The 72,089-nt window shown below is 38.4% G+C and overlaps 2 protein-coding genes and 2 pseudogenes across 2 annotated transcripts; 1 reads left to right on the top strand and 3 right to left on the bottom strand.

The window, feature by feature from the left end:
• Positions 1-738: 738 nt before the first annotated feature.
• Positions 739-1,668, bottom strand: LOC100447981 (olfactory receptor 8B4). The gene has a single exon (XM_002822630.4). The coding sequence runs from the start codon at positions 1,666-1,668 to the stop codon at positions 739-741; it is 930 nt and encodes a 309-aa protein (XP_002822676.3).
• A 12,935-nt stretch (positions 1,669-14,603) lies between these two features.
• Positions 14,604-22,849, bottom strand: LOC100448347 (olfactory receptor 8B8). The gene is made up of 3 exons (XM_054525325.1): positions 22,729-22,849; positions 18,627-18,762; positions 14,604-18,237 (listed from the first exon to the last, which is right to left on the bottom strand). The coding sequence occupies exon 3, from the start codon at positions 18,225-18,227 to the stop codon at positions 17,286-17,288; it is 942 nt and encodes a 313-aa protein (XP_054381300.1). The 5' UTR covers positions 18,228-18,237; positions 18,627-18,762; positions 22,729-22,849; the 3' UTR covers positions 14,604-17,285.
• Positions 22,850-37,440: 14,591 nt separating this feature from the next.
• Positions 37,441-38,811, top strand: LOC100453119 (olfactory receptor 8A1-like; annotated as a pseudogene).
• Positions 38,812-58,390: 19,579 nt separating this feature from the next.
• On the bottom strand, positions 58,391-59,330 carry LOC100453481 (olfactory receptor 8B12-like; annotated as a pseudogene).
• Between the last annotated feature and the right edge of the window lie 12,759 nt (positions 59,331-72,089).

A 72,089-nucleotide genomic window follows, 5' to 3' on the forward strand; every position in this document is an offset into this window, starting at 1 on the left:
CCACATTTTACAGATCATGCAAATCTGTGGAGTTCTTCTTTGTTTTTTCTTCCAGCCTGAGTCTCCAGAGCCTAAGAAATTGGCCCAATTATACAGGATCACCTACCCCTGATTACTATTCCAAGGCCCAGAAGCTTTAAAACTTTGAAATAAAAGATGTGGATTTGATTTATCCTTACACAGCAGATCATAGAAAATTCTTGTGTGAGGGCTTCTTTTATGTACACACATGTATATGAAAAGGAGGGTTTATGATCTTCCTGAGCAAGCAACCTCCTGAAGAGCTGGAAGATTATATTAGCATTGGCACCAAGGTATCTACCATTGATCTTTAATAAAGTCTGCTCATGTAACTAAAGAGAAAACACTCCTCAACCTTTATATCACCACCTGCCCCTTGTTCCAGCCAGAAACGTTCTTGCTCAGAAAAACCCATTTAGCCTACCAAGAAAAGAATGGAAGGCATGGAGCCTCATCTTACTCATCTCTTGGGCCTAATACAGAGTTCAGTAAACAAAAGGCATTTCGTAGATGCTAAGTTGCATGCAATGAGCCAATTTAAGTGTTGCAAAATAATATAGTCCTCAAGGAGAGTATAGGAAGGAGATTTCCAATTCTTAAAAGTGGAGAGGAGACCCTCTTTGAGGAAAAATATTAAAATTCCTCCACCTATAAATAGAAAGACACTCGAGTATCATGCTTACTGAGAATCGGTTGCCAGTGATACGAAGAGACCCATTAGAAGAGCACTCTCTTCAGGGTTTTGCCCAGGGCAAGTTTAACATCCTTATTCCTCAAACTGTAGATCAAAGGGTTAAGCATGGGAACCACATTGGTGTAAAAGACTGAGGCAAATCTGCCGTGGTTGATAGAGCCAGGAAAAGATGTTGTTAAGTAGGTGAATGTCCCTGACCCAAAAAACAGAGCAACAACAATTATGTGGGAGCCAGATGTGCTAAAGGCTTTGGATCTGCCCTCTGCAGAAGGAATACGGAGGATGTTGGAGAGTATCAAAGCGTAAGAGATGATGATGCTTATGCTGGATAGCATGATGATTACTCCAACAACAATGAAAAATACCAGCTCACTGACATGGGTGCTGGTGCGGGAGAGCTGCAAGAGGGGGAGAACTTCACACAGATAATGGTCAATGACATTGGAATCACAGAAGGTCAGTCGCAGCATGCTTCCAGTATGGGCCATGGCCCCAGCAAACCCTACCACATACGAACCAAACATCAGCAGAAAGCAGACCCTTGGGGACATGGTGACCATGTAGAGCAGGGGGTTGCAGATGGCCACATAGCGATCATAGGCCATTGATACCAACACATAGCACTCAGAATTGACAAAGAAACAGAAGAAAAATAGCTGAGTCATACATCCCACATAAGAGATGATACTTTCTGACACAAAGTCATTCAGTATTTTGGGGGTAAACACACAAGAATAACAGAGATCTATAAAGGACAAGTTGAAGAGGAAAAAGTACATGGGGGTGTGAAGGCTAGGATTTATCCCAATTAAGGTGATCAAGCCCAAGTTGCCCACCACAGTGAACACATAGATCCCTAAGAATAGAAGGAAAAGAGGGAGCTGGAGCTCCGGCTGTTCTGATAATCCCACAAGGATAAACTCAGTCACTGAGGAGCTGTTTTTCAGAGTCATTCTCTCTTGGCGAGTTGTCTGTGGAAACAGAGGGCAAAACACAAAGAGTCATGACAGGCACAAGCATGGCTAAGGGAAGAAGACTCTAGCAGACCAGCCAGTGTGCAGATGCCCTTTCTTCCGTCCTCCCTCATCTACACACCTCCCCACCCTGAGGTATTGACAACGTGTCTGTGAGAGGATCTGAGCTCTGCTGGGCCGATCATGAATTCAAGCTAGCATCTGTTACCATGGGCAGCAAGAATTCTGTCTCTGCTTGAGAGATGAGGAGGGAGACAACACACCTGAATTGGCTGCCCAGGGACTCTCAGAAAGACACCCTGAGAACCAAGAGCACAACCTGGGCCACTGCCTCAGGAGCTGAGAGACCAGAGCTCTCAAGGTCCCCAGGATGCCCTCCCATTCTCTGCCTCCATCTCCCAACTAGATAGTGGATTTCCATCTGGAGAGAAAGCCAAGAGTGTTCCCTACTGGCTCTTTACATCCCACCCACCTCCTCGAAGACTCTCCATTCCATCTCACATCAGCGTCAGTGTTGAGAGCAGAGACGGGATCCATATTTCCCAGAGCCCTTGGTTGTGGGTTTCAAAGAAACCATCAGGAAAGACAGGATTCAGACCTTCACCTTCCTTCTCCCGGGCCCCACTCAGTGCTGGGCCTTATACCGTCTCTTTTTCCGTTAGCCAGAAAGCAGAAATGGTGCTGCTTGTGCAGAATGCACACAGCCTTGCCTATTACCTCTTTTGACTCCCTTGGTGCTGAGAATCAGAGCTTTTACAGACCCCAGGCTCCAAGGTGCTCAAGGAATAGACTATGGTTTCTGTTTGTGGATTTTCCCAGGTGGTCTCGGCAACTTCCGGAAAGAAAACTAGGAACTCTCATTTTGACCAGAACCCCAGCTGTCATATCACAGAGGAATTTAAGCTGCTTGACGATCTCAGGGACCTGATTAGACACAGTTTCCCCTGGGAATTTCTCCAAGATCTGTCTCTATAGGGAAGGAATTGCACTCTTTGTTTACAGCCTGGATAACAGTGCTTACCTAGCATCTTGGGAGTGGGGGTCCCACTCAAACTTTCCCTCTACTCCAGGGATTTCATGTTATTCAGTGCTGAGTTTGAGGACTCATTTTTTCCTTTCTCATTAACTCTCAGAGCCTAAGCTTGAATTTAAGGGTGAATAGCCCCAACCTTAGCCACCATCTCCAAATCTTCACAGGGAGCTATAAGAGTAGGACCCCTCAAAAAAGGTCAGATCAGATCTATAGAGAGCACCTCAGATAAAAGGCTTCTTGGACCATGCGCTGCTCAGAACAGAAACCACACCACCTCCACCACAAACACCACCTACTCGCAGCTCTAATAAGGGCCGCAGACAGGCCTTTACTATATATGAAGAGATTAAAATATCACAACACATATGCTAGAAAGCACACACTAACACACACACACACACACACCCCTACACAGAGTTACTCTCTAGGCATGCAGTCTTAAGGTATAATGGGAGATGGATGTAAGGGTTTAATCCTGCCATTTTCAGATGACAAAGCTGCTCTCCATATGATCTGCTAGATGAATATTTTAAGAAAAATTCAAAGACATGGGAGCATCTGCATTTGTAAGTTTCACTAAGGCTGCCTAAAATAATCCCAGTTCGTCTGGGACGGTCCTGACTTACACTCATTATCTCTGTATAATTATTAATAACATACCCTTTCACTCTCAGAAGTGTCTGGACTTGGACAACAAATTATGTGATCACTGGATTAAAAGAGCAGAAGTAGCTTTTCAGGTCTGGCCCTCAGTGTCTCCTAAATCCACTGACTTTCATCCCCTTTTGGACGGTCTCTGTCTTTCACCCTCCTTGCCCTCAAGGTCTTCCTTAACTGAGCCTGCCCTTCTGGACAACCAATGCTATCTCTTAAGGAAAACCTGTCTTCAAAAATGGGAAAGACATTAACTGCAAGCTGCTTCTGATTAATATCTAGCCCAAAAATCCTAAAGCAAAGAAGTACAACCCCTAGTTACCTGCCTAAAATCAGTGAAAAGGAAAAAAAATAAAAATAAAGGGATAGGAATTACCTAGGTATAAGGAACAAATATTAGTACATTGTTGTACATCACTGTATATGAGTACAATAAATTGGTTGGCAGTAATTGACAAACTTGGACATATACATACATTTTGACCCAGTGTTCCACCCTTAAGTGTATACTAAATAAAAATAAGTAGGCATATTTACCTAAAGACATGCCAAGATTGTGCACAGCAGCATTGTCCTTAATAGCTACAAACTGAAATCACCCCATCTGTCAGCCAACTGTAGACTGGATAATAAATGGTACGATGTTAATAAAATAAAATTCCATATAGCCATGAAAGATAATGACATAGATAAATGTCACAAACCAATAGGGAGTGAAAGGAGCCAACCACAGAAGACGGTATATTTTATGATTTCATTTATATACAGTTTAGAAACAAGGAAGCTTATCTATGGTGCTAGAAGTCACACAGCAGTTCCTCTTGGCTGGGCAGGCAGGGGCTAGTGACTGGAGAAGGATGTGAAAGGTGCTTTAGGGTTGCTGGCAATGTCTGGTTCTGACAGGGGTGCTGGTGACACAGATGTATGCAGTTAGCAAAAATTCATCGAGCTCTATCCTTATGTTACACTTAAATAAAAAGTTTATTTAAAATGTAAGTGGAGAACAAAAAATAAATCATCCTACCAAATTAGTTTAAGACAAAAATTACTCAACAGCTTTGAGCTATAATTCCCCCATTTGTAAAATGGATATTTACTGCCCTGACAACTCAATATAGTAGAATGTGCAAGAAAAATAACACCGTTCATGTTTCTTTTCCATCTTATGTCACTTAAAATAAAAAACCATTTTTTAATATAAAGGGAAGAAATCAAGAGAAAAGAAAATTAATGCATATGGAGCAACTACAGAGTGCCTGGCCTTATGCTGGATGTTTTCTGATGTAATATGTTGTTTATAACAACTATACAATGTGTATGTGTGTGGCAGACACACATACACAGTCACGCATGTATACCTTACATCCCACATGCTCTTGATATAATAGGACTGAAACTCCTCCAATCAAAAGATGAGGCCTATATGCCCTAATTTTGCCTCTAGGCAGGGACTTGGGATTTTTCCAATCACTAGAGTATGGTGGAAGTGATGCTATGTGACTTTCAAGGTTAGGTCATAAAAGGGTAGAGCTTCCACCAGGCATGCATTCTCTCTCTCTATATATATATTCTTTCTCTCTCTCTCTCCCCTCTCCCCGCACCTCACATCTATTTCTCTTTTGACATCCCTTAACCTTCAGGAAAGTCATGTTAAAACCCTCTAGCCTTGTTGCAAGATAAAATCACATAATTACATGCCATAGGAACTTAACTCTTGTTTATGTCACTTACCCTATAGGAAAATTGCTCTCATTATACAGTACATTATTTCACTTAAAGTTGTGGTTTCCAAGCACCTACCAAAAATGTTGAGTGCAGACTTACCGTACACTATAAGGTAGCAAGTGTGTGGTCATTTGTCCATTGTTGAGGGGCAGGAGCCCCTTAGGACCTACATGCCAGTGAGTGGACACTTGGGAAAACACTCAAGGGAAGTAGCCAGGGGACTCACCAGAACAAGTCTGGATCACTTGGCCCAATTCTCCCACACTACCAAGGAAGTCTCCTTCCAGTTCCATATGTGAATAATGTTTATGAGGTTTACTTTTATGAAGAAAACAAGCATTGCTTTTTAGTACACATAATTCCTTACCCATTGCATTTTCCCATCCTGAATGGCAGTTTATTAGGTATGCAGCAATGATCTAACATGGAAGAGAGAATCTTCTGTTCATTAGAGTAGACATCAATTTATTAATCATCCAACAAATATTTATTAAAGCTAGTTATTTCCAGTAATATTGCAAAAGCTATTGTATTAGGGTTCTCTAGAGGGACAGAACTAATGTGATACATAGAGAGAAGCGTTTATTAAGTATTAATTCACATGATCACAAGGTCCCACAATAGGCTGTCTGCAGGCAGAGGAGCAAGGAGAGCCAGTCCGAGTCCCAAAACTGAGGAACTTGGAGTCCAATGTTCGAAGGAAGGAAGCATCCAGCACGGGAGAAAGGTGTAGGCTGGGAGGATAGGCCAGTCTGTCTTCTACATTTTTCTGCCTGCTTATAGTCTAGTCTCAATGGCAGCTGATTAGATTGTGCCCACCCAGATTAAGAGTGGGTCTGCCTTTCCCAGCCCACTGACTCAAACGTTAATCTCTTTTGGCAACACCCTCACAGACACACCCAGGATCAATACTTTGTATCCTTCAATATAATCAAGTTGACAGTATTCAGCATCACAGTTATATTCAGAAAGAGTTCTTGGGATAAAAACAAAAACCAAGAATTCTGGACAAAATATTAAAAGCATCTATTTGTTCATATTTGAGCTGCCAAAAACTAAGTAAAAATCTGTGAGAGCAAAAGAGAAGAAGTAAGAAAGTAAGACTTCAGAGGGATGCACAAACCCCAGAGCTAGAGTTTGCCTTTGGGGAACTAGCGGATTCCTGGGGGTCAGAGCTGGGGTTTAATGAGTTAGCTATGCAGGAGATAAAAAGATAAAGCCTGGAACTTTAAGCAGGTTGAAAGTTTGGAACCATGACTGACATAATTCTGACTCCCCAGGAAAAAAAAAAATTCTCCGTGGCTAACTTGGAAAAAAAATGCCCACAGCAGGAGCAGGCCTAGAAATGTGACTGACTTGGCCTTGGCTCTAGAATTGCAGAAAAACAGACAAAATAGCCTCTGACAATTTCTAATCACCTCTGTGTTTCAAGTAAAAAATTCATATTACAAATATGACAATAACAAAAAGTTCTTTCTGGAGAATACAACTTAAATCCAGATACAAAATAATTTCCCCAGATAAATATCCAAGGATCATGAGCTCATGATGAAAATTTTAAACAAACACAAAATAATCCACCATCAATAAGACTCACCAGGAATGATAAAACACAATTTATGTACCTAGCCAAACCTGCAAAATTACTAGCTTGTCAGGGACAGAAAACAAAATAGATGTATATAATATGTTTTTAAAAATTAAAAAGCAAACTGAAAGTATAACGAAGGAACCATCAAAACTGAAAGAACCCTCCAAACTTTAAGGAATCAAATAGAATTTTTAGAAATGAAAATATGATGATTAAAATTGGGACCTCTATGAATATGTTAGAGAGCTTATGTTAGACACAAGTGAAGAGAAAATAAGTAAACTGGAAGGTAGATCTGAAGAAATTGTCCAGAAAAGTCAACATCAGTGTGGGAGAGACTATGAGTTAGAAATACAATTTAAGATATGTAGAAATAAGAAGTTCCAACGTGTGTGTGTGTGTGTGTGTGTGTGTGTGTGTGTGGTATACACACAAGCATTTAAAATAATTTAAACCCCATGTTTTGCTCTAAAAACAAGGCAACAATGAAAACAGACACAACCCCTTAACTTTCAAACATATAATCTGGATGGAGAAAGCTAGAAGAAACAGATACTGACACATAATTAGAAATACAGTAAGTGTGCCAGGAAGAGGTTATAGAGTTCTATGAAAACATTTAAAGTGGGCCCTACCAAGTCTTCAAGGTCAGAGAAGGCCTCCCTAAAGAAGTGAAATTCAGTTTTAAAGCTAAATTTAAGTAGAGATTTAAAAATATATAGCTGTTTGTTTGTGACTGTCCAGCATTGGAATTCCTTCCAAATTGAGGACTCTGCCCCTATGTGAGCCTTGGCTGAAGCAAGGACCCAGCCTCCTCCTGTGAAAGCACCCCAGAGAACATCAGATCTGAGCTCAGCCAGTCAGATGTTCCCAGGCAGAACTCTTGAGTTTGGGGCGAGTGACAGAAAATAAACAGGAACAATTTATATTTCATTTTTGCAAAATCAAAAACAAAAATCTACCAGTCAATAAAAATGTTAGGTACTAGTGGTGCCAACATGAACAATCGGTGCAGCCTAACCAGATAGTTGTGTGGTATAACTTGGCTAAGATTCCACCTGTCTGGCTCCAAAAACTAGTTCCCTAGCCTGTTCTAAGATTCTATGAACTACCCCATTTATTGCTAATGAGCTCCCTTTTTTACTAAAGTTAACCAGAATCAACTGCTTCTTGCAGCTAAGATCTCTGTCTACTGAAATAGGGACTGGTGGCTAAGGGGTCTGTGGGAAAGGAGTAGAGACAGGAAAAGCATCGCAGGCTGTGGGGCAATTTTTTCATCTCCCTATGTTGGGATAAGCACACTCCCCACAATCATCTGCACAGAGTGTGACAAACCTTCCTCAAAGTTTTGGTCTATTTTTAATGATTTTCCCCTTCCAGGGATATGTTTGGATGTGTTTTGGAAAATATAATAAACAAGCATCCCAGTTTCCAAAGACTGCTATTCTTCATACTCTTGCAAGAAAGTTCTTAAAACCTTTGATTCTTCAATGATTCCTTTTTTTCTAAATAAGCTAAATTATGCTTGTCAGTGGAATGAATATAAGCTTCTTTGCTGGCTAAACAGAAATGCATTTAACGAATTATCTGGCCAGGTTTTTTAATGGAATGTGGGCCATATATAAATAAAACAAAAAGATGATGTTTAACATCTAAGGAAGATAATGGCTCAATAACTACTTTTATTAATGAATAATAGCTAGTGTAAGTTTACATTAGTCAAAGTTATGATGGTGTTCTGCTTTTTCATATGCTCTATATTCACTTTATTGGCTTTGAGATCCTTTATAAAATCAATACCTGGAATAACTTTTTGCACATCTTATAAAATTTGGAGAATAATTTTGCTCTTAAAAATTATTATAAGCCATTATAGAAAGTATATCTTTGATTTTATAACAGGTTATTTTATACTAAATCTTTATTCAGAACATCTCCAGTTATTATATTGTTACTATGGAAATTCACAATCTGCTTTATGACATAGTTTTAGAAATGTATTGCTATTAGTCTTGAATAACAAGTAGAAGGTTACCAGCAGAGAAACTCAGGAAAGCATTCTGAGCAAAAGGAACCACAAAAGGAAAGGAAAAGGTTATAAAGGAAAAAAACACTGCAAATTTTAGGAGTGCCAAGTGACATAGAGAACAGAACTGCTGTATACAGGGCAAGGAGGGGTTGGAAATTGTGGACCAGGTTAATGATGAGAAATGTAGAAAGAAAATAAAATGTCAGTACCTTCCAGATTCATTATGCTAAGGGGAAAAGTTAAGCCCTGAAAGCTGACTCACTCATGTTAACATGACTGTTTTTCTTCTCTGCTGCATGACTGTTACTTTCTGACTTTTGTGTTGAGATGTTATACAGTAACTAAACTCCCTGTTCTTTATTCAAACTAGACTAAATGACACTGGAAATAGAGACCCTTGTGACTGTTTCCTCTTTACAATAACATGTAAAACAATCCCCTTAGAGTGGAACCAATAGTAGTCAATCAAATCTTATATCTGTATGTTGCCTTTGCATGGAAAGTGTAACCTATTCAGCACCTCCGTTTTCTTTTGTATAAATTATCCTTATTTTTCACCACACCAGGAGCACAGATCACCATTCTTTGGTGTAGCTCTGCTCCCTGGACCATGCCCTCATACTTTCCATTTTAATGAGCTCTCCTTAAATTAGATTCTGACCCTTTTGATTATCTTAGGTTGACATAATTAATCATATCCCTTTCTGAGTCCAGAATCAATTGAAAAAATACAGACAGCAGTCACACAGGAAAAAAAAATGCCACCTTTATTGCTGATAAGATTAATTGGAAAACCCAACTTGGATGTGCAATAGGACCTTGTAATTCTCTCAATGCACACCATAGATTAAACTTGTGAATTTAGGTCTAAACTGAGCTGGACAACAGTTGTCTTCACTACAAAGGAGAAAGGTTGCAAATACAAGAGATTAGTGGGGGCCCTGAGAACATATGTATCCAACTAGGTTAAAAAGGGAAAGGGTCTGTAGGAAGAAGGCTGGGCCTCAAGTTCATTTTCCCAATTTCTCATCAGTCCTATAAACCACTCCTCTCCCTCAGCAGCTTCCTGATTTACCTTCTGGGACAGAAAGCCCCGCATGCTGTAGAGAATGCGAGGTGCAAAGCATAAAGGAGACCAGAATCACAGTTTGGGCCCAGATCTGTTGTTACCACAATTTGGACTTGACTGTGGTCAATGGTGAGCAAGATGGGAGAGTGCTGACATCACCAAGCTGGCCCTCTGGCTTTTAGAAATGAGACAGATGGGACTGGAGACAAGAAACCCGAACTAGAATGGTGCAAGGGATATGCAGAATTTGACACCTCAGGATAAGAAAGGGAAAGCTACTTTTAGAATTTAGAAAAGGAATTTAGGATCATCAGATGAAATGTCACTGTTACAAAGTTCTTTGCAAAGAAGGAAACTATGCTTTCTGTGAGGCAAACAGAAACATTTGTCTTTCTACTGACCTGATAGCTATAAACACAACAAAGTAAAAACCATAATTTTGGTATATATATTTAATCATACAGAAAGCTGTTTACAACATTTTACACAATGCAAATAAAATTGCGGGTCGGGTGCAGTTGCTAATGCCTATAATCCCAACACTTTCAGAGACCAAGGCAAAAGGATCACTTGAGGCCCAGAGTTCAAGACCAGCCTTGGCAACATAGTGAGACTCCATCTCTACACAAAATTTAAAATTAAAAGTCAATTAAAAAAAAAAAATTGCAAAAGGGAACTTAACATGATCACATCTTTGTATATATGTGTGTGTGTGTGTATGCGTGTGTGTGTATATGTGTGTGTATATATATACACATATATAGTTATATATACACATATATAAAACTATATATACATATATAGTTTTGCAAACTGGTCTCTGCCATCACAACTACACAGACATACCCAGAAAAATATACACCAAAATGCTAAAAGTGGTCATATTTAGGTGCCAGGAGTGTGGAATTTTTTTAAAGCTTTTGCTTATTGCTACATATTCCTTATCTCACATAGTCCTACAATAGTAAAACATGGCTTTTGCAAATTTAAGAAAAATAATTTTAAAAAATTAAAAAATACTGCATAATTTCAGTATTTTAAGGTTTAAGGATTTCTTCAAAGTGTATTTAGCATCTTCTATATCTAGCAGGCATTATCACCTGGCTGAAGTTGGGAATATAACCTCAAGAAACATTTTCGAAATACATTATTGCATAATCCATATAACAGTAGATCAGTAGGTCTCAGATATGTTTATATTACTGATCCCTAATAATAATGACTGAGCTAATGCTCAGTGCATTAAATAAGGAGAAAAATCTTCAATGTCTTTATCTTAGCATATTTTTTGACAAATTGTTTCAACTGAGAGTGAATGTAGGGACTTGTTCAGCTCAAAGGCAGCAGGAATTTGGACTTTGTACAAGGTGAAAATATATATGCATCACACGTGCTCCTTCTTGCACACCCAAACTGAGCTTTCTGGAAGGCAGCTAGTGTTGAAAGTGTGGGCGACTCTAGAGTCCTGCAGTCTAAATTCAATTCTTTACTCCACCACTGACTATCTGTGCAATCTTAGGCAAGTACCTTAACTTTTTACAGCCTCGGTTTGCCCATTTATAAAACAGGGACAATTATCTCACGCATTTGTACAGGAGATTAAATGAGAACTTGTATCTAAAGTTCGTAAGACAGATAAAGTCTCAAAAATGTTATTATTAGGGTTTGAAAAACTCATGTCCCTTGAATATTAAATTATTATCTATATGTCCACATTCATTCTCAGATCAGGGTAGTACGGAAAATTTTTAAAAAGGGAAGAAGCAGGAAAGGAAGGTATTGCAAAATATTACAAGAATGAAAGAAGCAAATGGGACAAGCAGTCATGTCTTTAAGGAGGCCAGACAGAATGGCATTTACAACCAAATTGTGTGGGTAAAAGTCTCAGGGCTTTTTTTCTTCCACCTCAGGCTGATTTTCTTCTCATCTAGTCCCATCAGTTACTAATAGGAACTGGAAGAAGCTGTCATGTGAGGAGGCAAAAAGTGGTAAGAAAAGGGCCACAAGTGACACTTAGGAATCACTGGCTTTGGCCACAGAGTATTGGCCCATTCACAGACAGCAAGTCCATTATTTGCCCATAGACAGGTGTATTCAGAGGGACAAATATGTAAATGGTATTTTACAGACATGAATGTTCTTCCATTGAATATCTGCTCACAGAATGACATTAAATATAGCTCATCTCACCTTCCACTCATCTCTTAGTTGTAAATGCCATCAATCTCTAAACAGAACCAATGCTGAGCAGGGAACGGGCAGCAAGAACCTGAAATGTACCATTTTGCCAGACAGTGATAAAGTGCTCAAAATCTGATGGTGCTATATTAAAAGGACACAGAAATCAGTGTGAAGTGGTTTCCACTGGCCAAATCAGGGACAAATTGAGCATCAGAGTAAACAATGATGATAATGAATCATAACCAATTAGATAAAATTAGAAAGCATGAGTCCATAATGACATAAGTGAATGAGCAAACTGATGAGAATAAACAGTTCTTAACAGAATGCCCACTAACAAATAAAGACAGACTGATGGAATCAGAAAAATCTTCATTTTTTAGACATTAGTATAATAATTGATTCAGGCAATAACTGATCATTAATGAATGCTAAAACCAATGTGTGAAAGTTTGAAAAGGAACAAAATATTTGCATAGTCTCAAAACATCTCCCTATAATGTACAGTGAATTGCAAAAGAAAAAGTGGCAATCTTTGCCATTAAAATTACTGAGGAACTTAGTTACAAAAAAACTCTGTATTATCAAATGTCCCAGAAGCAATTCTGGGAAGACATAAAACATACTCATTTGTGAGAATTTTTTTTTAAAAAAGAGGAAGATTTGTTCTGAGAAAGCAGTATTGTACCCTGCAAAGACAGCAAAGATGAATCAGGCTATGGTCTTGGTGGCTTTTTTCTAAGTACATTCATCTTTTCAAGGCGAGTGTTCAGGCAAGTATTCTGAGGAAAATGAGAGCTCCATGCATGAATGATTCATTTTCTCATCATGCAAATTTTTCTTCAATGTGTTATCTCTGGGATATCAGTTTAAATGGAGAGTACAAAATGAATACTCAATTGTTGATATTTTATAAAATCCTTCAAAGCCCTGTGTTCAATTGAATAAAGATTCAGAGCTTAAGTTACCTATTTTATATTATGCTATACATTTTACCATATAAAGGGGTGGAAAGTTGAGGTTTACAAAACTAAGGGAGAGACTAGTTTCTACTACAGCCACCAGGTGACATGAGCCTAAAATTGGGGATCTTGAGTGAACAGGAAGAATATGATGAGGGGACCAGGGTGATGGATGTATGTTCATCAATGTGGTGAAAGAAAGGAATGTGTTGCCAGAAGGATGAAAACAGGAAAGCCTCTTTAGTAAGGCAGCTTCTAAAACTGCTAGACACTCCATTCTTGTATCCAATAAATACTTGCTAAATTCCTACTCTATATGTGCCAGACACTGTGCTGGGTATGGAGGATATAGCAAAACAGACGCCAGGGACCTTGTCTGTACAACACTCACAGTCTAATTTGTGGTGGGAGTGGATGTGGAAAAGTAAGCAAGTAACAGTCCCACATGGTCCGGCACTTACTAGGTTATGTGCCGTGTGCTGTGAAAGCACAGAGAAGCGGCAAGAGGAAGACAGAGGAAGATATTCCAGAAGGAGACCTCATATTTATACATTACCACAAAGGCCAAAGGTGTCTGCCCTTCCTCTGATTAAACCGATCACCAGAAATATGGTCAAGCCAAGAAAAAGCCATTTAAGAAATAAGGCGAGTTTATATGGAAGGAAATGTAGAAGGAAAAAAAAACATTTTCAATGTTGCTCACTGTTTTCTTTATCGATCCAGATACCACAAGTAGTTGATGAAATAAAGTAAGAGGAAAAAAGATGTGAAAAGAAGGAGACAATAATATAAACACTATCATCACCAAAACTAAAAGTAACATGTTTCTATGAGCAGTGCCCTGACTAGGACAGAACCTGGCCAAGAGTAGATTTTCCAGATATGCTTATTCTGGTAATGAGAGTGCACATTGAGTTAAACTTTCAAGAAGGATTTTTGCAACCAAATTCAAGAATCTTGTGCAATTCAATCAGTCTCTATCTAGGAATATATCCAAAGTATGGGGAAAACTCAAAGAGTTGCTGAATAAGTGTGTTAAACAAGTATTATTTATAATTTGGAAAAATGGAAATAACCTAATACATAGTAGTAGAAAATTGTTAATTACATATAATACATCCATAGGATGGAATTTTGTGCAATCATGAAAATTGAGTTGGAGGCAATAGATCAAACACATTCTTGCTGTGGGCTGTGTCTTTCTTGGGGTGTACACTTTTGCAGCCAGAGCTAAAGCTCCCTTGTTTTCACATCATCACTTTCTCTCCCCCCACTTTTTTCCTAACCACAACCCTTCATGTACATTTTTAGGCTTTTCTCTCCATTTATTTATCTTAGTAACAAAGCCTAATTCATTCCTCTTCTAATTAATTTTCATAGTGGATATATTTCAAAGTAGGTTTTCATGACTTTGGAAACAAATTAAAAAATTGTGTGTATTTATGTGCAGACACACACAACTTGTACATGCAGTGACTGTGTAAAAATATACAGCTAATATACAACCATATACAAAAATATACAACCATGATAACCCCTAGAAAAGAAGAGGACTGCATGACAAGAAAACTGAAGTAAAAGGAGGCTTCCTTTCACAGATTATTCTTTGGTACTAGTTTTAAATATCATAAACATTGTCTTAGTCTGTTCAGCCCACTATAACAAAACTACACACCAGGTGGCTTTTAAACAACAGGAATTTATTTCTCATGGTTGCAGAGGCTGAGAAGTCCAAGATTAAGGCAGCAGCAGATTCCATGTCTGGTGAGAGCCCACTTTCTGCCTCATAGACAGAGCCTTCTTGTTTTGTTCTTACATGGTAGAAGAGGTGGGAGAGATCTCTCTCAGGCTTTGTGTGTGTGTGTGTGTGTGTGTGTGTGTGTGTGTGTGTGTGCTAGGATTACAGGCATGCACCACCACACCCACCCTCAGGACTCTTTTATAAGGACACTAACCTCATTCATGAGGGCCCCACCCTCATTACCTAATCACCTCCCAAAGGCCCCACCTCCTTTCAACATCCGTCATTTCAAAATCTGAGTTTGAGGGGACACAAGTGTTCAGCCTATAGCAAATGTATTATCTGGTCAATATATAAATAAATATATCTTGTAAATGGAATGTAGAAATAATCTGATAGAACATGATCATTTTCATATAAGCAAGCATAGGCCCAGAAAAATGAAGCAATTGTCCCAAGGTCACATAATAAATTAGTGCAAGTGCTGATATTAAAATGAAAAGGAACTGGCGGGGATAGAAACAAATTTACCAAGAATCTGGCATTTAATTCTCTTAATACCTCTGGGAAAAATGCTTTTAAAGATGAAGAAATTGATGCTCAGAGACATCATGTAATGCTTAAGGTAACACAACTGAGGAGAAACTCAGGTTCAAATTTGATTCTACCATCCAACTCTCTGGGCTCTGCTCTTTCTGAGTCTTTATGCTGCTCTGCCCCTCTCAGTCCCATAGTCAGCTAAATTCTGTGTTGTTTATCTAGTCCATGCTGTCCAAGACACAGTCCCTCATTCTTTTGAATTCACCCTTATTAATCTGCACCATCCCAAAGGGCAACACTCTACATCCATCCAAACTTTACTTTTTCTAAATAGAAGAGAATCTTCCTAAAGAGAGACTCGTAAGTCAACACATTTTCACAGCATTTCACATATCATTGTTTCACAAAGAAATCTACTATTTATAATCTTTTTAAACTGAAAAGTTACTCTACCTTCCTTTATACAGCACCATTAGGCTGTGGGCTTATAAACCTGAGCCACATCATTTCTCCCACCCTTTATTGGAAGGTGCAGCAGTCAGAGTTTCTGCAAAAATCAGATGATCCACACAAATACAGTAATTGAAAATACAATAGAGAAACTATTTGCATTCGTTTAAGCAAAAGTGATTGAGAGAAACCACAAAGAGATGGTCAAGCTCTCTGGGTTAACAACAGCAGGGAGACATTATCACTCCTTGGCATGAAGAGACGAGGGAGGGAGCAGTTATTATAACCCAGTAAGAAATGAGGCATTCAGTTACTGCCACTGTAGCCCAGCTGGGAGGAAGTCAGGGAAATAAATAGCATAATATCACACTCCTCCTACCCTCTGATTTCCTCTGCTGATGTTGCCATTGGTCTAACCCAACTGAAACCAGAGGGCAAGGGGACCGGTTAAGGAATACCTCCCAGGATTCGGCGTGAGGCGCCAAGGGGCAGAAAGTTGATCTGTGAAACCATGCAAAAAATACCCCACATGGTTTCTGCTACATGCAGCATTATACCATTTGGTGGTCATTCCCTCCACTGACTGACTGCCGTGTGGGTCTCACCTGACTACTGACTTGTAACACAAGGCTCTCTGTGGTTCTGAAATATTCTCCAGATCCATAACTGACCACCCTAGGCTGTGGACTTCTCCATCTTATGGTTTTATTGTTGTTGTTTTTTAGATGGAGTCTTGCTCCATTGCCCAGGCTGGAGTGCAGTGCCATGATCTTGGCTCGCTGCAACCTCTACCTCCTGGGTTCAAGCGATTTTCCTCCCTCAGTCTCCTGAGTAGCTGAGATTACATGCATGAGCCACTGCATCTGGTCCCCACCTTGACTTTTGAAAACAGGGCAATGATTGTATGTGATTGCATGTGAAATAATTCCCAAATTCCGTTCTTCATAACCTTGACATTTTCTATAAGTTCTTCCACCCAGCATCACTAAAACCCTTCAAGTCCAAGTCCCTGAAGCTCCACCCCACTGTCTTAAGAGGCACCATACATGCTGCTCCCTGGGTCCTAACACACTTCCCCTGCACCTTCTTCAAAATGCTTCAAGAATTTCCCTGGTCATTTGGCCAAGGCCATCTCAACAAAAAATTCTATATACTTCCTACCTACTTGCAAAAATGCGACATTTAAAATTAGCCTTTGAAAAGTTGCATGTAATTTCTGAGGACAGAATCAGATTTTAACATCCTAGGCCAGCTCACATTTGAAATGAAATCTTCCAGAGGCTGAGGGAGGAAGAAAGTGAGCCATAATGAAAAGCAGCCAGTACTGGAAATAAAGAGCCTGGATTTTAGTCGCAGTTCCACTGCTGAGCAGCTGAGCAGTCTCGGGGAAGGTACATAAGCCTGAGTCTATCCTCAGAAATAGTGGGGAATTGAGTGAAATGATCCTCAAGACTTACTGTGTGAGTATTCAAAGCTCTTAAGAATATTTGTAAATTAAGGAACCCTTAAAATGGGGATGATGAACCTGTTTGAGGAAAAATTATATTTCTTCCATGTAACCAATGGAGTCCAAATCACTTATAGGAAAAACAATGTTTCTTTCCTGAGCATTGCCCTTTTCTCAGGAGAATGCATTTTTGTTCAATATTTTCTTTAGAGCAACTTTGACGTCCTTATTCCTCAGGCTATAAATTAGTGGATTGAGCATGGGCACCACAGTGGTATAGAATAGGGAAGACACCTTGCCCTGGTTCATAGGTAAAAGAGAAGAGGGTTTGAGATACATGAATGCTCCTGACCCAAAGAACAGAGAAACTGCAATTATGTGGGAGCTGCAGGTGCTGAAGGCTTTGGACCTGCCCTCTGTGGAATCAATGTGGAAGATGCTGGAGAGAATGAGAACATAGGAAATGAAGATGCTGACTGTGGGCACACCAATATCAATGCCCACAACAACAAACACTGCAAGCTCATTCACATAGGTGCTGGTGCAAGAGCACTCGAGAAGGGGAAGGACGTCACACATGTAGTGGTTGACAAGGTTATTGGCGCAGAAGGTCACACCCATCATGCACGCCGTGTGGGCCATGGCCCCAGCAAACCCCATCCCATAGACACCCAACAAAAGGAGCAAACACACCTGGGGAGACATGGTGACCGTGTACAACAGTGGGTTACAGATGGCCACATAGCCGTCATATGCCATTGCTGACAGGATGAAGGACTCAGAGACAACAAAGAAAAGAAAGAAGAAGAGCTGAGTCATACACCCTGCGTAGGAGATGCTGTTCTTCTTTGAGACAAAGCTCATCAGCATTTTGGGAGTGATAACACTGGAATAGCAGAAATCTATGAAGGACAAGTTATAGAGGAAGAAGTACATAGGGGTGTGCAAGTGAGAGTTGAGCCTTATCAGGGTTATCAAGCCCAGGTTCCCCACCACAGTGACCATGTAGAAGCCTAGAAACAGGAAGAAGAGGGGGATCTGGACTCCCGGTTGGTCTGTTAAGCCTGGGAGGATAAATTCTGTCAGGAAGGAGGAATTCTCAGCAGCCATTGTCATTTAAGGCATTCTGTGGGGACAAGGGAAAAAGTTATTTAGAGAGAAAGAGAGAGACCACGGCTGCCCTCCCAGTCATCCTTCCTTCCTTCTTGAGAATAGGAGGCACACAGAGAGATTTTGAACTTCAGCAGAGGGGGCTTTGCTGCGGCTCCCTCTGGAGCAAGCCCCGCCTCCATGGCCAGGGCAAGTGCTGCTGGGAAGGCCTCCCATCTTTACTTTGATCCCTTTGTTGTGCCCTTTCAACTCCAGTTTCTACTTAAGTTCACAGAAACTGGGGCCAGTCTCCAGGAAGAGTCCTCTTAGAGGCCAGACCCAGCCCACCTGTGCCTGGAGAGTTAGGGTTAGTGTCATCCTGGACAGAGCAGAAGGGTGGGGTGGACTTACCCAGAGCTTTAGTACCTGAGACTGGGGTCTCAGGAAAAGTTCGGACTGCTCATCCGGATTCAGCCTCTCATCCTCTTCAGCCCAGAGTTTCAGTGATATACCTTTAGGTCCAGCTCTTATCTTCACTTGTTCAGATAGATTGGCTGCGGAGCTATCACAGATGAAAGACTAAGCACCAGGCCGCTGCGCCCTATCCCGATGGCAGCACTGGAGCCTCAGCTGCCTCAGAACTCTTTCTGAGCTACAGTACATGACATCTGATGGAGGCTGTGCCCTGGGGCCTTTCTCTAGCTTGCAGAAAGGCGACAGCATCCTTACCATTATCAGTGGCAGCCAATGACAGGAGACTGAGCAGTTTTATTCTGAGTTTGGATATCTGGGGAACTGATTAGAAGTAGAGCAGCAGAAGTTTCCCTGGGATCACAGCCCTGGATATAACAAAGTTGTGCTCGTACCCTTGATAATATTTGAATAGGCTTTTAGAAACATGAAAATATTTGTTCAATTAACATCTACTCGGAAATACACAAAGCATTGTGCAAAAACAATAATTTACCATTTATTGAGCACTTAATGTATACCTAATGCTTTTTTTGTCCTAGCATTATGCACTGACCTCAGCATGCCAGGATCCAATACCATTTTTCATATAATGCTTCATTTTAATTCTACCCCAAATTCTATGAGCTGGGTTTTATCACCCTCATTTTAGAGATGAAGTAACTCCCCAAATGCTAAGTTACAAAGGCCATATTAAAACTAGGTCCATCTTACTCCAGATTTGGTGTTCTTAATAACTGAGTTTAACACCTCCCTGTAGAAGATAATGAAGTATGTAAAGCCCAGTTCTTGCCTTCAAGACTCTGACCATGTCTTGAAAAAGACACTAGAACACACATAATTAAGCAAAAGCATGTGATAAGATCCAGAAAAGGCAAAAACAAAATGCTATGCCACTCTGATGGAGGACATTCAACCTATCACTTATATTTCAGTTCATTGCTAAGCTGCACAGTACCCAGTCCAGAAGACAAACCAACCTGTCTTTTCTTGGAATTTGAGCTTGACCATAAAAATCAATCTCCATTAGTTAAGAAGAGTTTTTTCCAAAATTGCTAACTTGTTGGGATTCCCCTAGATGGCCCCTGTCCTCTATCGTTGCTCTTTCCAGTCTTATTTTCAGCTTTCCTCAGGCTCCCATCCCCTCATCGTGAGCCTGAAGGCCTTGTCGCTTGATTCTCCTTCTTCCCACAGGATATTTGCTTTCTTGTTTTGCTTGCTTTGCTCTTTTCATAACTCCCCTCTCTCGTGAAAAAAGTCATCCCTTCTGTGTTCTAGCCTCTCAGAGCCTTGCTTGAGCTCAGTGACAGCTAGTTATCATTCTTGGAGCCCCATAAATTTGAATCAATATTTAAAAATCATCTAATCCTGTGGTCCATAAACCTGGCTGTGCAATTGAATTAGATACCTATATGCTTATTAAAAGTACAGATCCTGCTGCCCCAAGCCAGGCATCATAAATTAAAATCTCCAGGGGTGAGGTTTTATAACTTATATTTCTCACCCTATTGATCTGGGTATTTAGACAGGTTTCACCTTATTGATCTGGATGTTTAGGCAGGTTTGGGATTCAATGCCCTAATACTCTACCCTATGTTTTCTAGACAGGAAAATTGAAGTCCACCAGTCAGAGTTGGTTGGTGGTGGAGTCCAGAATAAAACTTGTGTCTCCAATCTTCCCAGTTACATTGTCTGGAGGAAGTTCACCTGGCCTTTAATTTGGCTGGAATATAGAGTACAGGAAGGGATATAGTTGTGCATCAACCCTGGAATAGCATCCCAGGTTCCTACTGTGGAGAGACTTGAATGTCATGACAGGAATTATGTATGCAATGTGAATCCATGGAATATATTGAATATGAGAGTGACATGGTCAGAGTTGTGGGGAGGGAGACCAATTAGTCTATTGGGCTACTGGATGTTGATGACTTGATGCCATGTTCCCCCCAAATGCTATGTTTAATGTGTAATTCAGACACGATGCCATAGCTCAAAGCACCAGCAATAAGATAAAGGATGAATTTTCAAAACAAGTAACAGGTAAATGGAGCAAAAGGCCTTTCTAAGCTTTTTGGCACATTACAAGTCACATAAGTCTGGCCCTGCCTTCTAGCTGTGTTGTTCTCTGCCTACTATCCTGAATATTTTCACCAGGCCTGAGTTCAGGTCCCATCACCAAGCTCTCTGTGTTGCATGTTTTATGCCTCATTTTATATTACTCAGCCTATCTTTTGGGCTTCTGCTGTTGCTGTGGCAGTGAGCTGCATCCAGCTATAGCCCAATAACAATGTTTCTTGACTGCACTACGTATCCCCTCCTTTCAGCCCTAGGACATCTCTGCCACCACAAAGTGGTATGTCTGAGAATCCATTCAGCCATTCTGGTGCACGTGCTGACCTGTAAGTGTGAAGGAATTAACACCCCTGGGAGCCAGTGGGTAAATGTCTCCCTTTTCTGTATCTCCAGTGGTTCATTCTTCTTAGTACATCAAAAGATCTCAGAGGAACTAATCCTAAATTCCCCATTAAGGTAATATATAACAGAACCTTTTATTGGTTTTCTATACTTCCCTGTTTTTCTCTCTCTCTTTTCCCTGGGATGACTTCTAAAAATAAGCTATCTGCACGCATGGCCTTGTCCCCAGCACAGCTTTTTGTGGAAATCCCAGGTAAGGTACTCCTAAAACAGTATTTGGAGCAGGTTTCAACAAAATGTTCCTCACTCCACCTGGGAGGAAGCATCCTCACCCAAAGCTCTTTGATTCCAGGACAAGAAACTAAATATGCATCACTAACTTCATCAAGGACCTGAAATTATTCAGTACCATGTTTCAGAGAATTTTTATGTCTTGAGCATGACCTATCAAAATGGCTAAATGCCAGAAGGAGCAATCTCAAATAATTATCGACTCACACCTTAATAGGGATTAGCCACGACAAATCCTATGGTACTTTGTTCTTAGATCTCTTGCAGCTCTACTCACAATGTATTACTGTCCTATCCCTCCATGAACTATAATGATGCTAGCAACGTTGTAGTTTTATTCACTTTTATATCTTTAAACCATATAGCTCACAAAATGTTCATTAATCTCTAATTCTCAATCTCCTCATCTATAAAATGGGGATGATGGTGATAATTCACAGTGTTGTTGTGAGAGTTAAATTAAATGATGAAAGTGGAAGAGCCGAGCAGAGTGGTTGACAAATGAAAGAGCCCTGATAAATGCTGTAGAAAATAGACATAAAACAAATATGAAATGCATATATCCTAGGGATGGCATGAGGGAAGGAAAAATCTTGCTTAAAGCTGGATGAGCCTGAAAGAGACAAGAGAGGGCCTGCCACTGGGCAGAGGAAGACAGCTGACAAGAGTGAGAGGAGCTTGGGAACAATACACTCTTCAAACTTTAAGGCCTGTCTTTCCAACATAACCCAATCCACAGACAGTATCAGGCCCTTGAGTATATTACCCTGTCCCTACTTCCTGTCCTACCACCAATGCCTGTTTTTCAAATATCCACGTTCTATCACACCACAAAAGCCAAATTCCAAAATCAGATAAGGGTTTCTTTACAGCCTCCCGTTTTCTATTCCTATACCCATCTCTAGTCTCCTAGTCTCAGCAAAAATTCCTCTTCCCCAACATTCACAATCTTAGTGCCTACTTTCCTTCAATTCTATGTCAAAACTAAGTTTTCAAGAAGAATCTCACAAATTCATCAGCACACAGTCTACTAAAACTTGCTGGGGACAATCCACATTCTTCACCCTCTTCCAGGCATTTCTTAAAATGAAGACAAAGTCTTTAGCAAAAAAAAATAGATCTCTAGTTATGAAATTTCAAACAGCACTCAGTTAATGAGAGGTACATTTTGGTCAGGATAAGGCAGCTGAAGTGGTGGCTTCACAATTAGAGCCCCATTGGCAGCTGTCTGACCTCCATGCAGCAAGCTAATTACCACCCTTCTCCCAGTCCTGTGTGTGTAGTGGGGGTGTGTGTGTGTATGCACGTGTGTGTGTTTTGTGTATAAGTGCTGGGTGACATTTGAACATACCTCAGAGCTTGCTCCTCTGCCACATGTGGAATGTATTTTAGTCATTGCTCAGAAACAAGATGCCTCAAGTGTAACTCTTATACCTAGAAATTTGCCACTCCCTCAGTGATTATGAGAAACCTCAATCCTTGTTCTCATTCCCACTGTAGTCAACTCACATTTTAAGAAAGTAAGTCATTATTACAAGTATGAAATGAGTCCCACAGGAAAGGTGCTCCTTAGGGCACAGAAAGCAAGACTCCGGCTTCATTAAAAGTTGACTTTTCTCTGGGAGCCTTAGAGGATTCTTGTTTGGATGATAGAACAACCAAGAAAAGTTCTTCTGGATGTATGTCATTTTAAAGCCTGTTGCCATGGAAACTACGCTTCAAAATCCTCTCAACTGGGGCTTTACTAAAGTCTTGTTGCCTGAGGAGCAGATGAAGCCCAAGCAGGAAGCAGTGTAGGAAGAACTATTCTTAACTCTGTTCCTTTTGTTGCAGAACTGCCCTCCTTCCAAAACTTGAATTTCTGTATAGTGCTGCTTTGTTTTATTTATTTCTATTTTTTCCTATCTTTTTAAAATTACATTCTAATTTGTGTGATTTCATATGTGACACATGAATATGAGTCAATACAATGTTTCTCACACACACGCATTAACCCTCAGACTTCTGGTGGCACAAGGTTGGACCCAACTGCAGCAACCATCACAACATACGAAGAAGACCAAGTACAAGTTTCATAAGAAATTACAGAACCTGATCAGAGAAAAAAGATGGCAACTGAAAGTCTTCATTTGATATGGCCTTCATTCACTCCTGAGAAAGCAATATCAGCAGTAATCTGTTTCTGCATTATACTTAATCTCACTTTACTTTTATTATTTTCAACTCATTGATATACAACCTATGCATAAATTATATATGTATTTAATATAGAATTCTAGAGTTAGATGGGACCTTGGAGGTCTATGTTGGGGAATAATTACCATGTATAAACACATATGTACCAACCACTGTGCAGGAAGTTTTATATACATTATGTCATTTGTAGAAAATGAGTAATCTGCACAAAGTGCAAAGCTGACATTTTAAAAAACATCATCCAGTCATATTTTAGTATCATTAGTATTAAGAATACTAATACTAGTACTAATATGTTATACTTTGTAAGTGCTGACCATGTGCTAGGAACTATGCTAAATGCTTTACACATATTAATGCCATTAGTTTTCACAAGTTATATTAAATGGTTACTTTTATTATCCTACTCTGCACAAGAACATTTCCTTGAATTAAAAAAATCAAACCTGTTTATCTGTTAGTTGTGACAACCTCGTCTCTTTAGGCCTCAAGTATTTGTAGTGATAGAGGATTAATAAATTTGCTAGATTAATGGTTATAAAGGAAGAATCGAGAGGGAAGGCCAAGTGTCAAAGGTTACTGAAGTCTCAACCCCAGGACCTAGAAATAAGGAAGTAAAGAGATAAATAAAGAAGTAGAATTTAGACCTGACTTTCATGTGCTGAAAGTACATGTAAGAGCAAATGGTCAGTAGTGAGTCATCAGCATGAGATCAGAGCTGAGAAAAAGATATCAAGACACATATTGAGAAGTCATATAAATAAAAGTGATTGCAGAAACTACAAGTCAAGGGTAAAGGATGGAACCATATAATTATCCATGATCAATAAAAGGGAAGGAGAAAACTGTTAGTAAATTTGTCAGAGAAGGCAAATATGGTACCCTGAGCAGGCTTTGTAGCAAAATGACCTGGGATCTTCTTAGGTCTCCCACTAGCCAAGCGAGTTTACACTATTTGGACCTCAGTAACTCCGTCTGAAATCAGATATGTTAGCACCTAGCATACAAGATTGTGTGAGGATCAACTATCACAGTGTTCAATAAGTAGCTTCGAATTAACAAAGTGTTATAGACTTACTGAAGTATTATTACTACACATCTTTTTTATCCACTTAGTCTAATTTATCCTGCTTTAGAAGTTACTTAACCCAGCCACAACTGTGTTATAAGCTACTGTTATAAGCTACTGTGTTATAAGCTACATATGTCAAGATCATATGTTCGGAGCTGGGGGCTTATGCCTGTAATTTCAACAACTTAGGAGGCTAAGGCAGGATGATCATTTGAGGCTAGGAGTTTGAGACCAGCCTGGGAAAAATAGAGAGACTTTGTCTCTTAAAAGTAAATAAATAAATAAATAAATAAATAGCCAGGGGTTGTGGCATACATCTATAGAGTCAACTACTTGGAAGGCTAAGGCAGGAGGATCTCTTGAGCCCAGGAGTTGAAGGCTGCAGTGAGCTATGATTACACCACTGCATTCCAACCAGGATGACAGAGCGAGACCCTGTCTCTAGGAAAAAAAAAAAAAAAATCATATCTAGTTTAAAAATCTAGTCAGAGCAAGATGGCTGATTAGAGACACCTGACTGTCATCTCTCCCACAAGAAAAGACCAAGACAGTGAATAAACAGCCAAGACTAGACTGGAGTGTCCATGTGAGAGCACCAGAGTGCAGCAAGGGAGTGGAGATGCATCTGCGATGATGGAAAATCCAAGAAGGCAGACTCTGCATCCATATCTCCCCAGTCCAGATCCGACTGGCCCAGAAACAGGAGGGACTTCTCATTACAGGGAAAATACATACTCCCAGGCCAGCAAAGCAGCTGTGTACTTATGTGCTGGACCTGAGAAACAGCCCTGGCAACCAACCGTAGGCCAGCCAAGCAGACTTGTGCCCACATCACAGGCCTAAGAAACAGTCTCATGAGCTGCCCCTGGTAGACACACTCTCAGGCTGAATGAGCTGCTGTACACCCATGTCTTGAGCTGGAGGAAGAGCCCTGTGGGCCACCCCCAGCAAACACACACACCACAGCTGAGAAGCCACGTGACTGTGTCTGGGGCCTGAGAAACACCCCTGTGGGCTACCTCTGGCAGACATGTCACCAAGCTGGCCAAGCAACCACATTCCCATGCACCCATCAAGAGTAACAGCCCCATGGCCTCAACTGCAGCAAGGTAGACCCTAAGTTAGTTGGCCCACCAAGTGCATGCACATGTGCCTAACCTGAGAAACAGCCCAGCAAGCCCACCCCTGGCAAAGCTGTACCACCACTGCCATAAACTCTCTCAGCCTAGGCTACCAAGAAACTCACAAATGTCACTAGTGTGGATTACAGCTGAAGAAACTACACAGAAACCACACTATTGGGCTTACCTAGAACCAAGGCCAACACATTCCACTGAACCAACACCCCAAGACTCATTTATAAGAAACTATACAGAGACTACACTATTGGGTTTACCTAGAACCAAGGTCAACACATTCCACTGAACCGTCACCCCAAGACTTATTTAAACAAATAAGACTTTTCCTAAGAAACCTACTACATAAAATTGGAAAAGGTGACTTTTCCACCAGATGAGTAGAAATCAACACAGGGGCATATCAAAAATAAAAAAGCAGGAAAACACGTCACCTCTAAAAGAAGATAAGAATTTTTTAGTAACAGACCCTAATCATAATGTATAAACTTCCAGAAAAAGAATTTAAAATAATTCTCCTCAGGAAACTCACTGAGATATAAGAGAATACCTCTAGACAATTCAACAAATCTGTGAAAATGATTCATGATTTAAATTAGAAATTCAACAGTGAGACAGATATTATAAAAGAACCAAACAGAAAACCTAGAGCTGAAAAATTCATAAATAAAAAAAAAAACACAATTAAGACCTTCAATCACAGACTAGACCAAACAGAAAAAAGAATCTCTGAACTTGAAGACAAGTATTTTGAAAAAACACAGGCAGACAGAAAAAAAAAGAATCAAAGGATTTATGTAACATCATTAACCAAACAAATGTCCATGTTATGGGTATTCCAGAAGGAGAAGACAAGTAAAAATATGAGGAAGTCATATTTGATAAAATAATATCAGAAAATCTCCCCAGTCTTGGCAGATAAAAGGACATCCAGTTTCAGAAATCTCAAAGAACCCCAGATATATTTAACAAACAGATTCTCTCTCAAGTACATTATAGTCAAATTGTCAAAAGTCAAAGATGAAGAAAGAATTTTAAAAGCAGCAAGATAAAAGTATCAAGTTACATATAAGAAAATATCCATAGGACTAACAGTGAATTTCTCAGCAGAAACCTTGTGAGCCAACAGAGAATGGGATAATATATACAAAGTACTGAAAGAAATAAAACTGGCACCCAAGAATATTATACCCAGCAAAGCTATCCTTCAGAAATGAAGGAGAAATAAAATATTTCACAGACAAGCAAAAACTAAGGGAATCCATCACCACTAGACTAGCCTTACAAGAAATGCTCTAGGGAATCTTACATCTGTAAGTGAAAAGATGATAACCACCATCATAAAAACAGGCAAAACTATAGAGCTGGTACACAAAGGAAGGAATCAAACCTTATCATTACAGAAAATCACTCAACTGCAAAAATAAATAAGAGAGGAAGTAAAGAACAAATGTTATATTAAATAATGGAAAACAATTAATAAAATGACCGTAATAAGTCCTCATCTATCAACAATAACCTTGAATGTAAATGGATTAAATTCCCCCATTTAAAAGATATAGACTGACTGAACAATATTTTTTTTAAAAAAAGACCCAACTATATGATGCCTACAAGAAACTCATCTTGCCCATAAAGACATACATAGATGGAAAGTAAAGGGATTGAAAAGAATAGTCCATGCTAACAAAAAACAAAAGCAAACAGGGGTAGCTATACTTAGATAAAACAGACTTCAAGTTAAGAGATAAAAAGGAAACAATGAAAGCCATTCAGTAATAATAAAGGGATCAATTCAACAAGAGAATATAACAATTGTAAAAATATATGCACCCAACACCTGAGCATTCAGATATATAAAGCAAATATTATTAGATCTAAAGAGAAAGAAAGACTCCAATTAAATAATTGTTGGACACTTCAACACCATACTCTCAGCATTGGGCAGATCATCTAGACAGAAAATCAACCAAAAAAAAGTCAGATTTTAATAGCACATTAAACTAAAAGGACCTAATGCATTTACAAAATATTTCACTCAACAGCTAGAGAATACACATTTATTTCATCAGCACGTGGAACATTTTCCAGGATTAACCATATGTTAGGACACAAAACAAGTTTCAACAATTATAAAAAATTAAAATAATATTAAGTATCTTCTCAGATTACAATGGAATAAAACTAGACATTAATAACAAAAGGAACATTTGAAACTGTATAAATAACTATAAATTAAACAACATGCTCCTGAATGATCAATGGGCAAAGAAAGAAATTAAGAAGAAATTTTATAATTTTTTGAAACAAATGAAAATAGAAACACAACATACCAAAACCTATAGGACACAGCAAAAGCAGTATTAAGAGACAAGTGTATAGCAATAAATGCTTACATTAAAAAACTACAACAATTTTTAAATAAACAACCTAATAATTCCCCAAAAAGAACTAGAAAGGCAAGAACAAACCAAATCTAAAATTAGTAGAAGAAAATAAAGATTAGAACAAAAATAAACACAATTGAGACTAAAATATTAAAAAATCAACAAACAGCTGTTTAAAAAAAAAACAAAATTGACATACTATTAGCTCTACTAATAAAAAAGAGGCAACACCAAAATAAATAAAATTAGAAATTAAAGAGGAGATGTCACAACAAATACCACAGAAATATAAAGGCTCATTAGAGACTATAGTGCAAATATACACCAATAAATTCGAAGACCTAGAGGAAATGCAAAAATTCCCGGACACATATAACCTACAAAGATTGAACTAGGAGGAAACAGAAAACCTAAACAGACCAATGACAAGTTTTCCCAGGAATGCAAGAATGGTTTAATATACACAAATCAATAAACATCATACATCACATCAATAGAATTAAGGACAAAAACCACATAATCATCTCAATACAAGTAGAAAAAAGCTATTGATAACATTCAACGTTCCTGCATGATAAAAACTCTCAATAAATTGGGTATAGAAGGAAAGTATCTCAACATGATAGAGGCCCTATATCCCAAACCCACAGCTAACATCTTACTGAACAGGGAAAATTTTGAAGTTTTTTCTCAATAACTAGACCAAGACAATGATGCCCAACTCTCACCACTCTCATTCAACATTGTACTGGAAGTCCTAGCCAAAGCAATAATGCAAGAAAAAGAAATAAAGGACATCCACATTGCAAAGGAAGAAGTCAAATTGTCCTTTTTTGTAGACGACATATGTATATATAGAAAAGACTCTACTAAAATAACTCTTCGAACTTATAAACAAATTCAGTAATGTTACAGGGTACAAAGTTAATCAATAAAACTCAGCAGTGTTTTTATACACAATGAACTACCTGAAAAAGAAATCAAGAAAGCAATCCCATTTGCAATAGTGACAAAAAATTAAAATACCCAAAGATAAATTTAACCAACGAAATTAAAAACCTCTACAAGGAAAACAACTAAACCTTGATGAAAGAAATTCAAGAGGATACAAACAAAAAGAAAGACATCCCATGATCATGGATTAGAATAATTAATTTTATTAAAATGACAATATTATCCAAAGCAATCTACAGATTCAATGCAATCCCTATCAAAATACCAATGACATTCCTCACAAAAAATAGAAAAAAAATCTAAAATTTTTATGAAATCACAAAAGACCCTGAATAGCCAAAACAGTCCTGAGCAAAAAGAACAAAGCTGGAAGAATGATGCTGCCAGACATCAAAATATGCTACAAAGTTGTAGTAACTAAAACAGCATGGGATTGGCATAAAAATAGACACATCGACCACTGGAGCAGAATAGAGAGTTCAGAAATTAATCCACATATCAACACCCAACCGATTTTTTGACAAAGACACCAAGAGCACTTGTTGGGGAAAGGACAGTCTGTTCAGTAAATGCTACTAGGAAAACTGGATATTCTTATGCAGAAGAATGAAACTAGACCCTCATCTCTTACTCTATACAAAAAAAAAAATCAACTCAAAATGGATCAAAGACCTAAATGTAAGACCCAAACAATTAAACTAGTATAAGAACCCATGGGGGAAATGCTTCAGGACATTGATAAAAGAAATGATTTTATGAATAGGGCCTCCAATGCACAGGTAACAAAAACACAAATAAACAAATGAGATTATATCAAGTTACAAAGCTTCTGCACAGTGAAGGAAACAATCAACAGAGTGAAAAAATAACCTACAGAGTGGAAGAAAATATTTGCAAATTACTTATTTGATAGACAATTTATGTCCAGAATATACAAGGAACTGAAGCATCTCAATAGTAAGAAAACAAGCAATCCAATTAAAAAATGAGCAAATGATCTGAACAGACATTTCTCAAAAGAAGGCATACAAATGGCCAACAAATATAAGAAAAAATGTTCAACATCACAAATCATCAAGAAAATGCAAATCCAAACCACAATGAGATATCATCTCACGCCAGTGGATGGCTATTAACAAAAAGACAAAAAATAACAAATGCTGGCAAGGATGCAGAGAAAAGAGAACTCTTACATCTGTTGGTGGGAATGCAAACTAGTAAAACCACTAAGGAGAACAGTATGGAAGTTCCTGGAAAAACTACAAATAGAATTACCAGATGATCTAGCAATTCTGCTACTGGGAATCTATCCAAAGGAAAGGAGATCATTACATCGAAGAGACATCTGCACCCTCATGTTTATTGCAGCACTATTCACAATAGCCAAGATATGGAATCAACCTAGGTGTCCAACAACAGATGAATTGATAAAGAAAATGTGGTATATATACACAACGGAATACCATTCAGCCATAAAAAAGAATGAAATCATGTCATTCACAGCAACATGGATGGAACTGGATGACATTATGCTAAGTGAAATAAACCAGGCACAGAAAGTTAAACACCACATGTTCTCACTCATATGTGGAAGCTGAAAATAGTTGATCTCAAAGAAATAAAAAGTAGAACAGAGGATACTGGAGGCTGGGAAAGGTAGGAGGAAGGGAGTGATAGGCAAGGATTTGTTAAACGATACAAAATTACAGCTAGCTAGAAAGAATAAGTTCTAGTATTCTATACCACTGTAAAATGACTATAGTTAACAATAATTATAATTTCAAATAGCTAAAAAGAGGATAGTAAATGTTCCCAACACAAAGAAATGATAAATGTTTGAGATGATGGATATGCTATTTACCCTCATCTGATATATATACATTAAAACATCACTATGTGCTCCATGAATATGTAAATTATTATGTCAATTTTAAAAATGTAAATTAAAAAAGAAAAATATCGTATGTTCAAATACTACTTACACTCCCAACATGGAACACAATGATAAATGCATATATTGTTCATTAATATTTACTAGTTTCAGTAGAAAGAAATATAAATATGGTTCAATAAAAGCCTAGATTTTAAAAATGACAAATTAAGGGATATATTTAATTTTTTCAAATACTGAAGGAGCTTTTTAGAGATTTTTTATAAATAGCTATGTGGCTAAACCCATTTTCAAAAGATTTGTAAATAATGTAGATTATACATAACTAGTTTTATCATAAGTATAATTGACATTTTGAATATGCGAATGTTGACACTGAATTGACAGTGATGCTACGTGGTGTGTGCCCATTGGGTGTGACTTTCAGGATCAAGATATTTACAGATTAAAAGGAGCTTCCTGATATTTTGAGGACTAAGAAAGGAAAGTTACTCAGTGACAGAAAGAGTTGCAAAGGCTTCTGAAGTTAGGAGCTGCCCAGAGCTCAGTTTCATCATAGCCCACAGTTTGGAGCTCTTAAAATAGGAATCCATTTTTAAGTGACATTCATCTCAGGAATATATGTGCTATAAAAAGCAAATTATACTAGGACTCGCAATGTAAAATATATGATTTCAAGGTGTATTAAAGGCACATCATGTTCCAAAATTGTGCTAGAGAAGGAAAATGTAAGGAGATACGGTCTTATTTAAAGGCTATTTGATGGAATGGGGGTTATTCTAGGCATTCGTGGGAATGTCAATTGATTTTAAAAAGAGTAAGCCTTAAACATAAAGATTCACAAATCTTACAGAAAGCAACAGAGTTTCCTTGTTGGATAGAGATGTTTCCGAAATCCTAATTACAGCATGGTGGAGGCTGACTGCTATTTTCTGACAGCTCTACAGGTCAGGAAAGCCACAAAACCTCTCTGTAAAATATTGACATACTTTTTTCAAAGCTTTCTCTAAGGAACCTTTTTCTAAAGACTACTTGTAATCAAGAGGCAATGTGATATACTTGAAGAAGCCAGGCTTTATGTGTCTAAAGATCTAGTTGTGTGGCCTTGGAAAAGTCAAAATGTTTTTTAATCTGAGATTTCCTCTTCTGTAAACAGAAGTATCAAAACCTGACTTATCTGCTTTATGATACTGTATGCATCACACTTAATGGCTTCATCTCTGCCCATTATGAAATATTGAACTTCCTCAAATTTCCAACCTCATCTTTCTTATCTCATCTCATATAATTTCCTGGAGTAATTCCATTCATTCCTATGGCTCAAATATCACCTACTGTTATGTTAATTGCCTTAAGTATTCAATTGCTGAAAAAACTTACAAAAGACTCAAATCATTTATGATCACAAAACAGCTTTATTAGTAAAGTAAAGTGTACAATACAGCAACAACAAGAGAAGGGTTTGTATTTAAAGGGATCCAGAGATCTCTGGAGCAGGCTCATGTGCCATCTCATCACTGTGTTGCACAAGATGCACACTGCCACCAGATCTTGAGCCACCATCAACATACGTGGGAAGCCTCTTGGTACTAAGAAGTCCAAAGGCTGCTACTTTTATGAGATGATCTTGTAGACAGTCCACCTATGTGACCCACCCGAACCATTGAAACCTCCTAGGCTCTGATGAAACCAGGTGAAATTATTTTTATTATTTTATTAATATATTCCAATGATTATTTCTAGACAATGTTGGTAAGCTAGTACTTCCTGCTCCAAAACAGCTCATGGACTCATGGTTATAGAACATCATTTATCTTTAATACATATATTTCTTCATAGCATTGGCCAATGTTCAATATCATGCCCCAGGAAGCTCTGGAGATAAACATGCAGTCAATCCATACCGCATGAGATTAACTCATGCTAGATAATTGACAGCTGCCAAATGTACATATCTAGGTCTGACTTAGGTCCTATATCTTTAATAGACTAACATCTCCACTTGAAGATCTCACAGGAAACTAAAACTCGGCCAAGCAAAATAAATTTATCTCCCTAAAATGTTCTTCTGTGTGTTGTCTACCTAATGAAGGCATAACTTTTTTAGCCTAAAATCTGAATGTCATCCTGCATTCTGCCGTTTTCTCACCCTCTATAATCCAATCAGTCAACAGATCCCGAAAGGATACTTTTTCAGTTGCCAATTCAATTTGCCCGATGACTGATTTATCAAAGTTATTTCTTTTGATTATTTACCATCAGCTGCCTTCTTATTTCTTATTAGAACACTTTCCAAACATATACAAAAGTTATAGTATAACAAACCTCCATATATTCATCACCAAATGTCAATGATTATCCTCATTTTAACAATCTTGTGTCGTATATTTCTATTAATACATATTTGTTGGCTAAAGCATTTCAAAGCAAGTCCCAGATACAAGATTATTTCAAACAAAAATAATTCAGCATGTGTTTCTAATACATATGCCTATTTTCCCTTTAACATAATCACAATACCATTAAGTAAGCTGGTTTTTAATGAACTGGAGAAGAATGTGGGGCAGAGAGAGGAATAAGATTATTACTTATCATGTGCTAAGCACTCAATGTTATTATTAATTTTTCAAATTCAAGAATGTATTTCACTCAAACATATACCCCTAGAACATATCTTCAAACTTATTTTTGTTAAGGCTAAATGCAGTAAACGTTTTTTTCATAAAGTGTTAATTTTCAAATAATGAACTCACCTTTCTACCTTTCTATTTCTTTATTCTCTTTGTTTTTCTTGAGATTTTCTCAACTTTATCTTCCAACTCTTCTATTTGAGCTTAATTTTTATTTTGGTTATACTATTTTTAGTTTTTAATCGCATTTTTCTTAATTTTTCTGATTTTTTTTCCTGTTTTTTCTTGTTTTGAATATGCAATAAGAGATTACATTCAAAAAATGAAATTTAAAGTCAGATTTCAAAATATGCAAACACCTCAGGACAGCCAGCTTACTAACTTTTATCCATTCGGAATCACTATATCACATATAATCCTCCAGTTTTATAGAAGATGTCTTCCACTCACACCCTTCCTTGCCAGTCATATTTTAAAATCATAATATCTAACAAATAAAACTTATATCATTGGTAACTCTATCCAATTGCCCATTTGCCCAGAAATCTATCACCCTTAGATTCTTGTTTTCTACTCAACAAGGGCACTCAGTTCACTTCTATCAAGTAATTTTTTAGAGGAAAATTTCAATTTGTATTTTTTTATGTCTTCTAGTCATTCAAAAGCAAAGGAGAAATGAAGATAAAGTTGTCAGAAGTCACAAAGACAATGATAACAATTATATCTAAAGACCAAACTTAAACTTGCTTTTTTTTGTTTTGGTCCAGTTCTTTCCAGGTAGCCTTGCCATCTACCTATGTCTGTTGGTTTCAGGTTTCCATGTGTTATGCATAAATTGACCCTGAAGTTGAAAACTATAAAAAAGTATACATTTAGAAATAGAAATCAACAGTATAAAAATAGAGGGAAGAAAAAGCAATGAAAGTGGTTGAGATTATTCAGGAAAATCAAGTAGCATGAGAAAACCAAGAACAGACAGAAGCCTGGAGACTCCAACATCAAAGAGCATACAAGGAAGGCAGAGCCAGTGAGGAAGCATGTTCCCCACTCCAACACCCAATCTGCAAAAGCTCCATATTCTGTTTCTAGGTGCACTAGTCCTAGTCTTCATCTGACATTAACATTATCTGGGCTGCTCCAGCCACCAAAAAAAGAAGAGAACATTTTTCTCATTTCCTATGTTGCATGCAAAATAAACCGTATCCCCAGCTTAGTTATGCCAACTCTCCAAGATACAAAATTAACAACCAAATTTAACACAATCTTTTTGTTCTTGATATGACCTCCTTATCCAACCAGAATTATAGATGTTGATTATTAACCCAAAACTTGACTTAACAGCTATGATTTTTTAAAAACTTGTCATTCATTAGTTTGTTACCATATGTAAAGCAAAACTAGTTATTTGGCATCAATAATCAAAGAGCTACATCTCTTTCTTTTGATTTTTTAATTCTTAATATATATACCCACATATATATGCATAACTTTGCATAAATGGGAATACATATGTGACTTTTTGTGAATATGTGCATGCGGTATGTGGTATAAGGCCTAAAATTAAGGCCCAACATTATGTGATGCATTGATATTTGGGGGAAATTAAGAGAGCCTCAAATGGCCTCACTGCAAGTCCCCTCCCAACTCTGGTCCCACTGATAAAACGTACTAGCCAAACAACCCTCTTTATCATGGGGATCAGGAAGATACCGCTGCTTATCCCTGCCTGTCCTAGAGTTTCAGTTCCCTGCTAGCCTGCAGAATTATTCAAATAAACCAATTCTATCTTCTCATAAAAACCAGCACCGCCCCACCCTCTTGACACTACAAAACCTTTTCCCACAGCCCCTGGTTCTTCACCCTATTTCTTAGTACAGCCCCTGTGTAGCCCCGCATGGCATAATGTTTTCCTCCCCTGGGCTATGAGTATAAATGACTAATAAACTTCTGTCCATTGCCAAGTGTTGTTGTGTTCAGCCCTCTTGATAACCGTAGGGCAGGAATCCTTCTCTCTCAAACGGAGTGAGTAGAAGATGATAAAAATACTACAGCCTTTTTGAAGTCTTTTTAAGGACATCCTGCCCACAGCACAGATACTACAGAAGGGTCTAAAACAAGCACGTTTTTCAATGATTTTCTTAATATCTGACTACTTTTAGCCAAGTTCTAGTGATGCTGACATCCTCATACCTTTCCTAAAGTGAGGCTCAAGCATCAATAAAAAAATGCTTTTACCCCAGTTTATTCCCCCAACTCTAGTTGTTATCTGACTTCCCCCCACATTTTCTGGGTCCTCTACTACATTGGACCACAAACTACAAATCCAGCTAAAAGTCGAAAATAAAACCCAATGCTTGAATGACAATCCACATTTAAAAAGCATACTAAAAATTGAAAAATATTTCCATATTTATTACCTTAAACAATCCTTAAAACAACCTTAAATTTATGATTTCTCTTTACTTTACAACTAAGGAAATTGACTTGTTACTCTGTAAAAGTTAAAACTGAGATTCAAGGGCTAATTATTTAAATATAAATACCAGTCTCTATCAACCATGCCACACTACCATTACCTGAATTTGGGATTGTGGAGCCATATTTTTTATACCCTGGCATGCATTTGAGGATTGCCCAGATGAAAAGAGAGAATTAATTTCTGAAGTAAGTTACATCAGCAAACTCAACTAATGAAATAGGCTGGTTTTCACCTCTTACACTATTTGATCAAATTGCAGCCCAAAAGTTCTCAACATGGCTGCACAGTAGAATCACCTGAAGCTCTTTATAAATCCTGATTCTCAGGCCATACTACAAACCTATTAAATCAGAAATTTTGAGATGCACCTTGGCAGCAGCAATGTTTAAAGTTCCTCAAGTGGTTCTGAGAGGTGAAGCCAGCTGGGCTTCTGGGTTGGGTGGGGACTTGGAGAACTTTTCCGTCTAGCTAAAGGATTGTAAATGCACCAATCAGCACTCTGTGTCTAGCTAAAGGTTTGTAAACACACCAATCAGCACTCTGTAAAAACGGACCAATCAGCCTCTGTAAAATGGACCAATCAGCACTCTGTAAAATTGACCAATCAGCACTCTGTAAAATGGACCAATCAGCAGGATGTGGGTGGGGCCAAATAAGGGAATAAACGCTGGCCACCTGAGCCAGCAGTGGCAACCAGGTGGGGTTACCTTCCATGTTTATTCTTTTACTCTTCACAGTAAATGTTTCTACTGCTCACTCTTTGGGTCCGCACTGCGTTTATGAGCTGTAGCACTCACTGCTAAGGTCTGCAGTGTCACTCCTGAAGTCAAGCGAGACCACAAACCCACCAGAAGGAAGAAACTCTGGACACACCTGAACATTTGAAAGAACAAACTCCAGACACACCATCTTTAAGAACTGTAACACTCACGGGGAGGGTCTGTGACTTCATTCTTGAAGTCAGCCAGACCAAGAACCCACCAGAAGGAACTAATTCTGGACGCAGTTCCAATGGGCAACTAAGGTTGAGAGTCATTGTTGTAGGTGGTAAAAGCTTCAGGTCTTGGCCCTTTTTTCTCTCATATTCTTAGTTTCTGAAGTCAAGAAGACTCTGGTTGGTTCAACTGAAAGGAGAAGGAAGGGTCGGCTCGGTGGCTTACACCTGTAATCCCAGCACTTTGGGAGGCCAAGGTGGGCAGATCATGAGGTCAAGAGATGGAGACCATTCTGGCCAACATGGTGAAACCCCGTCTCTACTAAAAATACAAAAATTAGCTGGGCGTGGAGGCACACGCCTGTAATCTGAGCTACTCGGGAGGCTGAGGCAGGAGAATCACTTGAACCCAAAAGGTGGAGGTTACAGTGAGCCAAGATCACGCCACTGCACTCCAGCCGGGCGACAGAGCAAAACTCTGTCTAAAAAAAAAAAAAAAAAGAGAAAAAAGGAAAGAAAAGAGAAGGAACAGGAATGAGTCCAGGACTGCTCAAGCAAGAGCAGATGTTCCTGCTTGGCTTCAACAGGTAAATTCAGGTATGACCTTTCACAGGGCTCTTCTTTTCCATTCCTACAAACATCCCACCCAGAGGAGAATGACTGTCGAAAGTCATTCTATAGTGACAGAGTTCAGTCTCAGGCGATTAACGAAGCAGCCAGACCTCCAGCTCTTTCACTTCCTCCTTTTCCTTGATATCCATATGGTCACAATGGTGGGGAACCTGGGCATGATCACTCTAATTTGTCTGAACTCTCAGCTTCACACCCCCATGTACTACTTCTTCAGCAATCTGTCACTCTTGGATCTCTGCTATTCCTCCATTACTAACCCTAAGATGCTGGTGAACTTTGTGTCAAAGAAGAACAGGATCTCTTATGCAGGGTACATGTCATAGTTCTACTTTTTCCTGGTTTTTGTAATTGCTGGGTGTTACATGCTGACGGTGAAGGCTTATGACCACTATGTTGCCATCTGCTGCCCTTTGCTTTGCAATGTCATCATGTCTCATGTCACCTTCTCCCTGCTGGTAGCTGTGGTCTACACCATGGGACTCATTGTCTCCACAATAGAGACTGGGCTCATATTAAAACTGCCCTATTGTGAACTCCTCACCAGACTGCTTCTGTGACATCCTCTCATGAAGCTCTCCTGATCTAGTAGCTATGATGTTGAGATGGCAGTCTTCCTTTTTGCTAGATTCAACCTGAGAATCATGATCTTAACAGTTGTTGTTTCTTACACCTTCATTCTCTTCAGCATCCTCCAAATCAACACCACTGAGGGCAGGTCCAAAGTCTTCAGCACTTGCAGCTTCCACCTTGCAGCTATGGGGATGTTCCACGGATAGACTGCATTCATGTACTTAAAACCCTCCACAACCAGTTCCCTGGCCCAAGAGAATGTGGCCTCTGTGTTCTATACTACAGTAATCTATGTGCCGAATCCCCTAATGTACAGCCTGAAAAACAAGGAGGTAAAAGCTGCCATGCAGAAAACACTAAGGAGTAAATTTTGTTGCAGATGTAATTATTTATCTTGAGTTGCTAATCAACCCAATACGATATCAATACAGGAAAGAAGCTCTCTGGAGATTTACAAAACCATTAAGTGGTTTTCATTCCTATTTTCTAGTAGTCATACTTCTAGCAATCTTCTCAGATGCATTCCAGCTGTTCCTAAGAGTGCCCTCCAACCTTGTCCCGCCTATATCTCCGTGTGAGAATCGTTCTCATCTTAGAACCCACGTGAGCGTACTGCTGTGATACAGCACTCATCTCCCACTGCTTCCTGTAAATTGCGGTAGAAGGAGACTTTCACAAAAAGTGCCGAAGACTTCTTCCCTTCCTATATTCAGAAACCATGCTCCTGGGAGTCCAGAAGTAAATTACTTTTTCTCAGTCCTCTCTCTACCTTGGTTCTGACCAAATGTTCCTTAGATATACTGACCCCAGCCACCCGCCCCAGCCCTTCACCTTAATCAGTCCTTCCTCTTCCTTCTTTCCCTTCTGTATTTCCCTATCTCCTATCATCAATTGTCCTCCTATCATTTCCACTCAGTATCTTCTAGTATCTCTGTATCTCAGTATCTTTAGTATCTCATTTCTGCTCAGTATCTTCAAAAAATTCCTTGAATGATGTTAAATAAAATTTTATCCCCTTATGGAAAAATGTAAATAAGATCATTGATTCTTGAATATCAAGCTAGATCACTTTCTAAAATATCTGTTTGACTTTAATCTGAAACTCTTTAGTCAAATGTCCTGTGATATTTCAACTGAAATTTCAACTGACATTTTACAACTTTATAAGGTAACAGTTTTGCATAAATTGATATCATTATGATTTGTACAGCTCAATAGAAGAGTTAACTCTAAAAGGAGTGTCGTTGTACTGCTCTGTAGGACGTTAACCATTCACATATATAACAAGCAATCTTATTTCAGCCTGATTTTTCTAACTACGTGCATGTATGTGTTTGATTTTGTAGATACGTATATAAAATCTTGTAGGTATGTCCCCATACCTTAAATGCTCTTAGAACTAGCTTCTTTGTCTTCCTGGTGGCTGCCTCATTAATAAGTGAAATGTAATTTTGACGTGTGCTAATAATAAATAAATAAGAGCTGAGCTTTTTAAAATTCATAGTAATGATATGAATGGTTAACATGTATTGGATGCTTAATTCAAGCCAGATGTTACTCTTTATATGCTTTATCTCATTTAATTCTTAATGAAATAAATTCTGTTACTAACTAATTTTACAAATGAGGAAACTAATATTTACAGAGATTGGTCATTTTCTGGCATTTACAGAAGTGATAGCCCCAGGAAGCAAATCCAAATTGTCTTACTCTAGTTCCCAAATTCTTAGCCAACTGCTAATCCATTTCCTCTGAGCTTGTTGGTTTTGCCATAAACATGTACTTCAAATTTCAATAGCTCCTTAAAAATAGCTTCAGATCTTTTCCTTCCACTGTCTGCCCACAACTTCCTCCCTTTAGAGATAGTTTCTTCCGTATGATCAGGGCAGGAATACACTTGACTGCAAAATCTTGTGTCCTGCATAAATAATTGTCTTCCTGCCCTCGAGGATGTATTTCTACGTACTTCTGCCTACCCTATCACCCTGACCCACTGAGTCCAAAACCTACAGGTTGACACTGATGTGGCCCAAATTTAAAGCAAGAGTTGACCCTTGTACTGTACCATATATTTTAAAATCAATTCATGCCATATTTTAATCAGTCTTCACAATCCTGGAAGAGTGTATTATTTTCCTGTTTTACATGAAAGGAAGCTGGGGCATATGTAACTTCTTTAACTCAAGTAGGGATCTTTTGCCTTTAAATTTCAAAGTTCATCACCTTTTCAATATCCTACCTGGCCAAGCCTCTCCTAACTTTTCCAGAAGACTTATGGGTATAAAAGAAAATGCTAACAATGATATTGAAACACTTTGGAAAAAGATTGGGGTCACAGAAATAAAGTTTGTACCAAATGCAAGGCAGTTTGGAGGAATTATTCAGGGCCCAGATCTAAACATCCCTGGGACAAAGAGTTCGATGAAGGGAAGCAATGCCAGATGAACCTTGTGTCTCCAATTTCACCCCCAGAAAACAAAATGAAGGCCTTCAATGCATTTTTTAAAAACTCAAACCAAATTCCACACCCATTCCAATTAAATGGGTGGCCTGGCCCCAAAGCACTCCCCTTCCCCACCACCTCCCACACCTCAGTAATGAGAGGGCAGCATAAAACCACAGGGCTCCACCTATTCAGGGCCAGCCCAGGGAGAGCATCCTGGCACCAGTCCCCAGTGAAGCCAGCATCTGCATCCTCCTCCAGCGACCTACTCAAGAGCAAACCTCCCTGTCATTATCAGTGTTCTGGCTCACAGCCTGGCAAGATACTGTAGTCCCTTCTTATCCCCATGGCCTTGCTTTCAGTTACCCATGGTCAACCATGGTCAGAAAATATGTGAGTCCAGCACAATAGGACAATTTGAGACAGAGAGACATTCACATGGCTTTTATTAAAGCATATTGTTATCATTGTTCTATTTTATTAGTTATTATTGTTGTTAGTCTCTTGCTGTGCCTAATTTACAAATTAAACTTTATTATAGATATGTATGTATAGAAAAAAACTATTCATGGTTTCAGGCATGAAGTCTGGGAAGGTATCCCCTGCTGATAAGGGAGGACTGCTGTATTTGGAGAATTGTCTCGTGCTCTTAGCACTGATCCTCCCAAGACTGGAATTGCAAGCATCCTCTCCCCAGAGCCAGCTGCCTGAAGCTGTTGCATCCTCATTCTGCCTATCCTGGGCTTGCAACCGACTGGCTCTGCACACCGCACACTCAGCAATATCATGTTCCTTACACATGCAATTGCAGAGCACACACTCTCAGGTGCCCTGCTGCCTCACCACACAGGCACCACCTCCAGGGGCTGAGCCAGGAGTGGCCCCTGGATCTGACAGTCATGTTCCTAGCAGCAGGCTTCCCCTTGTTACTGATGCCCTGATGTCCCTAGTGGTCCACTTTTGAATTATAACCCACGGTTCGAAAAATCTTTGTCTGAAACATGTATTTTGGAGACCAAAAAAGAAGGGACCAAAAAACTGTGAGAAAGTGAACATGAATTATTATCATCTCTATAATATTCAATGAAAGACCTAGAAATAAGATATTTTATCTCCAGGTTTGTTTTTTATTACCTTTAAAAATAACGTTTTAAATCATATGGATCTTGGAATTTGGGCCACAGTAATCTTTTCAGGTCCCAGAGCTTCAAAAGTTCTTAAGCGCGGCATTGTTCTCTCTGAGTGGCTTTCTGTTCCCCACCTCCAAAGCTCTAATTACACATGATTGGTGCCCAACACTGCCTGGCACATAGTATGTGCTGAATAAATGTTGTTTCTGTTTCTTCTCTACTTTCCTTTCTATCTCTTTATAAACCCCATCCAAACCATTATTACATGTATAATTTGGAGCCTCAACTTGTTCATCCACTACAAAATCCACTACAGAGAATATGGCAGAGCACAGATGATTCTCAGAGCAGTGAAACTACTCTGTATGATACTATAATGGTGGATACATGTCATCATACGTTTGTCCAAACCCACAGAACGTACTACAGGCAGTGAGCCCTGCTGTAAATTACAGATTCTGGGTGATAATGTGGTGTCAGTGCAGCTTCATCAATTTTGTGACAAATGTACCACTCTTCTGGGGAATGATGATAGTGGGGGAGGCTGTGCATGTGTTGGAGTAGGGGGTATGTGGGAACTCTTTGTACTTCCCTCTCAATTTAGCTGTGACCTAAAACTACTCTGAAAAAAAAAACTCTTAAAAAAGAGAGAGAGAGAATGTGGAACAACAGCAAGCTGGGAGACCTGGCCCTCTTTTTTCTTGTGATGTGATTTGCATACTGAATTATCCATGGAGGGAGCCCCAACCTCATGTCACCTGTTTTTTCACCACAAAATGAGGAATGCATCAGCTCCTGTAATTTCTCCTTGTGGGAAATGATAATGGGAAACCAATCCCAAAGGCTTTCTTCCTGCTCCTTCTCCTTTCCTTCAAAACCACCCCCAGCCTGCATCTAGGCTCAAAATCCAGGCCATAAATCCTCTAAAGGATGTCACCTATCCCAGGGTAGATATCAACATCAAAACTATAAGAGCCTGATGCCAAAATGCAGGTTAGCTGATGCCACCCACGGCTGGCCTGTCTGGTTCAGTAGCTGTGTGGAAGGAGAAGAATTCCCAGAGCAGAATCCAGAGTCAGTGCATTTGGCTGGCCTGGGGCAGATGGCAGAGTGCTGTTCGCATTCCTTCCGTGGCTTGGCGGGGCCCCTCCAGAAAACCTGGGCACAGGAGGTGGCAGACAGTGCCTGCCAGGTCCAAAAGTTTCTAAAGAAGTGAAGCGTGGTCTCCAGAAAATGCCTTATTGGTTGTGTTGCTGCTCTCATTCTCCATTCCTGCAGAGCAATGATGGAAAAGAGTGTTCCTGTTCCAGAGCCTCCTATCAGGAGTTCTTTCCCAGTAACTTCAGTAACAGACAGGCTACCTTCATGGTCATCCCATGTAGGAACTTCCCAGTGACCACAAACATGATCAGACTGGTCAAGACAAGATAAGTTCCGGTCTGCCACATTAGATCAGCAGTCTCAAGATTCTCGTGCCATTAGATAGACAATAAATGCACGTAACATTCTCTGCTTCATTTGAGTTTCTTTTATTCATCCTGTAATCTTTCTTCAAATGCTCAATGATCCCTAAATGTTTTCTCAAAACTAAGAATATAAGTAGTTTTCTCTAATTTCTCCTTCTGGGAAATGACTATAGACATTGATAGCCACTCAGTGGGCTTGTGTCATGCATGGAAACTGGAGGATGTCACTCATTGTGGTTCATGTGGGCTATTTTTTGGAGGAACACCAATTTCAGTATCTCTAGGTCTTTCCTTATAGGCTGGTAAGTCTCCCCAGAAAGGAGACCACAGTCTCCTAATTTATGGGGTGGAGAGAGAGCGGCCTTAATAATGATGCCAGCCATATTAAGAGAGTTCAGTGATTAACTCCAAGAATTTCACATAATCCCTGTCTTTTGAGCTCAGTCCCCTTACCCTCAACTGTGCCTTGTATCCAGAGTCCAGGGGTCCTCCAATTCAAACTCCCCACAGAGTAAACTTTAAGACTTCTGCCAGGGTTGGGAAGGGCAGAAAAATTGCAAAACTGTTTCTATGAGAAGGGAGGAAAAAGAAAAAAGAAAAAATGTGTGATAATATTTCCACAACTTTTCTGGAATGTTAGCTGTAAGTAGCAAGTTACTGAATGTGTCTAAGCATCAGTTACTGTATCTGTTAAATGGGAAAAGAGAACTTACCTGTCACTGGTGTCCAACTCAAGAAGTGGCTCCCTTTTATGTTCTTACTTATTATATAGTACTTCAAAAATAAATTTTACTAAATTTAATTTCGAATATAAAACTTCATATTTCCTTTAGAAAGGAAGGAAATCAACTGAAAAGAAGTATCTGACACTAAGAAAAGTGCTTTCCATAAATTACATACATTAATGTAACAGCCATATGAGACTGGCATTATTCCCATTTTACAAGGAACTAAACTGAGTTTAATATAGTAAAATAATTAGCTCCAATACATCTGGTTAGTAAAAGAGCAGAGCTACAAACTCATGCCTACTATATCTGAGGAGAGTATGCCATTATCAGTATAACAGGCTGCAATATAACCAAACTTATAACAGATTAAAAATTATAACTGATTAGTAGGTTATGGTTATAATAAGGTGGGATCCAGGCAATAATTAGTTCTGTTATTCTCAGAGAAATTAAAATGATACAGCCATATCATTCAGTGCAAAAATATAGGTTTTAAGGCCAGTCCAAGCTGCTTCAAACTCTAACTCCCTCATTTACTGTGAGAACAATGATGAACGCTGCTAGGTAGTAGGATTTCATATGCAAAGTCAAAGGCATTGGCAGTGTCAGTCTCCCAAGGGAGACATAGACTCTCAAACAAAAGCCAACACTGAGAAAGATAGCCCTACGTAGATTGAGGAGGGAAAAGCGAGCCTCCCTCTGTACCTGGACTTTGAGACAGGCATATTCAAGTGAGACTTTAAATATTGATTCCACGTGATGGAAGCAGCCACCATCGAACACATGACCCAGCCTCAGCCACTTGGGTGATTCCACTCATGACCATGTCTCTGAAGAAATGCAGAGTTCATAATGGAGAAGGCAGAGGCAACATGTTCCAGCAACAGCTCTGGAGTGTGGTGAGATTTGGGGGTGGGACTGCTGCCAGCAGTGCTCAGCTGCCTGTGGAGGTGGTGTTGGATGTGCCCGTCAGCATCCTGACAGTTTGCGGTGTGACTTGGCTGTGTTTCCGGCTGTCTGCCTTCTCCTGAATCCTGCCTGTTCTCAAACCTAGTTCTTTCCAATAGCCCATTTCCTTCCAATAAACTCTCCTCTTGCGCAAGTTAACCAGTGTCATATACAGTTGTTTGCACCTAAGAACCCTGACTGGTTACAGTGGAAGCTGGCCTGGCACAGGGCTGTGGAAGAGGTGGGAGGAGGCCAGTGTCCAGGCTGTGCAGCAGCTCTCTCAGGCCCCAGTGATTTCCCATAAACCCCATACATCATCACCTTAGTGACGGGATGACAGACCCTCCTTTTGCTTCCCACACACACACAAAAACTGTGCTCTGTTTGGATGTATTTAAACCTTCCAGGCTGCTTTTGATAGAGTTTGAGGAAAAAAATGGATAAAAAGATCAGATTCTGAAGACCGCCATTCTTCATCTGCTCACACCTAAAATTCTTGGTGGGATTCTTAAGCCCTTTATCATTGTAAGATATGCACACATACACTCCTGCACTCTAGATTGTATGTAATGCAGGAATAAAATGTAGGAACAAAAAAGGTAAAATGCAGGAATTTCCAGTGTCTAAATCAATGTCTATCCAGCTCAAGGTACAGAATATTTCCAACACATCAGAAGATTCCTTCATCCCCTTCCCAGTCTTTTCTGTCTTCTATCACGTACAATTACTTTTCCTTGTCCTTGAACTTTATATAAACGGAGCCATTTAATACATAGCTTTTTATGCCTGGTTCCTTATGTCTGTGAGCATCATCCATGTTGGGTGATGCAGTAGATCATTCCTTCTTATTGCTGCACCTACACTAAGTATAAATATGTAATTTATTTATGCATCTGCTGTTGATAACAGTAGGTATTTCTTAAAAGAGTAAGTCTTTTATCAAAGCATAAGGGAAAAGAGATAATGCATGCTTGGTTTAATACCTAGGTGATGGATTAATAGGAGCAGCAAACCACCATGACACACATTTACCTATGTAACAAACCTGCACATCCTGCACATGTACCCCCGAACTTAAAAATAAAATAAAATCAAAAGAGTAAGACAAACTTTGATGCTTTCATGATGATAGAATAAACATAAAAAGAGTTCATTTGCTACACAGAGGTAATATATTGAATATACATATATATCAACTGAACATTTTCTGGACAGTTTTGTAAAATAATAACCATCAGTTAATCCACCAAATGTGTTAATGCTTATTAAATCTAATGACATAGTTATCAATTTAATGTTGAATTAAAATGAATATACTTGGCATTTAGATTTTAAATGGTCTATGTTATGACAAAGATCTATTTTTCATGGGCTATGATTTACTGGTTAATGACTATCGAGGTGCCCTATGTAATCAATACAGGAAGTAGTTTATTGTTCATTTTATAAAATCAGAGATCTGATTTTAATTATAAAATAATTATTGCTTATTGTATATGATGTATCTTTTTGCTTTTAGGACAGATCATTGATAATATTTTTATTTGACGCTAAATTTCCCCTCAGACACCATGTCTCATTATAGCATTGTTACTATAGAAATACATGGTCAGGTTTATGTTATGCTAGGAACATATTGCTATGAGTCCTGAATGATAGGTAGAAGCTGACCAGTAGAGGAGAGGGCAGACCTTTCCAGGCAGAGGAATGACCAGAGTCCCAAACCCTACACATTTGGGGAAAAGCAAGTGATACTAGGAGATGAATCACTGAGTGTATAAAGAGGTCGATAGAATATTTGGGTGAGAGGAATGGTAACAGGGATAATCAGTCTCCATTCAGCACTCTGAGGGGAGAACTAATGGAGAAATAAGATACAGTAGTCAAAAGGAGATCAAAAGAGGAGATTTAATTTGGGTAAAAGTTGATTGGAAGGCAGAGCTTGGATCTGCAACTACAATGGAATGCCCTAATGCCTTCTAACGCCACAGAGTAATTTTACAAACCCAGCTATGATCACTTCCCTACAAATTGGGCGAGAACACGTCACATGCTCGGTTTGGTCTCCCAGTCCTAGCAGTCGGGAGCATAACAACCCCTTTAGAAAGAGTAAGGAAGGAAATGTGAGCAAGAAAGAATTATTTTCATTCTATGCTCCCCTAGGGCATGGAAAGATAGGTTTCCAGTCAAAGAGGAATGGAATCATCTGCTTTAAACCAAAGATCAGCCCCTTCACAGGATTTATTTGCACAAAGTCATATTTCCTCTTATGGGCCAACATAGAAACATGTATCTCACATATATGCATAGCCACAGGTAAAATCTTGTTCCCAACATTCCGTAAATATAACTCAAATCTCCTTGTGTTTGAGTGCAAAATATCTAATTTTTTAAAGCCCCAAAGAAGTAAATAGAAAGTTTAAAAACATAGCTTCCCCTCAATCTACCTATTTTCCTGTACTAGTCAGTGATGTGAACTGCGATCTGGGAGGTCAGGATATTTGGGTATAATTTTTTTTAGATAGCTTAACAAAATGTTTCTCAAATCAAAAACACTTCAGAGACATCCTACCCTATTTGGGATGTCTCTGGGAGCTATATTACAAGCCTGCTTGCACCGTAGATAACTTTGAGAAAGAGAAACACTGCTCTGAAGCAATTCACCAGCACTTCCAACTTAGGATGAGATTCCTGAATTTAGAGCATGGACAAGAAACTCTACTCCACCATTCTTTCCATGAGCAAGCAGAGAAGAGAGATGTGTAACTGCTGATCATAATCTTCATCTTTCCTTTGTGCCTCTATCTTACAGCCTGGTAAAGTAGGTGAGTATACCCACACTGGCCAGCCAAGAGCTTGGAAAGTGGATCTTTTGGTTCACCAGCTCAGCTCTCTGGTGCAGAATCTACAGAACAGCATAAACCCATATGGTTTACAGTGTTGTCAGTGGGATGTAGGAAAATCACAGGGTTAGTGCAGGGCTAGTAAAGGAGGCACCATTACGATGTGTAGGCTGAAGTGGACAAGGAGAGAGCTGTGTGGGAGGGCCTCGCTTGGCATCAATGTGACTCCTGGTGGATGGATGCGGTCCACAGCACTCCCACAGGAAGAGGACAGAGAAATAAATATCCTGCCTTGCTTTTTTTTTCCCCCTGCATTGTTCACTAAGACAAAGGGCAAGAAAGTCTGCTAATGCAGTTCAGATCAGCTGGACTCCCAGGGGACAGTGCAGGACAGATAAGTGCAGAGACTGCATTTCAATGTCGAACAGAGGGCAATCAGCACAGTCAGAAACACAACCCTACAAATGAGGCCCAAATGGGTAGGACAAGTAAAATGATAAAATGTAGGCCACCCAACTATCTCAGGCATATGGAACGGGAGGCCGGGAACAGCAAGAAGACATCCAAGTCCTCCAGGGGGGCGGGATCTGTTGAAAACTGCTAGTTTTCGTCAGAAATGGAACAGTGCCAGGGTAAGTGGGACGGAATCGTGGTTGCAGCTCTAAATGGGAAGAGTAAAGACGGAGGAAGCAAGGATATCGCCAACAGTAAAACAGGCCTCTTTTCCATTCTAAGGGGGAATAATTGATTCCAATGGGCAAAACCAAAACTTTACTCAACAAATAGAAACTAAAAATATAGATAAGTATACCAAACAAAGGAAAAGCTCAAGAGACAAACAATTCAAATGCAATGCAGTTTGGATTTGGGGATGTGGGTTTCACTAACATCACAACAGCAAACCTGAAAACACCTGTCAGCTGGGAGCTGTACCACATCCTTTCAGTGTTCCTCCTATGTCCCCCATCAGATTTTATTTATTTTTTATTTTTATTTTTATGTTTATTTTTATTTTTTTGAGATGGAGTCTCACTCTGTCGCCCAGGCTGGAAGCAGTGGTACAATCTCGGCTCACTGCAACCTCCACCCCCCAGGTTCAAGCAATTCTCCTGCCTCAGCCTCCCCAGTAGCTGAGATTACAGGCGTGTGCTACCATGCTCGGCTAATTTTTTTTGTATTTTTTAGTAGAGATGGGGTTCGCCATGTTAGCCAGGCTGGTCTCGAACTCCTGACCTCAAGTGATCCACCCACCTCACCCTCCCAAAGTGCTGAGATGAGAGGCATGAGCCACCGTGCTTGGCCTCTTATCGGATTTTTATGCACAATAGCTTCAAGTAAGTTTTCACGAAATTCAAACACCTGTTCCTGCTTCTGTTTTCCAGAGAGCTTGCCTCAGGGTGCTGAAGTGTGGTTTACCTACACAGGAGATGCAAAATTACTTGGAAATTTGCACTTCATTGGAGGCAACCCAGAAGGAATGACTGATTAGTGTGAAGGCGTAAATACTCTAGCCCCACTACCACTGACAAGGACAACTCCGGCATGTGAGCTGAACTGAATTTAGAGCTTCTAAATCATACATAACTGCTAGATATGTATTCTTTTATATCTATATTTCTTAAAATTCAGACTTTGAGCAGGAACAAAGCCTAAAAACCCTATAAGAGTCCAGAAAAGCAAGAAGCCACCTACAAAAATAGAAGGAGGTAAGTGAAAAGTGAGAGCAAGTTCCTAGCACCCTAAAGAAAAATCTAGCTCGATTGATTGATTGCAGGATCCCTTTCCGACTCACTGGCTATGTTGCCCTCCTTTCCATAAATGATCAAGTTGGATCCCCACTTCCTTCACCAAAAGGAAAGAGATTTTGAATTAGGAATAAACCCTTTGGACAGTGTTTGTGTTACAATGTGTCATTTATATATATAGTTCTCCCACCAAAGAGTGGGTTCAATTTTTCTAAATAAGAAGTTTTGCAGTCCCTATGAAGTCCAAACTTAAAGTGCTCTTTCAAGTTTTGCTACATAAAGATGCCGGTTTTCTGAGGACCCTAATTGACTGCTAGATAAAGATTATGAAGGTGAGAGTTGACAAAAAACATTTAAGTAGAAAAAAAAAAACATTTAAGTAGAATCTCCACTTTTTATAAAGTGCTGCCCTAATGAGGCTAATTTCTGACTGTGTGCACTACACTTCCCACTTACACCTGAATCCCTTTAGGAAAAGATCCTTCTCACTCAGAGATAAAGAAGACAGAGGGGTGGATATAGAATTAACTCTCAAGAACAGAGAGCAACCACTGTGAAGAGAATGGGCTATTCACTTATATTTTGAGATGCTATCTGTTCTCTTTAAATGTGTTTAAATTAATGGCTTCAGGAAATCAAACGTGGCCTTGTAAAAAATAATTTTCTCAACCTCCTGGAATCTTCATTCTTTCACCAACTAAATAGTTATTAAGCATCCACGGCCAGTCATTCTTCCAAGCAATGTTGAGGTAACCATGCCCTCAATGAATTTATATTCTTCATCTGTGTATCTATACTTTAACCAACACCACACTGTCTTCAATAATACAGCGTCGTTGTAAGTGTTGAAATCAAGTGGTATCAGTCTTCTGATTTTATTCTTCTTCTTCAGAATTGTGTTGGCTACTCTGAGTTTTGTCTCTTTCCATATAACTTTTTGAATCAGCTTGCTCATATAAATAAAATAACTTGCTGGGATTTTGTGATTGCATTAAATCTATAAATCAGTTGGAATGAACTTAAATCTTAGCAAGGTTGTGTCTTTCTATTCATGAACATGGACTAGCTCTTTATTTATGTAGATCTTTCATTTGTTTCATCAGAGTTTCATAGTTTTCCTCATAGAGATTTTGTACATATTTTGTAAGATTTATTCCTAAACACTTCAAGTGTTAACGTGAATGGTTTTGTGTTTTTAATTTCAAATTCCATTTATCCATTGCTGGTATACATGAAAGCAATTAACTTTTTATATTTTTTTTCTATTTTTATAGTAACCTTGTCTCCTGAAACTCGTTTTAATTGCTTATTGGTTCCATGGGTTTTTTTATGTTCATTCTTTGCGATTTTCAACACAGACATTTATGTCAGCTGCAAACAGTTTTATTTCTTCCTTCCCAATCTGTATACTGTTTACATCATTTTCTTTTACTATTGCATTAGCCAGGACTTCCAATACCATGTTAAATGGGAGTGGTGAGAAGCAGCATCCTGTCTTTGTTCTGATCATAGGAAGAAAGCACCTAGTTTCTCACCAATAAATATGATGCTATCAGTAGGTTTTTTTTGTAGAGGTTCTTTATCAGATACAAAACTTCCCCTTATTCATAGTTTTTCAGGAAGTTCTTTCATGAATGGGTGTGGGATTTTGTCAAGTGTTTTTTGTGCATCTATTGATAAGATCTTGTCTTTTTTTTTCTTTAAACTTCTCTGGTCTTAATGAAGAATTTTATATTGATTCTATCTTTTTCTCCCTTGTTAGCTGATCAATTATACTTTAAAAAAAATTTTAGTGGGTACTCTAAAGTTTGCAATGTGCATTTACAACTAATAGAAGTCTACTTTCAAATAACACCATATCACATCCTGGGTAGTGCGGGTACTTTATAACAGAGTATTCCCAATCCCTCCCTTCCATCCCTTATAACATTGCTGTCATTAATTTCACCTGTTCATAAGCTATGGTTACCTAATATGTTAGTGCTATTATCATTTTAGCAGTCATTTCTCTGTTAGATTAATTAAGACTAAGAAAAAGTAGTTTATTTAACTTTCACTTATTCCCCCTCTAATGACTTCCCTTTTTTTATGTAGATCTTCTTTCTGAAGAACTCCTTTCTTGCATGACAGCTGTACCAGCAACAAATTCGCTCAGCTTTTGTTTGTCCGAAGAAGTTTTTACCTAACTCTCCATTACTTTTGAAGGGTAATTTCACCAGATACAAAACTCTAGGTTGGTGAATTGTTGTTGTTGTTGCTGTTGTTGTTTTTCCAGCACTTTAAATATGTTAGTCCACTCTCTTCTTGCTTGCAAGGTTTCTGAATAGAAGTCTAATGTAATTCTTATCCTTATTCTTTTATAGATAAGATGATAGAAGTAAGATGGGTATTTTTCCTCTGGCTTCTTTCAAGATTTTTTTTTATTGTCTGGTTTTCTGCCATTTGAATATGATATGTCTAGGTGTAGACTTTTTGATATTTATTCTGCTTACTGTTTAGTGAGGTTCTTAGATCTATAGTTTTGATGTCTGTTATTAATTTTAGAAAATTCTTAGCCATTATTATTTTAAATATTTCTTCTGGATTTTTTCTTTTTTCTCTCTTCTGGTATTTTTATTATGCATATGTCATGCCTTTTATAATTGTCCCACAATTCTTGTATATTCTGTTCCATTTTTTTTTTTCATTCTATTTTCTCTTGACATTTCTGTTTGGGAAATGTCAGTTAACATATCTTTAGGACCACTGATGCTTTCCTCTGCCATACCCAGTCTACTTATGAGTCCATCAAAGGCATTTTTCATTTCTCTTACAGTGGTTTTTGTTTTTTTAAGTATTTCCTTTTGATTCCTTCTTAAAAGTTTCCATCTCTCTGCTTACATTGCTCATCTGTTCTTGCCAGATGTCTGCTATTTTTATTAGAGCCCTGAGCGTATTAATCATAGCTGTTTTAAATTCCCAGTCTGATCATTCCAACATCCTCCCTTATACCTTAGTATGGTTGCTTGTTTTGTCTGTTTACTGTTTACTGTAGCTGTAGGTGTCTAAAGCTTCAACTTTCTCTAGTACCGTCTTGTCTCCCCCTGTTGTCTCAGGATTTGCCTAGAAACTCTCTTAAACAGAGTCTGAGCTGTGCTCTAACCCCCTGTTTTTATACAGGAGATTAATGGATGTGATAGTAAAGTGTGGTGGGAGGCAAAACATTCTCTAGTGCTATGATTAAGTCTCGGCCTTTTCGTTGGCCTATTCCCTGGGGTTGTCACCTTCACAAGTGCTTCTCAGCTCTTTCTACTCCTTAGGTGAGACAGAAAGACGAGAGGGAGCGGGAGGGGACTGAAGTTGGGAATTTCACTTCTCCAATATTGTGTAGACTGAAGTATGGTTTTCTGGGAGGTTAAGTGAGAACAAAAAGCTCTGAGTGTATTTTGAAATGGTACCTTTTCCCCTCTCCCTGTCCAACACTAGTGAAAGTAGACTCTGATCTTCACCATGAAAACCCGGTGGGTCTCCTGGAGGTAGAACTCCCAACGGTGTGGGGACTCCCCCACCAAGACTGGGTACCCTGGAGTTTTTACCTTTCAAGCTGGTCCACACTCAGACTCCAGCAATTCATCAACTACCTCTCAAGTGTTCTGTGTTCATATAGCTATGTACACACATGCATACTAACTCCAGTAGCTTCTGCTCTGGATAAGCAGTTATTCTCTTCTCACTTCTTTCTACAGTTTTCAGGGAGTCAGTTTGTTCTATGACCTCAGTTCTCTGATGGCTCTAAGAAAAGTGGTTGATTTTCAGTTTGTTTGGCTTTTTACTTGTGAGGATAAGAGTTATAATTTCCAACCTCTCTGAGCTCAAACCATCTCTTATTTTTTAAAATAGATATATAAGTTAATACATAAATGTTTGTTGAATTGAAAATGTTTGCCATTCTGGCATCTTAAGAGCTCAATGTCTCTTCCTCCAGGACAGCAACAATCAAGCAAAAATACAGGTGATCAAATCATGGGGTAGAGGTGGAAAATCAGAAGAAACCAAAATGTTGCCAGAGTTGAAATTACCATGGGTTAGCTGTGTTGCTTCCTCTCCTCTCCTCTCCTCTATCCTCTTCTGTCCTGTTCATTCTCTAACCCATGCCTCTTCTGTGTTTGATTTCTCTTCTTGTTGCCTAATAATGTCCTGTGCTCCCTCCTCTTTAAGTCATTTCCATTGGAAGATACATCCCTAAATCCCCTGTTATTAAATTTCAAAACAAAAAAGGGTCTCTAGATACATAAATATGTAGGTAGATAGAAGGTACAGAGATATGCTTGTATATACCTATTCTATTTCTGGGAATAGTTACATCCAGGAGGAAGAACATAAGCATGGGTGAACTGACGTGAAAGGAAACCTTATTTCTACTGTATACTTTTTTGTACTGTTTAATTTTTTACCATGACATGTATTCTCAAGAAAAATATATTCCTTCTTAAGTGGAAGCTGTTAATCACCCACCCATAATCTAATTACTGCCATCTGCAGAAGAAAACAAACCCTACAGCAAACATCTTATTAAACAGTGAAAGCCTTAATGCCTTTACCCTAAGCTCAGAAACAAGACAGGGATATCCATTCTCATCTCATCAATAATCATTGTATTGGAAGTCTTAGACAGGACAATGAAAAAAATAAAATAAATAAAAGGTATAAAGACCATTAAGGAAGAATCAAACCTGTCTTTATTTGCAGATTATATGAGTATATACAAAAAACAAAGTGCAAATTCTTAGTTTCTCTTTTGTCAAGTTTAGTTAACAATTAGATTTCATAAGTGAAATAACAAAGTTGCTAGATACAAATTCAGTGTACAAAAAACAACTGTGCTACTACATACTACTAATGAACAATTGAAAATTAAATTTTAAAAAGTTATTTAAAATAAAGTAAAAGGTAGGAAAGGTATGAAATTCCACTTCGAAACAAGACAAGCATGTCTGTTTTCCTCATTACTATTCATCGTTGTAATGGGAGAATACAGCACTTTGGCTCCATGTCAACTTCTCTCAAAGTAGTCCCACTAAATTATTGTCACTTGATCTTCAAATACACACATACAAATATAGCCAGTACAATTCAGGGAGGAGAGAAGGTCTTTTCAATAAATAATGCTGATGCAACTTAATATCTTTATGAAAGAAATAAAACTTACTACTGCACACCATATATAACTGATTTAAAATTGATCTAAAATCTAAATATTAAAGGAAAAATCATGAAGCTTTCAAAGGAAAACCTGAGAATGACTTTGTGACTATGTAGTAGGAAAAAATTAAACAGAACAAAGTATGAACAGTAAAAGAAGTAGACAAATGAACTTTATTAAAATTAAAATATCATTATCAAAGGACACAATTAACGAGTGGTCATGGGGCAAGCCAGAGACTGAGTAAAGATAACTGCAATGTGTGTGTCTGAGAAAGCACTCATATCCAGAATACACTTTTTAAAAAACTCTAATCAATAAGATAAAAGACTAACAACACTTTTTTTTTTTTTTTTTTTTTTGAGATGGAGTCTCGCTCTGTCACCCAGGCTGGAGTACAGTGGCACGATTTTGGCTCACTGCAACCTCTGCCTTCTGGGTTCATGCCATTCTCCTGCCTCAGCCTCCCGAGTAGCTGGGACTACAGGTGCCCACCACCACGCCAGGCTAATTTTTTTGTATTTTTAGTAGAGACGGGGTTTCACCGTATTAGCCAGGATGGTCTCGATCTCCTGACCTCTTGATCCGCCCATCTTGGCCTCCCAAAGTGCTGGGATTACACGCATGAGCCACCATGCCCAGCCACAACACTATTTTTAAGTGGCCAAATGACTTGAACAGGCACTTCACAAGTGGTGATGTCCAAATAGCTAATGAACACATAAAAAGTGCCCAACAAGGCTGGGTATGGTGGCTCACACCTGTAATCCCAACACTTTGGGAGGCCAAGATGAGAGGATCACTTGAGCCCAGGTATTTGATAACAGCCTGGGTAACATAGTGAGACCTCATCTCTACAAAAAATAGAAAAAGTGGTCAGGTGTGGTGGCATGTACCTATAGTTCTAGTTGCTCAGGAGGCTGAGACAGGAAGATAGCTTGAGCCCAGGAGTTCAAAGCTCCAGTGAGCCATGATCACACCATTGCACTCCAGCCTGACAACAGAGCAAGACCTTGTCTCTTAAGAAATGGTCAGGAGTTCGAGCCCAGCCTGGCCAACATAGTGAAACCCCGTCTCTACTAAAAATACAAAAATTGGCCAGGCGTGGTGGCAGGCTCCTGTTATCCCAGCTACTTGGGAGTCTAAGGCAGGAGAATTGCTTGAACCTGGAAGGTGGAGGTTGCTGTGAGCCAAGATCATGCCACTGCACTCCAGCCTGGGTGACAGAGCAAGACTCCATCAAAAAAAAAATCATTATTTATCAGGGAAATATTTAAAAGACTAAAGCAATATTGTACTACACACCCAACGGAGTAATTAAAATGAAAAATACTGAAAATAAGGATGAAGAGTATCCTTTTCTGGAATTTATTGATGGGAGTGCAAGTCAGTTTAAATATTTTGGAAGACAATTTGATAACATTTAGAAGCCTAAACATATGCCTACCTTGTGACCCATAAAATCTACATCTAGGTATATACCCAAACAAAAAAAGTGTATATTTCCAGTAAAATACATGTTCGAGAATGTTTATAGGCCAGGCATGGTGGCTTATGCCTGTAATCCCAGCACTTTGGGAGGCCAAAGCGGGCAGATCACGAGGTCAGGAGCTGGAGACCAGCCTGGGCAACATGGTGAAACCCTGTCTCTACTAAAAATACAAAAATTAGCTGGGTGTGGTGGCAGGTGCCTGTAATCCCACCTACTCAGGAGGCTGAGGCAGGATAATCATTTGAACCCGGGAGGTGGAGGTTGCAGTGAGCCAAGATCGTGCCACTGCACTCCAGCCTGGGCAACAGTGCGAGAGTACTTCTCAAAAAAAAAAAAATGTTTATAACAGCTTTATTAATAAAATGTAGAAATTGAAAACAAGGCAAATGTCCATAAAGAAGATGTTGATAAGCAAATTGCTCTACATTCATACAATGGAATACTAAAATAAACAGCAATAACCAAGAAAAGTGTTATGGATGAATCTCACATGACTCTCTATGTTAAGTGAAACATAAAAAAGTAAATGCACTGTTTAACATTTATATGAAGTTCAAGCATGAGAAAAATGAAACTGTGATGATAAAGTAAGAATAGTGGATATTTCCAGGAAGAGCATGGGGAGTAGTAATTACTGGGAAAGGGTGGGCAGGAGTACCCTGAAATGATAAATATCTTCTATATTTTCATTTGGGTGGAGGTATGTAATCATAACCTTATAAATGTGAAAAAAAATCATCGAGCAATTAATGTTTTTGCACATCACTGTAAAATTTATATTTCAATTTAAGAAGGAGTAGGGTGTTTTCATTGTACTGGTTCTCCACCATTCCCACTGCACCCTCAATCCATGTGTCTTGAATTTAATAATCATTCGTCTCCTTTAGCATCAAAACACAATCCTCCCCTACACTTTCATTTCCTTAATTATATCCTCATTAAACCAAAAGATTCCAAAGGAAAAAAGCTAAACATTAATCCAAACTTCCCCTTTTTCTAATAGAAGATAACTTTTCAAAGTTTGTAAATTAAACTATCTTCCAGACAGTTCATATGCCATGACTTCTGAAATAATTGTTACCATTACTAATGTATTCAGATCAAAAAAATTATTCTTCTCATTCTTTATACAAAGTCGTACTTCCACTTACCCAATGCTGTGAATATATGACCTCTCCTAAGACCACCATCCCTTCCCTTTATGCCCTATTGTTATTAATAGAAGGTCACAGATATATGCAATGTCTTAAATATATAATGGCAATTGCCTCCCCTAACAACTAGTTGGCTGCTGTGGTTCTAATGGCTCACTTATCCAGAGCTGTCTATTACTAATTTACATTATTCAGACCCTTGAGGTGAGGCTCCAAATTCTGTCTCCATTAATCTTCAGATAAAGAATAAAGCTTATATCTAACAAACTTAACTCCTTCAAATCTGTTTATCTCTCCCTTAGAAGGCCTTCTATTGTAAGCCTTGACTCAAGGCTCTACACCATCTCCATGGGCACCATCCTTGATTCTATAAGGAACCTAATCTACTTCTCATTCACACACCCCAAAATTCTTCAAAATTTTCTCTTATCTTTTTGTCAAGACCACATCAACCACATTTTTCCCTTCCAACACTCTTGCAAAAATGTTATTCCAAAAATTAACCCTTGTAAAGTTGCATGACATCACTATGAATATAATTAGATATCTTTAAATGCAAAAAAAAAAAAAATTTAAAATGAAATCAGTCAGGGAAACGATAGAACAAGGAAGTGTAGCTGAAGAAAAACACAGCAGATTGTATTAAAATTCAAGAGCCCAGACTCCAGTTTCAGCTCTGGCACTAGGTACATGTGTGTCCTTTGGCAGCCTACAAAATATTTATGAGTGTAATGTATTGCATGAGAAGACTGGAGTAAATGATTTCATAAGCCTATTCAAGATTAAACCCTGTATAACAGTAGAAACTATTCTCATAAAATAACAGTTGGAATAGTTGGTGTGGATAAGCAATGCAGGGAGTAAGTGCACTTAAGAATAAAAGTTAAAATTTTTTTCTAAGTATAGGAGAGAAAGCAGTGGCATTTGTTCCCTCACTGAAAAAAAGAAAAGAAACCCCCTGATTAACAAAGGTTTGGATTCCCTTTCTTACTCATTTTTAAGAGACTAATTTTCTGCAAAAGGTTCTCCTCAGGGCAACTTTGACATCTTTATTCCTCAGGCTGTAGATTAATGGGTTAAACATGGGCACCACAGCAGTATAAAAAATGGAGGACACTTTCCCCTGGTCCAGGGGTAGAAGAGAAGGTGGTTTGAGGTACATGAAAGCACCTGACCCAAAGAAAAGCGATACCACAATTATGTGGGAACTGCAGGTACTGAAGGCTTTAGACCTGACCTGCCCTCTGTGGAGCTAATGTGGAGAATGCTGGAAAGAATAAAACCATAAGAGATAAAAATGGTGACAATTGGCACCCCAATGCCAATGGTCACAATAATAAAAACCACCAGCAAATTTATGTAAGAGCTGTTGCAGGAGAGCTCAAGGAGAGGAAGGATGTCACACAGATAGTGATTGACAAGGTTGTCTCCACAAAAGGACATAAACATTATGTTTCCCATATGAGCCACAGCCCCAAAAACCCCCATCCCATAGACACCCAGTGAAAGGAGCAAACACATCTGGGGAGACATGGTGACCGTTTACAACAGTGGGTTACAGATGGCCACGTAGCGGTCATACGCCATCGCTGATAAAATATAGGATTCAGAAAAGACGAAGAAACAGAAGAAAAAAAACTGAGTCATACACCCTGCATAGGAAATGATGTTCTTCTTTGAGACAAAGCTCATCAGCATTTTAGGGGCGAGGGTAGTGGAATAACTAAAATCTATGAAGGACAAGTTGAAGAGGAAAAAGTACACGGGAATATGCAGGTGAGAGTTGAGCCCTATCAGCGTTATCAAGCCCAGGTTCCCCACCACCGTGACCACGTAGAAACCTAGAAACAGGATGAAGAGGGGGATCTGGAGTCCCGGCTGGTTGGTTAAGCCTGAGAGGATAAACTTGTCATGGAGGAGGAGTTCTTGGCAGGCATTCTCCTCTAGGACTGTCTGTGAGAGAAAAAGAAAGAGTCACTCAGAAAGAGAGAAAGGCTACACACACCGGGAAGTTAATAGAAATTAAGGTAGTGGGAGGGAGAAGAAAAGAAACATTTACTGAGCACTAACTATGGGATAGGCACTGTTCTCAATGCTGTGTGGCGTTACACTCATCCCTGTCTGGGCTACCTGCACAAAGTCCCAGGGCTACAGAGTTGCAGCAGCAGGAGAGCTCTGTGGTCTGGCTCCCCTGGTCTGAGCATTTTTGTGGGGGGTGGGGGTGGGGGGGGTGGCAGGGATAAAGACTTTATTTTCCACTGTATATTCTCAATGTTTACTTGGTTTTTAGGGTTTTTTTTTTTTAACACAAATTAACAATTTAAAACTTGTAATTAAATGATACTCAATTACAGAGGGAAATACCCACAGTGCTATAGAAAAATAAAATACCAATGGACACAGGAAATATTATCAACATGACTCATCATTAAATAAATGCAGATTGAAGGTAGGAATAATAATATGAGTTAGTGTGCGCTTCACAGGAACATCGAAATTACTCCTCTTATCTTCTAACAGTTGACACTGAGCCTTCAGTGACAAGCCGGGGCTCTGACAGCTGAGAGTGGTCTGAGCTTTCTTTTAACCACTCTGCTGTAGCACCCAGTGGCTCAGACAGGCACTCACCCCCTTCAGCTTGGAGCCATGGTGCTGCTCTCTACTGCCGGTTGCCCATGTCTTTCACGGAAATCCAGTGGCCCTGCTGAAAAGAACGTGACAACTTGGAGCCCAGGCCCCTCTGCTTCTGCTTCTCCACTTTGAGAATCCTTATTCTCTTTGAGAATCTTGGTTCTCTTGCAGAGCTGAAGAAAACAGTCTCTGATTGTGACTTTGCCCCCAGGCTTCTGCCCAGCTTCCAGGAATGAGACAGCAGTCTTTCCTAACACCGTGAATAACAGGCGTCTGGAGAGTTTTATTCTGGAGTGGAGACCTCGGAGTAGTTACAGAGCCTCCCTCAGAGCCATCGCCAGAGATCACCTTCCCTAAGGAAAAGAAAATGTTTGTTTACACTCTTGATCATACTTTTAATGACCTATTCTTTCATTTAGGTTACATTTTTTTTAAGCACAAATAAGGACAAGGCACTATGGGAAAAACCAATGCTTGCTACCTTGTATTGAGCACTTACTGTATACCAAACACTGTATCCAACCCAGCACCTTCATACAGACACCAATAATCCAAAACCAATGTACAAATGATTTTACCTCATTTATTTCTCACAACAACCTCATAAATTAGACATGTTAATCTCCGCTTTAAAAGTGAGAAACACACACAGCTAACAGATTCCAGAAGTCAAACCCTGGTCTGTCTAACTCCAATTTTCATGGTCTTTTCCACTGGCTGTACTACCTCCCTTTGAGTGATAATGAATTCTCTGAAGCAGGATTTTTACTTACAAGGATCTCATGAGATTCTTGATAGATAAAAACAAGCCGTCTTAAAGGATGGCTGCTATGGTCTGGATACTTGACCTTCCAAACCTCATGTTGAAATTTGATCCCCAATGACAGAGGTGGAGCTTAAGAGGAGAGTTTGAGATACAGGGGCAGTGCCATCCTAGTGGTAATGAATGAATCCTCACTCTTATTGGTTCTCATGAGAGCCTGGCACCTCTCTTTCCTCTCGCTTCTCCTCTATTGCCATGTGATCTCTACATGCCAGTTCCCCTGGCTTTTTGCCATGAGTGGAAGCTCCCTGAGGTCCTCACCAGAAGTAGATGCTGACACCAGGTGTCTTGAACAGCCTGCAGAACAGTGAGCCAAGTAAAACTCTTTTCTTCATAAATTACCCAGTCTCAGGTATTCTTTCACAGCAACATATGTGGAATAAGACAAAGGTAGAAAGTGTTAGAACCAGGAAAGGTCAAATTAGGAAGTACTGGGCTTCAGAGGAGAAGAGTCATTATTCCACTCACATCCAATATTTACCAAAATTTATACAAACTTTTCCAAGCTCAAAAAATAAAGAAATCTTCCCTGGTTTTCCTGCACTACCTGTTCATGCAAATTAAGCTTGATAATTAAAAACAAAGACTAATTAGATAACTAATATCAATTTTTGTCAAGATGTGAAGGCCAGGGAAGGGACCCCACAGCTAATATGTCAGATAATGGAGACTTGAAGAAAGACGTAAACAAAAGTAATATTCCTTCAGCAAATACATATTGAGCATCTACTATGTCCCAGAAACTCTTCTAAGTTCTTAGTTGGGGGAAAAAAAAAAAAAAGCAAATTCTTGCCCTCATGAAGTTTTCATTCAAGTGGGAGGAGACAAAAAAAAAGATATAAATGAAAGAAAAAAAACATGTAAAATGAAAAGTGCTATGAAAAAAAAAAAGCCAGGGAGAGGGGTAGAAAAGGAAGGGGTACAGATTTAATTTTAAATAGAGTAATCTGACATTTCAGCAATGACTCAGAAGAGATTTGAAAAGTGTTTACTTGATAAGATCAGTTACTCTTCTAAAACATTAGGCACTCATGGCTTAACCAGCAACCCTCCAAGGCATCACATTTTTATCCTGCACTTTAAATGCAATATCTTAAGCCAAATTTCTGGCTCTAAGGAAGAAAATTATGAAAATAGTAAGAAGATAAAGGGGCAAGAGAACTTGTTGAGGATTCAGATAATCACAAGTCACACAATATTGGTTAATGACTGAGACTGGTATGAAGTCTAAAAAAGCTTTGTGTAGCAACTTGCATTTTATAGCCCTTACTATAGACTTCTGTATATTAAAGATGACAGATTTCATAGCCAAGAAATAAATCTCTATTTGGGGAAATTCAAGCTTCAGTTAGCAGACGGGTTATACATGTTTTTAGTCAGAGTTAAAGGCTACAGTCCTCTTGGAGAAGCTATGAAATCATAACACAAAGGCAGAAGTCTTCTTCCAGGCAAGTCCACTGCACACAGGCCAGATGTGCACACATACCAGTGAAGACTTGCTCACTCTCAGCTCAGTCTCAGCAATGATAGTGTCTCATTGGTCAATGTACACTTGGAACTGTCCACGTCCCAGAGTAGTTCTAATGAATCCCAATCCTTGTTCTCAATCCCATTATGCACACTTAAGAAATAGAGAAAAACAATTCATTATCAAAAAATTAAAATAATAATAATTAAAATCAAAATCAAAATAATGCAAGTTGTTACACAAAGCTTTTTTAGCCTTCATACCAGTCTCAGTCATTAACCAACATTGTGTGATTTGTGATTATCTGAATCCCCAGCAAGGTCTCTTGCCCTCTTGCCCCTTTATCTTCTTACTATTTTCATAATTCTCTTCCTTAGAGCCAATAATTTGGCTTAAGATATTGAGTCTTGAGACATAAAGGGCAAAGAGGACCTTAGGGGTTCATTTAACATTTATTTTCCTCTAGAAGATTTAGAGGGTTCTTGTATTCCTGATGCCACATCAGGAAAGTTCTTCTGAGGTTTTTGTCACTTCAGAGATGGTTTCCATGGGAACTTCATTTCAAATCCACCAGCGTTTTATTTCAAATGAACCAAGGTTTCTTCAAATCATTTTCACTGTTGATTTGCTCCAATATAAGCACAGAGAAGCATAGAAATAAATATTCTTGCTTAATTTACTTTTGATGCAGAACTGTCCGTTTTTCCAAAGCTTGAATCTCTGTATAATGAATTCTTTGTTCTATTTATAGCTAACATTAACATTATTAAAATACATATGAGACATGGATTATAACATACTCATGAGGTAAGCATATGTACAATGTGCTTTGTATATATGGCACATGCATTAACCTTCAAGTGTCTCGTAGACCGTGAAACAGCACAAGGGTGGTGGTAAAGGCAGTATCCTTCATTCCACATAAAAGAAATGTAGGATTAAGCCACAATTTCAACAAAAAACATATGAAAGCCTGTCCAGAGAGAAAAGATGGCAGCTGAAATGTCTGCGTATGAAGTGATTTCAGTTAGGATCTAAGGATGGGCACAAAATTAGACTTATCTACCAGAAGTCATATGGTTTGCAATTATACTTAATGGTATATTAGTCTTCAATATGTGTGTGTGGCATATTAAAATGCTAATAAAGGATGCAAAAGAAATCATTGACTTCCTAAAGAGATTTACAGTCTAATAGAGTCATCTCCCGTTCTGTCTCTTTATCCTCCTTACCCACTCAATGTTTCAAAATTCCCAGTGACCAGTTCTCAATCATCTCTGCCTCTTGTTTCTTAAATGTTTGGGCATCTCATCTTATGACTTTGAAAACATTCTCTACATGGTTAGTACCTAAATTTGCTCTTCCTTTCTGTTAATTCCCTGTCCTGTGTATATGGCCTCTCTAGCAGAATGTTCCAGTATCATGCTCGTTGTCACCCTGAACTCAACAAGTACAAAGATTAACATATCACTTTTTTCCCCAAAATGGACATCTGTCTAACCTTCCCAGTTTTATTGGAGAGGAAGTAGAGGGTAGTGTTAATATGGTATTACTAGTCCTGGTTTGTTTGGGATCCTCCACTTTTAGATCTATTGTCCCAGAAAAATTACTAGTAACAATCCTTTTCACTATGAAATCTATTCCACTTAGGTCACAAATTACGTGATCTCTGTATGTGTTCAGAGCATAAACTTTAGGATCTAACCAATTTCTATGATTACTTGCTCTGCCACTTACTAGCTGTGTGACCTTGAAAATGTTTAACCTCTCCTGAGCTTTAAATTACTTATCTTAAAATGGGGATAATAATCATAAATGTTGCAGTTCCTAGTATGTAGAACGTGCAACACAGAAGGTATTAAAAAGTATTAGGTTGCTATTATTATGTTCAAATCTATGCCCGTGGATGAAAGGAGTATTTTAAACTGCCATGGTACACAGGATCAGCTAAAACAGAGAGAGACTTAAGGCAGGAAGATCAGTTAAGGTGGTTCCACAGCAGTAGAAATAGTAAAGCAAAAACAGAATCAAGTGATGACATCATGAAGAAACAGGATTTAATATCTCTATGGTTTGGAGAATGACAGAAAGGAAAAAAAGCACAAGTGAAACCTGACCAAAATTTTAAGATGAGGGAAGTTTGAGTAGGATGGCAGAAAATGAACAAATAAGGAATGAGGAAGATAAGAAGCTAAATTTCAGTCTACATGACAAAATGCTGCTGGAACCCTTCAAAAGGAATAATAAGTTTTTTAAAAAAAAAAAAACACAGCAATGAAGGAGAGAGAAAAGAAGTCAAAATACAAATTAGGGCATCAGCTAAACATAGGTGAACCCAAAAGAATGACGAATCGTTCCAAGCAGAAATATTTAAAGACAGAATAGTCAAGGATTAAGAGCTAAGCCCTTCCAGAAATACCCACAGTTAGAAAACGGGAGAAGGAAATTGACCAATGGGAATGTCAGAAAAGCCAAGTGGAGCAACTGAGAGTAAGATTTCGAAACAAACAGACCTGGAATCAGATTCCAACTCCATAGCTGTGTGAATTTGGAAAAGTTATTTAACATCATGGAGACATAGTGTTTCTATCTGAAAACCAGATATAGTAATAACATGCTTGCAGATGTGCATAAGGTATAAAATCTGATTTTGGTGAATATTCTTTTAGTATTTCTTGAATTTATGGAATTCACAGAGGCCAAAAAAAGAGAATTTCGAGAGTGAGGATAACTAATATTTCTGTGCATTCAAGAGGATAAAAAAGAACTGAAAACGACTTTAAGTAACTTGTACCCTTGCACTCTAATTTTCTTCTTCCATATCACTATTTATCTACACTTTGACCTTAAATGTTTGGAAGAATTCATCATTGAAGCCATCTTGGCTTGAAATTTCTTTTGTAAAGCACTTTAAGAACAAATTGTATTTTTTAATCCATTAAGAAGTGTTCAGAGTTTCTATTTCCTCTTTTGTAAATCTTAATAATTAGCATCTTTCAATGAATTTTCTAGTTCTTCTAAATTGTCAACTTTATTGGCATAAAGTTTTTTATAATATTATATATATTTTATATATATATATACACACACACACAATCTGTAGGATCTGTAGTGATTGACCCTTTCATTCTTGATATTATTAATTTTAGTTTTAGATCTTTTTCTTGATTGACCTAAAATTTTATTAATTACAAAATTAAAATTTTATTGACTTTTTACAAGAGCTACATTCTGTTTTCATTGATTTTTCTGTATTAATTGTTAATCTTCTATTTCATTAATTTATACTTCACCCTTATAATTTCTTTCCTTTTACTTACTTTGGGTTCAATTTGCTATTCTATTTCTAGGTTTTTACAATGAGGGTCATGAGTTATTGATTTTAAACTTTTCTGCTCTACTATGAAAATTTAAAATTATAAATTTATCTTGAAAAACTGCTTTAGCTGAATCATACAAAGCCTAGCATTTTTTTCATTTTTATTCATTTAGAAAATATTTTCTAATTTCCATCATGGTTTCTTTTTCAATAATTGGGTTATTTAGAAATGTGTAGTTCAATTTCCAAATATTTGGAGATTTTAGAGAGATCTGTTCTTAGTTTCTAATTTAATTCCACAGTAGTCAGAGAACATATTCTGTGTGTTTTCAGTACTTCTAAATTTATTGAAACTTGTTTAATCTCTCAGCATATGGTCTATCTTGGTGAATTTTCCACTGGTACTTGAAAAAAATCTCTATTCTATTGTTGTTGAGTAAGATGTTCTATAAATGTCGTTTTGTTCCTGTAAGTTGATAGTGTTATTTAAGTCTTCTATGTCCATAATACTTTTCTGTCTCCTTGCACTAAAAGAAGAATGTTAAAATCTTCAACTTCAATGATGAATTGTTCTGTCTTTTTTCAGTTCTGTCAATATTTGCTTTATGTATTTGAAGTTCTGTTATTAGTTGGGTACACATTTAAAATGGTGTATTTTTGGTAAATTGATACTTGAATTGTTATGAAATATCTGTGATGATCTTTGTTAATATTCCAAATTCTGAAGTCTACTGTGTCAGAAATTAATATAGATATTCCAGATTTTGTTAGTTCTTATACAGTGTTTCTTTTCCCAACCTTTTTTAAAAGAAAATATCTGTCTTTATATATAAAGTGTGGTTTATTTAAATTGCATTTAGTTGAGTTTTGGGTTTTTTTTAATCCAGTGTGGCTTTTTCTGTCTCTTAATTGGCATGTTTAGACTATTTATATTCAATGTAATTATTGAGTTAAGCCTACACTCTTGCCGTTTGTTTTCTACCCGTCCCATCTGGTCTGGTCTTTGTTACTTTTTTCTTCTCTTTTCTTGCCTTCTTTTGGTTTATTTGAGTACCTTTTAGTATTCTTTTTCATCTCTTCTGTTGTCTTATTAACTATATCTCATTTTATTAGTGGTTTCTCGTAGCATTGACAATATGCAACTTTATCAAAATATCTTCAACTAATATTTTAATACTTTATGCATGGTATAAAGAACCTCAAAAGAGTATACTTCCATTGCTCCTTCTATCCTTTATGCCATCATTGTTGTATATTTTATTTTATCATGCCGTGAACCCTATAATAGGTGGTTCTAATCTTTGCTATAAACAGTAAATTACATACTAAGGAATTTTTAACGAAATAAACATTAGTAGATTATATTTAGGTTCTTTAAGGTGATCATGGAAGTCATTTCTCAGATATACCCCTTCAGGAAGTGTGAATGATTAATCACCCCTGATGCTGCACTCTAAAATCAATTACCATATTTGCATGGAGGCCATGCTTCCCAAAGGCTACATCCAGCCAATGACTAAAAGGAACAGAGATATTAAAACAGGTCTTTTTCTGCTAGACATGAGATTTCTCCCATAAAATTTGGCTCAAAAATTCTGTCAGTCTTTCCATCAGCCTGACCAGTTTGCTAGCTCTTTCAGCTTCTTTCAGCTCCCTCCCTATTTTCCCTGACAGGCGTTAAATATCTAATCTTGTCTTAATATCTGCTTTTCGGAGGACTTGGACCAATGCAAGTGATAATAAATGTGAGCCAATCAAAAGTACCGTAAAATAAGAACTAGAGACTGACTCAACTGGTTGTCTTGTGGGTGAAGAGATTGCAATCCTAGCTGATAGGTTGGGCATGGATAGTGCCTGGCACACAGTGACTGCTTAATTGCTAAAGATTTCATTGGGGACCACCTAAGAATATATCCCTGTGGATAGTAACACAGTTGTAGGTGGACTGATTAAAACCATTGAAAATAATACCTTCAGAGGCAAAAGAATTGACTGGTTAGTGCTAAGTTGCCTGGCAGACAGATAATGAAAGACTATTAAGCATTGGTAATTAATAAATAGTTAATAGCTAAGTATTGGAGTTAAAGCACCTTTTGTTTTTGTTTTTGTTTTTGTTTTCATGCCAGTTAATAAAGTCACATGTACTTTTTTTTCAACTTTTAATTTACATTCCGGGGTACATGTGCAGGATGTGCAGGTTTGTTACATAGGTAAACTTGTGCCATGGTAATTTGCTGCACAGATCAACCCATCACCCCGGAATTAAGCCCCATACCTTTTTGACAACTTACAAAGAAGTTGTCTTCAGCCTGAGTAGCAGGCTGAAGGCAAGTAGTTGGAGTCACAAAGCTCCCAAAACTGTTTTCATTTTCCCATTTTACAGATAATGAAGTCGGAGCACATACGACTTGCCCAAAGCAACACAGCAAGAAATTGGCATAACTCGCCTCCTATGGAAGTCTTTTACCTTTAAATTTCAAAGATATAATACTACTCTACTGCTGTATGCATTTTCCAACTATTCTAGAGGACTTTGGGAGTCTCAAAAGGAATTGTAATAATGTGATTGAAACATTTTGGAAAATGATATATGACAGGGAGAAAAATTTAACACCAAATCCAGAGCAGTTTAGGGTAATGAAGCAAGAATGAACACTAAATCTGTCATGGTGATAAAAGACTATTATGCTGATGTAGCAATCCTAGTCAAGACTTGGATCTCTAATCCCACTCCAAACAACAAAAGGAAAACCTTCAATGCATGTAAGCAAACTAAATTCAACACCAATTTAATGGGTGGCCTGGCCTCACGGGACTCCCTCTTGCCACCAAGACTCATTATTAAGAGGTTAGTGTAAAGCCACAGGACTCCACCTACTTCAGGAGAGTAGCCTGGCACCATCACCAGTTGAAGTCCCATCCACAATCAAGGGCAAGCCTCCTTATAATTACCAAGATATTGGCACATAGCCTCACGAGTTATTTAAAGAATCATCTCCTGCTGTTAGTAGTGATCCTCCTAAAGACAGAAACTACAGGCACCCTCTGCTCAGAACCAGCTGCCTGAAGCTGTTGCATCCTCATTCTGCCTATCCTGGGATTCCATCCCGATGACTCTGCACACCCCACACTCAGCAATATCATATCCCTTACACATGCAATTGCAGAGCACATGCTCTCAGGTGCCCTGCTACCTCATCACACAGGTGCCACCTCAGGAGGCTGAGCCTGGAGTGGCCCCTGGATGGGATGGGCAAGTTTGTAGCTACAGGCTTCCCCCTGTTGCTGATGTCTCTGGCATTTTCCCAAACTCTTCTTGAGAGAGCTGCTGCCATTGTCCACTTTTGAATTGCAGCCAACAGTTGAAAATCCCATCTGAAGCATTTACTTTGGAGACCAACAAAGAAGAGGCAAAAGAAAAATGTGAGAAGATTCAGCCTAACTTACTGTCGCTTCCAGAATTTTTCAATGAAAAACCTGGATACAAGCTTCTTTTTCCAGCATGTATGTTAGATAGAGGTGCCCACAACAGAAACAGAACCATGTGGTAAAGTAACTGCCTCATAACATTCTCAGTTTCACCTAAATCGTTCTTTATGTTATAATCTCTTTTCACTGCCTAGTGATCCTTGGCTCTTTTCTTCAAACTTAAAATGTATTAAACTGATAGGACACAGTGCACTTTGGCCAGACTGGTCAAAGAGAGGATTCCACTAATCAGTGCTTCATGTGGGCTGTATTATTAGGAAACTCCTATCCTTCAGATCTAATTCTTTTCTCCTGGGCTGAATTTAATGCAAATATTTTTTACAATTAGATTTTAACTTACCTGTTCATTATTTTAGCTATGCTCTTTGCATTAATTTATTAGTGATTGCCCTATTAAGAGTTGTTCTATTGCAATATACACATCCTTAACTTGCCACAGTCATTGCAGTTAATAATGTACCATTCCATGTAAAATATGGAAATCTTGCAACACATGGATCTATATCACTCATTTTTATGTTATAGTTACATATCATATTATACATCAACATGCACTACGAATTCCACAATAACATGTAATTTTTATTTAAATTATTATATCGTTTCTATGTAAGTTGAGAGAAAACCACAACATTGTAGGTATCCACATTTCTGTATCCATTTGCTTGCCAAAGGACATTTAGGTTACTTCCACCTCTTGGCTATTGTAAATAATGCTGCAATGAAGTCGGTGGTGCTAATATCTCTTCCAGATCTTGGTTTCAATTTTTTGGCATATATTCAAAAGTGGAAAAAATAATATTTTTTATTATCCAGATACCTTCCATTCCTGGTGTCCTTCTTTGTTTTTATTTTATTATAGTTTTAGGATCCAAGTTTTTAATCTGATTAATTTTTCTTCATCCTGAAGAACTTCCTTTATCATTTCTTATGTTTAAGTCTGCTGGCAATATATTATCTTATTTTTCTTTTATCTCAAAGTGTATTTATTTTGCTTTTGTTCTCGAATATGTTTGCTAAATATAGATTTCTGGGTTGAAAGTGGTGTTTTGTTTGTTTGTTTGTATGTTTTACCACTTTAAAGTGTCACTGTACACTCTTCAGAATTTCATTGGTTCTGATGAGAAATCATGGTACTCCGTATGTAATATTTTTTTCTTGCTGATTTTAAAAATTTATTCTTCATATTAGACTTAAACAGTTCCATGATGATCTTCTTTCATAGGGCTTCTTTAAATTAATTCGGCTTGGTGATTAATTATAACCCCTCCAAATTGCCTGAATTTCATAAAAGAAAGAAAAATGTCTAGCTTTTGTGAAATTTAGTAAATTCAGATGGGTTATTTCTTCAGATTTTTTTTGCATCTTTTTCTTTCTTTTCTCTCCTTTTGGTATTACGATTAAACATGTTTGACCATTTTATGTCATCTAACAGATCTCTGAGGTTCTGTTCGTGATCCTCAACCTTTTTCTCTGTGTTTCACCTTATGTGATTTCTATCGGTCAGTCTTCAAGTTTGCCTACCTTTTGTTCTGTCATGGCTATTAAGTACATTGCCTCTGTTATTTCCAAAATTGTATGTTTCCATTCTAGAACTTCCTTTTTTTAGTGTTTGTATCTATATGTTGAGATTTATCACTCCTCACCTGAGACTTTCATTTGGTACACAGAAGTTTTATTTTACTTTATTGAGGGAATATATAATAACTGCTTATAAATTCTTATCTGTTAATTTCAACATCTGATTCCTCTTGTGTTCCAATGAATTGATTTTTTTCTTGAGAAACTTTTTTCATTTTCTTAGTTCTTTGTATATCAGGTAACTTGAGATTGTATCCTGGACATCGTAAATGTTAAGTGGAGAGTCTGGAATTTTTTTTTTTTTTCTCCAGTGAGTTTTGTTTGCCTTCCCTTAACACAGAATTTTCTTGGCTGGGCTTAAAATGCAAGTTTTTCTTTCTTGAGCCTGTCTGATAGCAGTCCAGATATTTCGTCTTTACCTGAGCTGCTGAGTCTGCACTGCACATGCATGATTTAGGTCAAAGATGTGAGTGAATCCAATTTGGGGATCTTCTCTCTGGTTCATTTGTTTCCAGAACTTCCCCAACTCTCTTCAGTATTTGGGATTTCTTGACTTTGCTTTTCTGGTTTCCTGAGTTAGAGAGGCTGTGAATTTTTCCACATGGGCACTGTATAGGCTACACTTGGTGCCAAGGAAAAAGCTACCAAGATGGGCGCTTACTTAGTATCGCTCCCCATCTCCCCTCCTCCAAGTGATTCTTCATTCCCTACCAAGATCAATCTGCTTCTGTTTATTCTACAGCACCTTCAGGGATTTTTGCTTTTCTTTAATTATGTCTACATTTAATTTTTTATGTAGGGGTGTCATCTGGTAGAGTTTTGCTCGATCATACCCAGAATTTCTTTTTTTATCCGTTTATAATATACCCGCATTTCTTCACCCTACGCTATGGATAGCATACTTAAAGTGCAAAAATCTTCAGAGAGCAACACAGTCTGCAGTCACCACTCAGATCAAGGTACAGAACATTTCCAACACCCAGAAGTTTCCTTCGTGCCCCTCTTTAGTCAACAGCAACACCACTCTCCCAAGAAGTTCCCATATTCTGTATTCTACCTTTATAGACCAACTTTACCTATTCTTGAACTTGACATATTTTGTTCCCTGGTTTATTTTGATAATTATGTCTGTGAGATAGATGTGTCTGTGTTGTTATATGCAGCAGTACTTTGGAGGTTTTTTCTGTGTGTTATATATACCATTGTATTAATACACAGTTTGTTTCTCCATTTCATTTTATGACAATAATTATTTTTTAAAATAATGTCGGATGATGCAGCTCTGATGGAAATAGAAAACATTATTCATGGCTTACATACTACACAGATAGATACTGAATATGTGTGTCACTTCAAAAGTTTCTGGGCAGGATTATAAAATAGCA

The sequence above is a fragment of the Pongo abelii genome, chromosome 9, assembly GCF_028885655.2.
Source record: "Pongo abelii isolate AG06213 chromosome 9, NHGRI_mPonAbe1-v2.0_pri, whole genome shotgun sequence".
Taxonomy (NCBI): domain Eukaryota; kingdom Metazoa; phylum Chordata; class Mammalia; order Primates; family Hominidae; genus Pongo; species Pongo abelii.

What these genes read in the sequence shown, in the direction of transcription:
- LOC100448347 (XM_054525325.1), bottom strand. Translation starts at nt 18,227, where the DNA reads ATGACAATGGCTGCTGAGAATTCCTCCTTCCTGACAGAATTTATCCTC.
- LOC100447981 (XM_002822630.4), bottom strand. Translation starts at nt 1,668, where the DNA reads ATGACTCTGAAAAACAGCTCCTCAGTGACTGAGTTTATCCTTGTGGGA.